The sequence below is a fragment of the Ptychodera flava genome, chromosome 5, assembly GCF_041260155.1.
Source record: "Ptychodera flava strain L36383 chromosome 5, AS_Pfla_20210202, whole genome shotgun sequence".
NCBI classification, from domain to species: domain Eukaryota; kingdom Metazoa; phylum Hemichordata; class Enteropneusta; family Ptychoderidae; genus Ptychodera; species Ptychodera flava.
Window position 1 is genome coordinate 17,683,621 of NC_091932.1, and position 72,089 is coordinate 17,755,709.

Consider the following 72,089-nt stretch of genomic DNA (forward strand, 5'->3'; position numbering starts at 1 on the left):
CTTTTACACTTATATGCTAGCTAAATTTGATTTCAAACATTGACCTATGGGTTAAACCTTGCAATGCAGTTTTTCTGGAAAATTTGTTACAACTTTAAAATCTACAAGATGCAAGACCTTTCCGAATAAAACTATTGTAAGTAATCGTTTTTGAAATTCATGACCTGTTAGACACCCTAAATCTCCATAGAAAAAACATGATTTCGGTTTGCGTGAAACGTTTACTTTCATTACATTTTTTCCAGAATGCGGATCCAATTTCACCTTTGTTTCTGTATCTGCATCTTGTTACCTAAACGGGATTTGAAAATTCAATAATTGGGGCTTATCTCGTGATGTGTCCGCATTTTATTCGTTGATACGCAACCCAACAAAATACGAACAAGTCACCGACCCGCTATCGGCCAAACTTCAGGGAATACTCCCTTTATCATACATTCGTATTTAAGTGGCGACTCTTTTAGTTTGGACATTCCGAAATTAGCAGTGGAATCGATAAAATCGACCATGCTTATTATACCTTTTGTAAAAGGGGTTATGACGACAGTTTCACTTATTGATACTATTCTGCAGAGGGGCTACACAACTTTAAGAGAACAGCCGTGGTAAACTTTCATTGCGAACACATTCATTATAAAGCTGTCAACTGGATGTTTACAAGTTACAGATATTTATAAAGAATTTTAAAAGAAATGTAAGAGTTAAACATAGGTTGCAGAGAGTAAACAACGCTTTTTGTTTTGAAAAGTTTCTCAATACTGCATGATGGTCATGTGATCCGCACAACAGCGGATAAAACTTGACCCGCTTCCTTTCCGAAAGTAGCTGTATTTAAGAGGTGATCGACTTATGGCTAATGCATCAACACATGTAATTGGAGTACTTCAGCCTGCTTAACGCCGAGAATAAGTGTTATTAGACACCCCGTGTATCAAATTTACTCTGATCTGTTTGGAAGATAATTTGTGAGTGGGTGAATGACATAGTTGCCGACATGTAATGTTAGTAAATTGTTGTAGTTACTGGAATTTGACAGATATTCGTGATGTGCATTTATGTGTATTACGAATAAAATATTCTAAAGGTATGTATACGGTCTAGTTACATATTCACGTTGGTTGCTTGCTTGCCCTCATGATCGATGAATTATCTAAACCATAGATTAATTTCTTGACGTCCGAACGTGTAATACGTTCTGATACATACCATTGGAACTTCAGTAAAACACTCCGGCCTATAACTACGAATCTGGAACGTGTATGAACTGTATGTACTCTGTAGTACGTTTCCTGTTGCGATAATGGTAAGATTTCTGTGGTCGATGCATGGACAGTCCCTCCAATAAAATGATGATTTGCTAAATGTAATTGGAAAATCGGTTATTAGACGTTCTGTCATTGTGCACTGTTCACCGTACTTTACAAACAGACGGCATCTAAAGCATTCTGTCCTGACTGGTATCGGTCGTAATAAGCGCAAATGTTTAAAAAGTATTGTAATTGTTAAAACTATGCTTTAATGTGAGTACAATCGCCGACAAATGAAATACAAACAACATTAGATGTTTTGGAGATTTACGAGCTATGTTCTCTCATCTGTGATCATTCATTTCAAAGATCAATCTCATCGGTGTGTTGTATTTAGTTCCCAGTCAAAGTTAAAATATGGCTAGTCTTTTAAAACTTTGAATTGCAAGTTTATATCAGTACTCTTCTAACAATAGTTGAAAGGGAATAGATGGCAAATCCACGTCAGGTCATATTTTCCTATGTTACAAGACACTGCTTGTCATGATCGCAAATGCTTTAGCAACATTGTAGAGGCAAAGCTGTAATTTTAATTTGCATTGTGTTACATTGCATGTTCTAGTCATGGTAATTTAACTTCAAAACTTCAGAGAGTTGACTGGCTCAAAAGGAGGAAGCTGTTTTGCTGAGTCATAGATTTATGCCTTAACATGCGTAAACGATATATAGTACTTAATTGAACTGGGACGGTAAAGTACTCCTCTAAAACAAAACCAAAGTGATTAAGTCAAGAAACATACTGCTTTGTTAATAGGTGAGCCCCTCTCTGACTAATGGCTTGATTAAAGTTCTTCTGGACACAGCACCAAAGTTCACATAACGAAAATTCACTGAAGTGTACAAAGCGAGATTTCCGTGAAGCTTCTGTAAACGTCTCATATTTATAAACCAACTTTCTAGAAAATTATGTCACTGCTTAATCACCCATATAATTACACAGCAATGTAGAAAACTTTCTATTGATATGAAAAGTACAGTGCTGAAAATAATCTACTACTGGTAAACATGACCTTGAACAGTTTTAAACTCATCCCGACCTTTTTATTGAACCCGGTCATCGAGGGATTATTATACGATGTTATCATCACATGCATGGTCTTGCTACAACGCTTGCATGTTCGACGGTACAGCAAATTTAATTGCCTTTAGTCAAGTCATAAGTATTATATGAATTGGGAAAGCTTGTTAAACCTCTGTGTGTATAACAGTGGTTTGGAAAACATTCATCAAGCGTATGGTTAGGGAGCTTTCAGTAATTATAGGGGTTCCCAGGGGAATTCCGCACGCATCTGTACTGTAAAATGTGACCCCCTATCCTTGTATCTAAAATGTGACCCTTCCCCTTGTCTTGCGCTCTAAAACTTGACCCTCCCCTAATCACTGCAGTATTCTCCCTAGGAATAAATAAAAACAGTATCAGTTAATTTACATAACAATTAGTTTAACTGTTATGTAAGTTACAAACAAAAATTACAGGGGGGAGGGCTGGCATTTTGGGTGGGAGGCTTGCAATTTGTGACGCAAGCAATATTGAAGGGTCATGCATTGTCGAGAGGGTCACCATATTTTGCGCAGCTATAAGGCGGAAAGATGTGGCTGATATGGTGCTTCACCCAAAAACATCAAATCATTATACGTGAAAGTATCAGAGAAACTATTAAGTTAAACAATTTTCCCCCACACAACAAGCTATATCTGTACATTTATATATGTTTGATAATATATGTTAATGTACTTTGCTTGAAGTTGGAAGTAAAACGTGCATGAGTGTACAAGAAATTGGATTTGGGGATTTCATTGAAAATGCTGATTTACTATACACATGGTAGTCTATGACAAAATAATGAATATTTTTTTCCAATACAAAAATAGTTAAATCTGTGTATTTATGTACGCATGATTATTCATATTAATGTACTTGATTAGACTAGGATGTTACAAATTGATATGTGTCCTAGAAATTGGATTTTAGAATTTCACCGACATGTTGATTCACTATACATGGTAGTCTATGATGAAACTATAAACAATTTTTTTCCAATACAAAAATAGGTAAATCTCTTTACTTTTGTACTCTAGATTATTCATGTTAATGTACTTAATTATACAAATGGATCTGTGTGCAAGAAATCGGATTTTGGAATGTCACCATAATACTCTTTCACTATACATTGTAGTCTATGATGAAACTATGAATAATTTTTTCCAATACAAAATAGGTAAATCTGTGTACTTATGAACTAATGATTATTCATATTAATGTACTTTATTATACAAGGATGGTTACAAATGTATGTGTGTGCAAGAAATTGGTTTTTGGAATGTCACCATAGTGTTGTTTCACTATACATTGTAGTCTATGCTGAAACTATTAATTTTTTTTTCCAATACAAAAATAGGTAAATCTGTGTACTTATGAACTCTTGATTATTCATTTTAATGTACTTGATTATACTAAGGCGATTACAAATGGGTGTATGTGCAAGTGACTGAAGTTTGGAATTTCACCGAAATGTTGATTCACTATATATAGGTAGGCTATGATGAAATTATGTTTCATTCTTTTCAAATACAAAAATAGGTAAACATGAGTATTTATGTACTCTTGATTATTCATATTAATGTACTTGCTTATGCTAGAGTGGTTACAAATGGGTGTGTGAAAGAAATTGGATTATGGAATTTCACCAAAATGTTAATTCACTGTACATGGTAGTCTATGAGAGAACTACAATGAATTTTTTGCCAAATGTAAAATATAAAACTAACAATATTTGTGCATTTACAAACATTCGATAATAGATATACACTTTGCCATCTGTCCCATATGTTTTTGGCTCTTGTCTTTCATCAGTTTTAACTGTTCAATGTTTTAATGTAGGATACCACTGCATCTTCTTTGCTTTTGAAGCTTGTCGATAATTTGTATGCATTTAAAAGAATTGATGAATTTTGTCGGCAATTTCCTATTCAGGAAATACCAAATGGACATTCAAAGGTTTTGCCATAAAATCTTCTTCTGCCAAAAATGACCCTCCATTTGAACAGTTTTCTGAAAATGACCCTCCCCAATGCCCCCGGCCAACCCCCTGTAATTACTGAAGGCTCCCTTAGCACAGGTAGGGCAAAGCTTTAAGCTGGCCTGTCGAGTCAATACACTGTTAACACGTGGGCACTCTTTCAGCTAGAGTAATGTCAGAGGCCAGCTTATTTATGGTATGTGTTTGCACTGTGACCAATGTGGAAATTTTTCAACAGTGTACACATAGTTCAAAACAAAATGTTTACAATTAATATTACTAGAGACAATCAATACATGAGTAGTCCCGGTGATATCATATTTCTCGCTCTGACTTCTGCCTTACCAGTCGTCCTTATTACCGTGTTGCAGCAAGAAATATCCTTTTATAGTATCCAACTATTCGAAATAGTGGCCCAGGCCAAGCATGAACTAGTATTTTATAAGGGGACAACCGCCCTCAGTACACAGGTATACTTAATGGTTAACTATAACGATGACGTTGCAATGTTGGAATGACGTGGTAATACTGCTTAATGTGAGTTCAATGAGAGCTACACTTACAGTTGTTGGCTCCCTTGATTTCGTACTCAATTGTATGTGAAATGTCGTCGATTGGTTGCTCCGTTTCGGACTGGTTCCGTCGACGCGGACGCTACCCCCTTCGTATGAATAGTCAAAGGTTGAAATTCCACCGACGCCAACGCTATACCCCTTTAGTGTCAATAGTTAAAGGTTGAGAAGTCATTAACTGTAAAGACTATAATATGCAAAATGATGAATATAAATGCAACGGAATTTCGCTTTCTTGAAAGCGTTCGCTCTCCCCACTTCCTTTCAAAGAAAATCTAATTTTTGAATATTTACATTCTTCATTACGCAAAGAGAGATATACTCTGGCTTTGTCACAATCTCTCAAATTTGGCTCAACATCTACCAGCTCACGCTACATGTAAAACAATTATCGTAGTCTAATTATCATTATCGCAACTTATCTGTTGCTTTGTTTCTGATGACGTTTTCTCATACCACAGTTATAAATTAACAGTTTGTTTTTAACTTGGTCAGCTCCAACCACAGCAGAGCCTTTTATCAACATCAGTAAGAATATTCAACTGAGTTCAAGGTTCAGTGCCTGTTTCAATGGATGCTCGTTTCATGTTTCCCTTAGCACGGAGGAACAGCTACTCCATTTATAGGACTCCGAGAAAACTATCATATACGAAAATCTGACGACCTTACAGAGCTTCGAATAAAATTTTGTCGTCTAATTCGCTTGTTTGAAGCGTGGAAAAAGGTTATTTATTCAGGACGTTGTAAATCACAATCAAGACACCTTGCTTCGCTCGGTGATCATTTCCCGCCAAATATGCTAATTTTCACCCAAGAAGTCTTGTATCCGCAACCAAATATCCTCGCTTGCCGTTTATAGACAATAAAAGCTCTATATAGGCCACACGATTTGTGGGGTGACCCGGACTCTATTGAATGGACGCCGGTACCCACCTGTATCGGAGCGATGCTGTGTCAATAGGTGTGTACACTCAATTGTCTGCACAAAGAGAGCAATGTTTTGCAATTCAGTTGCACTCTTAACCATGGATCAAAGTTTGATGGCATAAGTATCATTTACATCTCCCTTTTCTCGGCATTACTTTCTGTAATTTCTGACATTAAGTTACATTTTCTTTCTCTTATTCGCCGATAAATGGTATTCGTCATATGTGAATCTCCCTTATCATTGAAGTATACACTAGATCACATTAATTGTATATTGAGTTCTTTATTACCAGCGATACAATGAAAATGAGTACCTTAATTACACATTAATAAGACTGAGCAGCGGGAAAAAAAGGTCGCCAATAGTTACATGGCAAATAATTTTGTCCAACTTCGTAAAACCATTCCATATATCAATGAATAGATCAAGTGTATAAACTAAGCCTAGTACTGTTTCTCCGCATCTTAATATAGTTCCATATCCGGTTTGAAATTTGTAGATTCATTTCTGATGAGAACGTTTCCCGATTCATCCAGAGGGCCTCCGTCTACGCGTTGATTTCAAGGCGAATACCCTTATAATGAAATCAGACATGCACAAACAAGCTTTGGCGATTCACATTAAATTGAGCTGATCCCACTCCTAGGGTCCCCTTCAAAGGTTTACCATCTTATGTAACAGTTGTTAGAGTTGCTAAGGAGTTTGACAGCATCTTAAATATTATTGCCGTCTTTTTGTGAGTTAATCATTGCCACTAACAATACAGAAACAGGTAACGTGTATTCTTATGGTTTATGGTCAATCCCGAGGTCGATGACCTTCGGTGCAATATGGGAAAGGCAATAGCTGTATGTTTTCTGTTGAAGACCATTATTAAACAAGAAAAATACCACAGAAGAATACATCCAACCAATGTCTTAGGAAACTATAAACTTGAAGATTAAAAGTTAAAACAATCAATCATTGTTAAATGTGAATTTTACAATGAGCGAACATAAATCTGTTTTTAATCCGTCCTGGTAAATACATCGCTACGACTCGGCCGTACTGAAAAACGGCCTTAGTATCCAACAGAATTCGCTAAACTGAAATGATATTTGCTTCTATGGGAATACTTAACTCGACGCAATCCTGAATATATCAAGTGGTCGCTGACCACCTGTCTTTCGAGTATTTGTACTGTGACATACGCGTCCTCAACCATGCAATTTAGTAATGAGAAAATAAAACAAACTATACATCTCCGCTTGCAGAAGATTGCGTAAATGCAGGGTTTTGTATACGATGACTTGGTCATTACAGTCACGACTCAAGGAGTGACGTTTTTGTAACTCAATCACAGATTGTCCAAACTCACTTGACGAATAATATTTGAAAATTAATATCGATTTTCTTTAGGCAATAACATTTCTACTAAGTCCCAGTCGGCGAAAAATACTGTTGTTAGTGTACACAAAAGCTAATCCGATGCTCATCTGCGTCAATTTGGCTTTAACTTATCGTTATCGTCCGCATGCGTTCAGTATCGTGAGTGAGCTCCCAGTAATCATGATCCGATGCCTGATCTTCAACGCGAAGGCTTTTGTATAGCGAAACGGGAATATTTCTCAACTCTGTGTATGAGTCCTCTGGTGGGTGATTCCCATTGCCTCTTGGAGTGAGACTCTGGTACGCATGCTCAGGAAGGCGATTGCTTTGTAACAAATCTGTATACCCGGACTGGTCTGCAGAAATGGGTAGAGAAGAAACATTTCCATTCTCGGTTTGGTACGGCGGTGCAGGGGTGGCATATTCATGGTTAGCATCCTTTCCTTCCTTTAGATTTTTTCTGTAAATGAACACAATAAAGACAGTCAATAGTGACGGACTTTTTATTGAAATTATACTGAAGGTGGTGTTATTGACATTTGTAGTTTCCTAATGTGCGAAGCCTGACATCGAAGGATTGAGCTCACTCGTGCTGTTTTCTGACCATCATCATACATCCTTCTATACTCTAACAGTTAAAATTTACAAGTGCACATTATAAAAAACTGATGTCCTGCTTTTCAGAAAAAAACCCCGCAAGGCTTGTAGAATTCGTCAACAGTTTGCCCTTGGTTGCCATATTCAATAAAATTAAACATTCTTTAAGTTGTGATCTTTGTTCGATTTGAAAATCATGTTTTCTTATTTGAGACATTCGAATCAGTGAAGAATTGAAGTGTTTACTTTTTTCTTTCTGAAAGACAATCAGCAACATTGCGACATCGATACTCCAGAATGTCTCTGGTTGTATTTTTAATGAAAAAAGTAAATGTTTGTGATCTTTAAGCTCTTGTTGGATATTGAGGTTTGGTTCCTAATCTCTCAGAGACACTAGTAATTCATCAGCACAAGCGTCGACGTCGTTGCAAGTTTTACGAAAAAGGGTTGAAAGTTTGCACTTATATATTGCCCTTCATGAAGTCAATTATATATTATCGTTGAAGCCTCTATGATAAGAGAAATTTTAAATTTAACCGCCTCTCTAATTATAGCAGGACAGGAGTGTTTCTTAAACAATTAAGTGAGTTTGCTCGTCAAGTCAGTAAGGTTTAAGTATTTGAGCAAATGTCTATGCAACATCGTTAAAGAGGATTTCTGTAACCTGTATGTGCAGTAGCGAATCACTTTATTTGACTAAACAAGCAAAGGGGTGTGTCGCAGATAGCCGATACTGTAAAAAACAGAGTGAATTTCTTGCGCATTTGATGGTGATACATATACAAAATGCGATTGTATTACGAAATGTGATGTATAAATTTTGTGGCGAATCATTTGGCGGTAAATCGGAACCCGTATAACTCTCTATCGACGAAAATTCATAGCTTTGATTGATATTCAACCATTCTTACCTCCTACACCACAGAAGGACCGCTCCTATTACTAAGGCCACTGTCAATAAAGCCAGTGCACCAACTACAGAGATAATGACTGCGAAGATAAAAAATATAACGCGAAAGCCAAGGTCAAGTTTTACCACTATTAACGCTTTAACCTCCACTCTGAATATTTTCAGGTTTCTCTGCAGCGAAACACATTGTCTTCATTATCAAGACTCACAAACATGTACATTTTGAATAAAATCCCTCCGTGGCTGTAAGACCATGAAGACTCACTAATATGCAAACCCCCTTCCTTTCATCTAACATTTGGGAGTAATTACACATTCCCGAATCCCCATCGCGCCGATTAGAATAGTATTAAAAGTGACGAACAATAATGACGTAAAAAGAGGTGTATGCTTACTGATGCTATTCCCAGTCGAACTTTGTTCGGTCGTTGCTGGTGTTTCTAACTTCATTGAAGTCAGGCCGGAAGTCGTCGACCTCGACCACGTAAATGTAATAGCTTTATGTGTTGTCACGCCAGTCTTCAGTGTCCTGACATTTGTAGTTGTTGCTGTACTGACCTCCCCTGAGGAAGGGGTTGATATTGTCGTACTGGCGGGAGTTGAAAAGTACGAGCTGAAGGTGGAGGATTGGGATGCCTTAGCGGTTGTTGATGGATTGGGTCGTTGCGTTGTCGAGAGAGTCTCGTTTTTCACTGTAAAAAATCCAAAGGCAACAAAAAACATATTAAGTTTATGAAATATTATTTCTGGATTGACTAAGCTTTTACCTGTGCTTTATACACGACGTCTTGATTACAATAACTGACGAATAACCTTTATCGAAAAAGAGCGAACGGTTACCTACAAACCAGAGTGTTTGAAAGCGAAATACAACGACTCACAGAGGCTAATTCTTAAACAGCATGTTATCTTTCAAGCGCCATAGTTTTACAGGGTTGTGGTCGTAATTATGTTTAATTGTAACTGATATTAACAGATTTAGTAGGTATTATAGGTTTCCTTGAAGCGAACTTTATATAAATGCTTTGACCACAGGCAACAGAGTGTTCTCCTTTACCTAGGTACGTCTACAGCAAGTTAAGATGAATATCGTAATATGGGTACTAGTATTTTAAGAATACTGATTTTGCTTATAGTCGACGAAAGACGAAATCTGTCTGTATTTTCACATCGGATACTTCATTTCTTGTATAATAATTTCTCGTCAAATGAACGTTAGTCTGACAAATTTCGTCAGGACTGAAAGTACAGGGCAGATGGAACTAGTACAACGTTCATGTCAGTTGACATAAAAGTGTGAAGAAAATGAAGGCGAGTCCCGATCGTGCACCCATTTGTCTAGGCTTGTGATCAATTTAAAATTTTTAGACTTGGAATCCCTTTTGAAATGCCGATCAAAGTTCTTTGATATATGAAATAGAGTTGCATCTTAAATATGATAAAGATCGTTTTAAAAGTTGTTTGCCAAAGTATTTGGATTTGCCCTCACGGCTGGGTTCAACCATAATTTAGCGATTATTTCTACAATGGCACACGAGTAACTTTACATAATGATTTTCGTAGCCCGACGATTCATTTTCTTTCATATCCAGGACTGTCAAAGAACATTGATGTTAATTATTCGTTGCATGTTTCATTCTTTCTTTCTTCCGGCTTACAGATATACTCCCTCATTTCTATTCTTGCCTGTCATAACGTTTGAGTGGAGTTTGGCTTCGGAATAAATCTGCAAGGGAATGTATCATGATATTACCGCATAGTTTCCTAAAATTTAATTTGGATGTTCGTCCATGTATCCCAAACCCCAATCTAGTCCTTTTCGTCAAAGGACCTGGTACAGCAGGTGGCTTGCGAAGATTAATGGTGGCAAACGTGCACAATGTGTACAAATAAGGAACATTCTCGATGCCTCTGTTTATGTGTTGAAGACCATAGATCTGTCAATGTAACCTATAGGACGAAAGAGAAATATTTGGGTTTTATTTAATCTTTGATACAAAACTACACTTTAACCCTTCACTAGTAACTCATTGTCCTAGTTCTTGTATTGCTTCTTTGTACCTGCAGACAGTGTTCAAACACATTACTCATTTAAATTTATGATATTAAAATACTCCGAATTTCTTACACCATGCACCGTAAATTTGCATATGTGACAGTGTAGAATTATCTCAGGCCATGCAAACATAATTTAATACGACATTTAATATGAACATTGTCTAACACAGAATGTTATTAAATATGGCGCATGTTGACACGAAGCAAATACGATTTTGTAACACTGTGCGAGTATGAGCGCTTCATGAACTCTATTGCGTGTGGAGCGATCGCTGTTAGAAAATTTATAACAACTTAGCTCGGTTATTGAACCACTCTTTTTAGAGGTGGGGGAGGGTGGCCGAGCGGTTTTGACTGTGATTTATTCGCTAAGTGACTGGGTGCCGAACGTTGTGAGTTCGATTTCCTGCTTCCTGTTGGTTTTGAAAGGTGAGAACATAGAACGTATATCCAGCTGTCCTTTAATTGACCGCGAAGAGCAATAGCTATTTCGTTTCGTCGACAGTTGTTCGCTAAATTATCTTACTCTTAGAAATTATTCAAATACGTACTTACATGGTAGTATGACAGAACCGACGGAATGAAATGAACATTAAGTTCCCGTCTTTGTAATCAGGTTTGATGTAGGATAATGTTACTGTATTCTCATTCGCTAAAGGTTCTACTTCGGAATAAAAATGACGCGATGTGTTCAACAGACTCAAACGTCAAAAAGGTCACGTGATGGCAGTACAAACAAACGCATGTGTACAAGCGTGTACAGCAATATAGACTGTCGACAGTCCTTGTGACCTTTCTGTCTCTTATTGGTGTAGTCTTTAGCACGTAAGACGGTGGGGGGGGGGGGGGGGTCGCACGCGTGGCGCCGAAGGCGGGAGCCTGGCATTCCGAAAGCATACGTTGACACAAGGGACTGTTGTCTGCTCCAGGAATTAGGTTGCTATTAATTATTCATAAGGTATGACGTCGAGAAAAGGGCGGAGGCAAAGGACGAAATTTGCCGGCTGTCGCCATCATGGGTTGGTACTGTTTCAATTGGCCAACAGTCACCGGTGACCATAGGGGGTAGCATTTGTGTCCATAGGGGTGGGTAGGTGTTTTGTTGTATTGCCAATAAAGGTTTATTCTGCCAAACTTTGGTGTTCGGTCTTGCACTGCCCTTGATAATTTTGCGTAAACGTTTTATCAGCATGCTGCATCTATTATCTAACCAGCTTGATTGCCTAATTCGCCAAGCAAGTAAGGTAGTAATTTAGTCTATTATCTGATGATTTTGAGTGCCTAATTTGCCAAAGTAAGCAAGGGTAGATTACTTATCTGTGGACGCTGTCACCAAATTATCACCGGATTAACTTTGACAAAGTCAACAACGAGCGTACCAGCAAGTTTATACCTTGCTGGTACGTTCGTTGTTGACTTTGTCAAATTTAATCCGGTGATAATCTGGTGACAGCGTACACAGATTAGTAATTTACCCTTGCTTACTTTGGCAAACTCATCAGATAATAGACTAAATTACTACCTTGCTTGCTTTGGCGAATTAGGCAATCAAACTAGTCATATAATAGATGCACAGCATGCTAATAAAACGTTTACGCAAGACCAAAACAGCAAAGTTTGGTAGAATAAACCTTTATTAGCAATACAACAAAACACTACCCACCCCTGGGGACGGACACAAAGGCTACCCCCTATGCGGTGACCTGCGACCAGCTTCACCTGTCAATCATTTGCTCTGCGTTAGGTTACTGCTGATGTCGCTGAGGGCGCAGCGGAAGACAACAGCCCTCGTGCCTTACGGCACTCGCCGCTCGCTTGCGATTGCCCCCACCGTCCTATATGCGCGAGACTATAGCAATAATCGTGGACAGTCTAACAGAAATACTATGGCGTCAAATTGCCCCACGCCAGGAGGCCAAACCGTCTCCAATGCTGCAAGGGCACATAAACCCATGTATTCTGGCAATGATGTTTTTATTATACGCCTCTTCAAAGTTAAATGCAGGGCATTCTTAAACAATTTTACCGTTATCGACTAGCATGAAACAAGTTTTAACGAAAATCAAAATAGCAGTGTGCGCATTGATATTTTACACCTAGCGTTCAGCGTCTACTTTCATGTCGAAAACGTCGAAGGGCTACACCGTACCGGCTAACAATGGAAACCGGTAAGTACATAGATCACATGGAGGGTCTTACACTTGAGTAGGGTCTTATAATCGAACGAGTACGATTGTGTGTTTTTTACTTATATACGGGTCAAAGACTAGTGGTGTACATGCGAAACAGTTCTCGCGCTAGTCTTTCGCTGCAATCACAGTGGAAAAAGAACAATGCTTAATATCCTAATATGTTTTCTATCCTAATATTTTACATTAAAGTCTCATTCAATAGTAAGCTTCATCGTAACTAAAGTCTGTGAAATCTTCCGTACTGAAAGGTTATTTCTCGCGCATGCACTGGCAGACGATAGTTGGTAATTGCTCAGAAACGAAAGTATTACTGTTTACCCGTGCTCGTAAGGTTATGAAATTAAATTTTCGCGCAAATGCTGGCAGTATGAGTGCGCATCGGTGAAAGAAACTTTAGTACATAAGAATGATAGTCTTGTCGCACTGATGTCAACTGCATGTAACAGGTTGACCCACTTGATTTATCATGATGCGCACCAAAACTCAATATATGACCATTATATCCTGTGCAGGAGTAAACTTCCGCATACTAAGTTGATAATGCCAGCCTTACATGCGGGTCAGTGTCCTTCAAATATAATTGAATGCGACAACGATGCTTTGCTGACAATATATTCTGATTAATATTCTGCTGCAAAAATTGAGGAATAAACAATTTAGCTTGTATTCAGCAGGCCTGTATTCATGTAGACTCCTGTGAATTCATGTGTATTATTCTATCAATACAGGCAACACAGTTAGTGTAAATGTATCTGTATTATCGCCTTTTGATGTTGCATAAAAATACCATCAAAGTTGGACAAACAAATCAAAATGCTACTGTTCCTATTGGGAACGTAATCTTGGCTTTTGTTAAGCTAACAACGGAATCAAACCAGAGGTTAGTTTGCTTCATGGGTTTGCTGTTCAAGCCGGTTGCGTATACACGTATACCCGTATGGGGGCGATGTTGAAGTGGGGGCGGGCCGGGTTGGTTGCAGGCCGTGGTCTCTTGTGTTCATATCGAAGCCATTGTATTCACGTGGGTGCGCCGCTGCTCTAAATTATGACAGAAAAAAATGTCAAAATTTGAAAGCTATGGGATTTAATGCGACGGAAACAGAGAATCTCACAGCCTGAAAGTTCGATCATGTGTATAAACACAGTCCCTCTGACCTTGTCTGAGGTGAACGACCCGACATGACTTTGTAAAACATATTCGTGATTGGCTAACCCTAATGATATGCTCTTATGAATAATTAATTAACCCCCTTTCATAGTTTCGCGGTTTCCCAGCGTTATCTGCCAGAGTTTGATTCTTGCGTAGCAGAGCGAAAATTATGCTCTGGTTCGGGAGAATGCTGTCTGCTAAATGGCTTGACCCTTTGAACCCGGCTTGCAAAAAAATGTCCGTATGACGTCATAGGTCACCATGGGGTCAGGGTGCATTCTCGCGAGCCAGAGCATAATTTTCGCTCCGCGGACCTACGCAAAAATCAAGCTCAGGCAGCTTATATTACGCTTGGAAACCGCGGAAATTAATAGAAGCTCTTATGGACGCAGTACCTAGTTTATAGAACGAAAATGCACTGACAAAGCGAAATTCCGGGGTCTCACTATTAACCACGTGACATAATCGTCTAGTATTCAAAGGTAAAACTACCTTTCTAGGTTATTCTGCCATTGCTTAATCATTCAAATAAGTAAATAGCAATTGGAGAAAGCTTTTTATTGATAAGCAAATAAGGGTAATAAAGTGATCTCCTAAATGTAAACATGACCTTGAAAAATGTTCTAGACTTATCCAAACTACACTTATTCGAAAATAACAACGTTATCATCACATGCACACGTACGGTCTTGCGACATTCCATAGCCTATCGTGTTCGACACGAACTGTGTAGTTTACACATCATAAAAAGAAAAACCTAGATGTTATTCCCCTAACAACGTGTTCACTATGATTAAATCGGTCCCTTTTTTTTTGAATCGAACCCTGTTATTCGAAAAAAAAAGGATGGTTTACAAAACCCTTTCACAAGTATCCGTTTCGAATCGTTGTTACTTTTATCTTCTGTTACCAGATTAGGACGGCGTCATGACTGAGTCTAAACATCTTTGGAATTTGGCATTTGCGACTCATTTAATACAGCTAGTTTTAACTTCAAGTCTACTGATTGTCAACCTTCACTTTTCGGTTCCTCTTCAACTTTCGTACTACCGATAATATAATGTAATAATCCTTATAAGAGAAACTGCGTTGAGTATTTTGCGTGTTCATGACATTAGCAAACAAAGTGTGTACGCGTTACAAACATCAAACATTGCAGGCTGCCATGTTGCTCATATGTCTTTCTGATGTCCTCGCTAATGTGTACTTCATGCAAAGATTTCGTTTTTAAGTTACGTAACACTTCAAAAATATTAGGGTCGAGTAACCGAAACCGTATTAGATTTATTTCGCTTGTTGTCTGATAAGATGATGATGATGATGATTGTACTGTCTCTGCATATGACATGAAAAGTGGCCCAGGCGAAAATGCTGTTGTTAGTGTATGAACTGCACAAGTAAACTCTAAGAGACTGAAATTATAATTCGATGCTCATCTGCTTCAATTTCGCGTATGCTTAGCATAATCGTGCGCTCTGCGTTAAGTATCATGAGTCAGCTCCGTGTAACCATGATCAAATGCCTGTTCTGTAAAGCTTAAGCTTTGGTATGGTGTACTAGGAATATTTCTCAACTCTGTGTATGAGTCCTCTGGTGGGTGATTCCCCTTGCCTCTTGGAGTGAGACTCTGGTACGCATGCTCAGGAAGGCGGTTGCCTTGTAACAAATCTGTATACCCGGACTGGTCGGCTGAAATGGGTAGAGAAGAAACATTCGCCGTCTCAGTTTGGAACTCACGTACAGGAGTGGCATATTCATTGTTAGCATCCTGTCCTTCCCTTAACTTTTTCCTGTAAATTAACACAATAAAGATAGTCAATAATGACGAACTTTTTGTTGAAATTATTCTGAAGGTGGTGTTTCGTGACATCGACATTTGTCTTTTCGTAATGTGTCACGTCTCTGACATCGAGGGATTGAGGTCGCTCGTGCTGTTCTGACCATCATCGTACATCCTTCTATAATCTAACTGTTCAAATATACAGGTGTACATTATAAGAAACTGACATCCTGTTGTCGGAACAAAACGTACGGCATTTCAATTTTCAATAAAAGGAAACGTTTGTTTAAGTCGTGATCTGTGTTCGATGTGAAAATCATGTTTTCTAGTTCATTTAAAACATTTGTATTATCATTGAGGAATTGAAGTATTTACATTTTCATCTCTGAAAGACAATCAGTGACATTGCTACTTCAAATGTCACTGGTTGTATTTTAAAAGGAAAAAAGCACATGTTTTATAATCTTTGTTGAAGCTTTTGTTGGATTTCGATAATTGGTCCTAATCTCTTAAAGACACTAGTACTGCATCTAGACAAGAGTTGACGTATTGCATCACGACACATTTTAGGAAAAAAAGTTGAAATTTTGCAATCCTACATTGCCCTTCATAACGTCAATAAATCTGTGAACCCTCCGATAGGCTATGAAAAGAGATAGAGTCCTTTTTAAATTTAACCGTTTCTCGGATAATATCAGGACAGGGGTGTTTCTTAAACAATGAAGTGAGCTTACTCGTCAAATAAGTAAGGTTTAAGTATGTAGCAAATGTGAATGCAATATTGTTCAAGAGGATTTCTGTAACCTGTATTCATAGAAGCCAATCACGATGTTTGCTTGACTAGCCAAGCAAAGGGGTGTGTCGCAGATAGCCGATACTGTACAGAGCTGAGTGAACTCCTTGCGCATTTGATGCTGACACATATACAAACTGCGTTAAATCGAAATCGGTATAACTCTGTATCCACGAAGAATTCATAGCCTTGCCATTCTTACCTCCTACACCACAGAAGAATCACTCCTATTATTAAGGCCACCATCAATAAAGCCAGTGCACCAACGACAGAGAGAACGACTGAGAAGGTAAGAGAAAATAAATGAAAAAAGTAATAATGGTTATTCTCGAATATTGCGTCAAGGTCACGTTTTACCCTTATTAACGTTTTCATCTTTACTCTGAATAATGTAATGTATCTCTGCAGTGAAACACTTAAACCTGTGTTAATGCTACGCTGGCATGTCGTTCTCATTATAGAAACTCACAAAATGCACATTTTGAATTAAATCCCTTGGCTATGAAATCATGAAGACTCGCTCATATGTGAATCTGTTTGCTTTCACCTAACATTTAGAAATAATTTCAATTCTTGGAACTCCATTGCGCCGACTGGATAAGTACAAAGTGCAATACACTTTGACGAACAGTAATTACGTTAAGGTAGAATGCGCGTTGGAGACAGAAATTCAAGCTTTAAAATTTCAACAATTCTCCTCTGATCTCAACCACTTGTGGAGGTTCATTTTAAACCTCTTGATGAAAGAAAAGTTTTCATCGTCTTATTTTTCGAAAATCGAAAATTTATTTTTTGCTAATAGAGTTAACACAGGGATGGCGGCCATTTTAATTTCAATATCGGTAAATCTTCTGTACTTTTGTCTCTATAGTACCATAATTTGCACCATGACCCCCGATTTGCATTCTTGATTTTCAAAGAAACTGGTTGGAAGATTACTTGAGGAAAATTTGAGCAGAAGTTTAAGTCTCTCGCTTTCGAGGCGCATACTACCTTAAAGAGGTGCATGCTTACTGATAGTATTCCCAGGCGAACTCTGCTCGGTCGTTGCTGGTGTTTCTAATTTCATTGAAGTCAGGCTGGAAGTCGTCGACCTCGACCACGTTAATGTAATATAGTCCATGAGCCAGATAGGTTATTGGTACCATTTGGGTGGGCAAATTCCACCATACATTTTCTGAAAGCCCAAAATCTGAACTTTCTGAAAATCTTTGGTGGACAGGTCGCAGAAGTAGCTTTCTGTCTCAAAAGTTGTTGTCATGGCAACAATACTTACAATCTTAAAAGCTAAGAATTTTAGATAAAACTGATTTTCTAGGGAACGGTAAAAGATATTTACGTGATTTCAAGACAGACATTGGTACCTCACATCATGGCCTTTCAATTGACCCCATGACCTTGAACATTCTGGGTCAAGGTCAATAGGTCATGCCCATAACATCTCAGAATTTCGATAAAATAGAGCATTTTTCATAAATACTTTTCTGCTACATTAACATAAAATATGATAGAAACTCAAAAACTTGTTCAGACATAGCCACAGATATGTGCTCTTTGAAAATTAGTATGTTATGTATCTGGGATGTTGTTGGAAGTGAGTAATTACCAAGGCAACCATCAGTGTGTTTTCAGTTATACATGTACTCTATGAGCCAGGCCCCAATTATGGTCAATTGGTACTATTTGGGGCTAGCAGAGGGCAATCTCACACTTTATATATTTTTGAAAGTTGAAACTCTGAATTTTCTGAAAAGTTTTAGTAGCTTAGTAATGGGTGAAAACCGTTGCCATAGAAACAAACATCTGAATTATTTAGAAAGTACAATTGTATACAAAAGTTAATATCCTGCTTTATGAAAATGTTCATACCAAAATTGATAACATAAATAGGATATGTTACACATTCTAACTTTCACTCAAGATGTGACCTTAAAGTCAAGGTCAGGCGTACACGACCAAATGAGGTCAAAGTTCAAAACATGGAAAGTTTACATTTCAGGTGACTATGCACAGAAATAGTGTCTCTTTTGTTGTGTACTTTTTGACATTTTCAAGCAAGGTGCACTCTTGTCAGCAAAGATGCACTCTTGTCTTTGATAAACGGTACATGTGGCTTCTACCAGTATTAAATTTGACCATATTCTCTGATGCTCTTTTCAAACCAAGGTCAAGGTCAATGAAAGAACAAGGTTAAACATAGAATAAAATGGTGATTTCTATGGTGTTACGTATATGTTTTTACACGGAAAGAGTATTTTATGGTACCAGTTTGTATTAAACATAATTATCAATGATAAGCAATATCAACAAGCTTATATTTAGCTAACAGCCTACAGCTATCAGCTATAGCTATACGTATTGGCCAATAATGTATATCTTCAGAATTTTCATACTACTGTAACCAAACATGAGTCATTTTAATGTTTTTTCGAACATTTACGTAAATGCAAAATCATTAGTGACATGACATCTGAACTTTAACGTGACAGTTTGAACAACGTACTGACCCCCAGTACTTATACCTTTATATGCGTGGCCCGCACCTGATCTAACAAAGAAATAGACCAGTCAGAAATAAGTTTTTAATGCTGCTGGACATCAGCCGTAAACATATCAACGATAGATAACAAAATGAAATGTGTCTGATAGAGCTAATAATAAAACTAACTGTTTTGAACCGCTTGATCAAAAGTAAATAGCACTAAGTAAAACAAACATATTAACGTTCATCGTTAACTTACTAATTACAAATGACCAACGACCAATGTTATGTTGACTTTCTATGATCCTCTACGTTTTCCCTGGCATGGGTTTTATCAAAATACAGTACCAGTAATTCTTACGTATTTTAGTCAACCACCAGTAACACACTATAAAGCATTTCATAAGAAAGTAGTAATATCTAGGTAACAATCTTTACATTGATCCTCATTATTATTTTCTTCTCCATCATCATCATCATCATCATCATCATCATCATCATCATCATCATCAGTAACCTAGCTGTTCTTCAAACTCAACAATATTTCCATATGTCAGGAGATTATATATACCGGAGGTTACCTTATTCCGTTTTACCAGACATTGACATGGCGGAAATTTGCACTATTTTGAACATTTACATGCCTCAAACTCCAACAACCCTGGTATGCCCCTTATCGATTTGATTGACAAACAACGGTCTTCAATAACCCAACCATGCCCTTCATGAAAATTTAGTATATATGGATGACAAGCAAGGCTTCCTTTCCAGGCAGCAGTCTGATAGTTTGCACGCAAAGCATGCATGTAAAGGCAATCCTCACAAGGTGGTAGTATATGACGTACTGATTTATGTAAAAGGTGAAAATTGCCCAAAATCACATTTTTTCATGCCACACCACCTTAAAGAGGTCACCAGACGTCTAAACGGTATTCTGGTGCTGTGAGGTAACAGCAGCAGAATACCGTACAGGGCTCGAAATTAACTTTTTTCCCTGGTAGTCCACTTGGGCTACCATTTTCTGAAGTTGGTAGCCCGGTGACAATGGCTGGTAGCCCATGCATATTTTAGTTCAGGGGTATCTTTTTTCGTTAACCAGACAAGAAAAGGCTCTTTTCAAGATTCTGCCCATGAAGTGAATTTTCTAGTCATTTGATGTGAATACTTGCACACCTTTAATGCCAAAGGAAACAGGTATAATGGACGATAGTGATACTCAAAAGTTTTGGTGACCTATTGACAACCCGTTTCACTCTCAGAGGTGTATGCAAATTTTGATAGTCGTCATGACAACAACACGACCTTTTCAGCACTGAGACATACTATAGCAGGGCTAAACCATGGCCCTTTTGGATTCTGTGATTGATACATTATGATCAAAATGCAACGAAAATGCGTTTCCATTGGCCATCATTTTTTTGTGCCTGTCATTCAAGTACGTCAGTTCAGATATTTAATTTTTGCTGCAAAGTTCCATGGCAACGCCGATCGTCTTCATAATTTGCATACAAAGTCATAGCATGGCCTTTCTGTGTCAAGCTGGGTTTGACTGCATTTAGCTCATCCCAAAGTGGCGGACCAGACTTTGCATGCCAATTACTGACTGAATTTCATGTCCCAGGCTTTGGTAGTCCATGTGGGCTACCATTTCATGGATTTTGGTAGCCCCAGAGAAAAGTTGGTAGTCTGTGGACGCGGGACTACCGCTAATTTCGAGCCCTGCCGTATACCGGGCGTCGGCGTACCCTACATCTGATTTTAATCAGATTCATCAGACAACCCGTTGCTGCCCAGTTGCGCCAGTGGTTTTCGGATCGACGTATTTCCTATAATTCATGTATAGGGCTCCTCGGTACTTAACGCGGATTACTAAAAATGGACGCTCATCATAAAAATCGATGCCGAACAAGTAAGACAAGGGAATGCTTCTGAAAATGTATCAAGAGAAAATTATCAAATTTAAGCGATCTAGATCTGCGTGTGTATGCTACTCAGCTGTAGAAAGTCTTAATTATGAAATTGGCGAAGTTTTGGACATTTAATATCTAATTTTACGGAACCGGCGGACAATGTAACCAGGGCAGCCTGTTGCTGACTGCATATAAACGCATTATATCATCGATATCAAAACATAAACTGTCAACCAAACGCTTGAACAAACTAACTGCGCATCGACGTAATGTTTTTCAGATATTTATCAAATTTCCGGTAACGTTGTATTAGATTTGTCGCTTTGGGTCTATTTTGATGGGGGCAGCTAGCTGGCAGGGTACGCGTACCTATTCCGGACAAGTGGTACCAAAAGTATTTCGTGGTTCAAGGTATATACCCCATTACTTTTGTCATTTTTTGATATATCCCTTGGGCCTGGTAAATTTCTCAGTTACCTTGAATGATAATGATTATTGGACCTGTTTTGATGTCTGTTGTTTAGTAAATTAAAAATAAACTTTCAGAACCACTTGCATGGCTTCATCTCCTAACGGAAGCCTGAGTGGTAAATGGACAGGCTACACAATTTTTTCTGTTACCTAAAATGTGGCCAGATGTCACGCCCTGCTGTCAAAAGTCAGTGGAAAACTCTGAACAATAATAGTTCTGTTATTCAGATTCTGGAAAAAAATCATAGCGTTAGTAATGTGCCCAAAAATAAAGACAGCTAGGGTGTTTTTTTAACTATTGTCCTGGGACATATACTATTTTGAGATGAGAAATAATGCCTGTCCATACATTTTAAAGAACACAAAAAAAAAAGAAAACTTCGGCGTACGTTTTAAAAGAAAACTTGGCAGAAACGTAAAACGACATATATAGCGAAGGAAGGAAATATTTTCTTCTTGGGCAAATCTTCGTCTGAACATATTCGACGGGTTTGGAAATGACGTGAATGGCTCCAGCGGAATCAGATTCACTGACAGCTGAACGATAACGACCTAACGTCGTGTGGACGGCAATGAATGACTCTGGACATTTTCGACCATACAATCGAATTCCATTTTCCAAATATTTTGTTGCACGGTATCGGCTCTTTCCTTGACCAATTTTCTTTCCTTGAAAAATCTTCATTTTATGTGGGAAAAATTACTGAACTCTACAAGTATCTCCATCACAGCGCTGTATCTGAACTGAACTCCATCTTGTCACTTGTTTACGCCCTGGCTGTCCTTCAGTCTTACAAGATGTGTTCATATTAGCCATTATATCGAATATTTGTCGAATATTATACAACGAAGCATAAGCTACGACAAATTTTCCAGCTGCTGTCGCCAATCACAACAAGGTAATGTTGGTAAAGGTATGCCAGCTATCAAACACAAGCTCAGACTGTGCATTCTGTAAAATCAAGGGTTTTTGTAGCAGACCCAGGCAAGCCTATGTGAGCCTGAACTGGCCTGGGGCAAGCCTGTGGCCTGCCCGAGGCTTGTCTTTTGTTGCGTTAGTTCTGTCGGGTACTGTATAGCAACTGCGGTGGCAGTGTGCTTCTGCTGCTACAATACCCCTAGACGTTATAGCCACCATCCTACAGCATCTACAGCATTTTCCCAAAGACTTATGTCTACTGCTTGATGTAGGGGTTCTCGTGTTTAGCCCCTTTATTACATATTTTGTTCTTTCACAAATTATTCATCTTTTTCTGATAGACTCCAGTATTTACATTTGTAGCATCCCTTTGTGACACCCTAGACTCAGATTGCAGTTAATAGTAGATTGAACTGAATTTTCACATTCAAGTCTACTAAGTGTTTTCTTGTGGGAACACTTTTTCTCTGCGGTCTAGATTATACAATATGTAATACAGTTTCAAATTTGCGAATTTTGGTTGCTTTGAACAAACCTTTCCAAAAATTGAGTTCCCCGAGCTTATTAAGATGTGAGCCATAGCACCTTAAATGATACGTGGACATAATATTTGCACATTTTTCGCCCGCTTGTTTTGATTAACATCCTCTGAAACATCCATTACGTTAGATTTAACAAAATTTTTCACAAACTCAATCGAGACAATGATATTGCGTGAAAAAAGAAATGCCACTTAATTTTTTTTACTTTATTGAAATATATATTAAATTAAATATTATTTAGGAGGTGACTAATTGTATTTTAATCACCAAAGGTTAAGTGAATTTCCATGTCTGAAAAATAAGTGAGTATATGACCACAAAACCAATAGGATGTACAACAAATGAATCACTCCCTTGGAGTACTAGTGAAGTTTAATTTCAAGATGTTTGATTTTATTACTTACACAACTCACTTTTCCAGTTTTATAAGAAATATCGCATGAAGCTGAATTTTTTTATATGTTGATGATTTCTTTGTTACTTAATTACTCGGATATTATATGCGCATGATATGTGTATTGTACATGCCTAGACAAAATTCAAAACTTTCAACAAAAGGCGAATAGATAGATTCAAAAAAGGCGAACTGAAGTTGCAATTCTACTTGCTGTAGCAACATGTGTAACATTGAAACCGACAGTCATTAAATCAGCGCAACTAACTGGACCAAGATATTCACGACACAGCGATCATTTTTCAGGAATTAAGGTGGTTACGCAGTTTTTACCTCCGCTGTCAGTGACGTGGAGCATATCAGATAGGTGGATTGTCCGTCGTCATCCGTCATCTATCAACAATTGTTTTATTCTCTGAAACTGCTGGTCTAATTGCTTTCAATACTGGTATGCAACTCATTTGGCTGAGTTCAGGTGCATTTGTTCAAGTCATGGTGAAATTTACTTATTTGTATTTTGGGGCATTTCTTCCTTTTTATCAACTTTGAAATGTGTTATGTTGGTTCCTAGGGACAACCTGAGTGTGGTTTATTCAAGTTGAGAAGAAAAGTTTTGTACTTGAAATTTTTGGGCCTTTTTTTCGTTTTTGTTTGAAAAACACAATTTTCTCACAATTATCTTTAAAGTTTCCTAGGTATTACTTCAGTTTCTTCAAATTTTGCTAATACTTGCATATTTATGGTAGAGATGAAAAACAAGAGCCCATTATTATATAATAGTAATACATGCATTTGCAAGGATGTCCTTGTTCAGTGTTCCTAAAATCAACATAAGCAGATGTATCAGTATTACAAAGTTTATTTACAAACAAAACCTGACCTTTTTTATTTTTAAGCAATACATAACAGCAGAAGTCTATCGGCTGCTAGGCCTCTTGTTAAAGCTTTTCCCATGTGACCTAAGCTCTGCCCCAATGGAAAATAACAACCAAAAGCATTTATCTGGAGATACAGGGTAGCTCAACATGAAATCCGGAAAAAAGTTATAGTATGTATATCGGTATCTCTTGAGATCAGACTACTTGTCTACTCGTTGACAAGCTTATAATCATCTCCCACTAACTACGTTGGTCCGACACAGATACTCATTTTTGATAAGTGAACATGTTACTTCAATCATGAAAACAAAAACATAAAACTTTGCCAAATTTTGTTTTTAAACAATCAAACTCACTTACGTATATTTGCCTTTTGACCTCTTTTACTGTCGATATGACTTTAGTTGACATTGCTGTGTACTTAGCACACAAAAGTTATGATTTTATAACCATTAATATACATGCAAAGGTATGTCCAATGTCGCTCTATTACTGTATCTGAAAATGCATTGATGGTTGCTATGATGATTGCCGCCCAGTCAACAAGGTATGCGATAAAAAACACTAGTATTTTAAAGAGATTGCATTAGCTCTTATAGCTGACTAGGTTTTCATGTTTGTACTTTTTGGTTTGGTAAAAATGTTGCAAAGCTATTTGCAAAAAAATCCCATAAACAATTTCTAAGTTGCTGAAGGCAATGCCTATTGACCTTGACCTAGGAATCTAAAGGTCATGGGGTCAATTAAGAAGCAATGCGAACTATTGATATGCATCCTTAAATCAATCAAATATCTTTGTCGTGTATTTGATAATCTATTTTATATAGTATGCTTAATTTAATGCTTTGAATGCTGATTCCATGACAACAATATTTACACTGAAAGTGTATTCAGCAAACTGTCCAATGAAGATTTTCTAAAAATCAGATTTTCAGGTTTAAAAGGCGACTTTGTTCCCCACTCGAGTCAAATGGAAGCAAATTGACAAAATTTGGGGTCTGGCTCATAGGCTACATGCATAACTGAAAACACACATATGGTTGCCTTGGTAATTATTCACTAACGACATCATCCCTGATACAAAACATACTAACTTCAAAGAGCACACATCTGTGGCTATTGTTGAGCAAGTTTTTGAGTTTCTATTATATGTTATGTAAACGTAGCAGAAAAGTATTTGTGAAAAATACTTGATTTTACAGAAATTCTTAGATGTTATGGGCATGACCTATTGACCTTGACCCAGAATGTTCAAGGTCATGGGGTCAACTGAAAGGCCATAATGTGAGGTACCAGTATGTGTCATGAAATCATGTAAATATCTTTTGCTGTTCACTAAATAGTCAGTTTTGTATAGTATTCTTAACTTTTAAGACTTTTAGTATGGTTGCCATGACAACACCTTTTGAGACAGAAAGCTACTTCTGAGACATGTCCACCAAAGATTTTCAGAAAGTTCAGATTTCGGGCTTTCAGAAAATGTATGGGGGAATTTGCCCACCCAAATGGTACCAATCGACCAATTTGGGGGTCTGGCTCATGGACTAATAGCTTCGTGTGTTGATACGCCCGTCTTCAGTGTACTGACATTTGTAGTAGTTGCTGTACTGACCTTCCCTGGGGAGGGGGTTGATGTTGTCGTACTGGCGGGAGTTGAAAAGTGCGAACTAAAGGTGGAGGACTGAGATATCGTATCCGTTGTTGATGGATGTGGTCGGTGCGTTGTCGAGGAAGTCGAAGGAACTGGTACCAGTGGTACGACAGGTGGTAGTGGCACGGGAGGTGGCAAACGTGCACAATGTATACAAGTGAGGGTCATTCTCGATGCCCCTGTTTTAGTGTTGAAACAAATGTTCATTGTATCGCTTAATCCTGTGTTCAAAGTTAACGTGTCTCCGGGAGTCAAAGATCTGTTAATGTGACCTATAAGCTTAGAAGGAAAGAAAAAACAATATTTTGGTTTTATTGAATTTTCGACACCAAACTACACTTTAAATCTTCAATCGTAACTCATTTTTCTATATCTCACATTGCTTCTTTGTATAAGTGGACTTCGACACCATTATTTATGAAATTCAAATACTCCAACATTCTGACACCATGCACGATACATTCACATATGTTACAGTGTAGAATTATCTCAGGCCGTGAAAACGTAATTGAACAGTGTTCAACTCAGAATGTTGTTTTAAATATTTAGCTTTGAAAGTAATCCCTTCGAATTCCTAATCTCTTTAAAGTTTGTGTGCGATGTGTGATAGCGAGTATGTGAGTGTGAGTGCTTCATGAACTCTATAGCCTGTGGAGGGGTTGCGATAAGAAAAATTGCAACAACTTAGCTCGGTTATTGAACCACTCCTTTCAAGGGTGGGGTTTTGGCCGAGCGCTTTTGACTGTGATGTCTTCGCTATAGGTGACTTGGTGCCGTACGCTGTGAGCTCGAATCCGATCGTAACTCTATGAATTTCCTGCTTCCTGTTGGTTTCAAAGATTAGGAACATGGTACCTATACCTAGTTGTCCTTAGATCGACCGTGAATAACAATACCTTTTTATTTCGTCGACAGTTGTTAGTCATGTTGCCTTACTCTTACAGATAATTAAAAAACGTACTTACGCGGCAGAATATATGTAATATATATATTAAGGTCCCGTCTTTGTACTCTAGTTTGATGAGCGATAATGTTATTGTATTCTTATTTGCTTGAGGTTTCCTCAGGAATAAAAATGACGCGACAGGTTCATCAGACTCGGCACGCCCAAAAGATCACATGATGGCGGTATAAGTAAAGCCATGTGGACAAGCGCGTACAGAAATATATTTCTATGCGCAGACGTGAGTTTGTTTGTACTGTGGGTCCATTCGTTTTCCGGGTTTGACCTATTGCGCCACAGCCCCGGTTCTGATTGGGTAGTGTGTTGTTTCTTTGTCTACCTGTCAAAGACTGGTGCACACGAGAAACAGTTCTCGCGCTGGTCTCCGCTGCGATCGTGATGGAAAAAGAACAATGTTTAATAGCCTAATATGTTTTTCTTAAAGTCTCATTCAATAGTAAGCTACATCGTCACTATCACCTGTGATATCTTCTGCTCATAAGTTTGACATTATATTTTCGTGCAAATAATGATAATGTGCGTGCGCTCCTGTACAAGAAACTGTAGTACACGTAATAATGATTGCCTTGTCGCACTGATGTCAAATAATAAGTTTACCCAATTGATTGATGCGTACCAAAACTCAGTATATGACCGTTATTTTCTGTGGAGGGAGTAAACTTCCGCATAAGTTGATAATGCCAGCTTTACATCCGGGTCAATGTCCTTCTAACTTAATTGAACACGACAGCGATGCTCTGCTGACAATATGTTCTGATCAATATTCTGCTTCACCCAAAATAAGAAAAATAATTCAGCTTGTATTCTGCAGGCCTGTATTCATGTGGACTCCTGTGAATTCACGTGTATTATTCTATCAATACAGGCAACACAGTTAGTTTAAATTTATCTGTATCATCGCCTTTTGATGCTGCATAAAAATACCATCAAACAAATACAAACAAATCAACATGCTTCTGTTCCTATTGAGAACGTAATCTTGGCTTTAGTAGTTAAAGGCATGATTTACTCATGTTAGTCTAGAGAACTTTTCATGTAAAAAGGGAAGAGAACGTTACAATTTCTCATATGAACGATTTACCCTTTCCAAACATTTTACAAACAGGTACTGTGTGTCCCTATAAAGTATGTATACTCTACTTAAACTGTAATATTAAAATTTCATCATGTGTACCGATTGGCGTGATCTCTTTCATAACAAATTCTATAACATAGAAACCAAGAAATGTTCATAGAATGGACAATTTACGACAACCGATACTTAATCTAGGGGATACAATTCTAAATTATCAAGAAGTAGTCGCTATTTATGTATTTAACTATGATAGGACGGTACAGGACTCTTCTCAAGTAATTTACAAGCGATTAAGTTTACTGTTGTGTAAATATATGCGTCTCTGTCTGGCATCGTCGTAAACTACTAGTACGAGGCGCCAAATGTAAAAAAAATTATTTACACAGTCACGCTTATTTCAGAGATAGAAGAGATTGAAAATTTGACATCGTCAGGTCCAACTGATGAGCAGAATCCATGGGAAATGTACAACCAACGGGAAAGTACAGGTGTGTAAGGACAATAGCATGTTGACGGAGTTCATGACAGGAACGATAGTAAAATGAGATTGAACTGGGATTGCCGGAACTTGATCGTGTCAATTACACGGCTAGAGGTGTTTCCGTGTTTAGTCCATCGGGGAAGGAAGTGCGTAGTTTCTTGATCCAAAACGTTTCTCTGGCATCTAAGTTGACCGGGTCTTTGTTGGTTATTTGTTCGGTCGCAACAACTGTGAAGTTATCTTCAGTAAAACAATCTTGATGGTACATTCACATGGAGTTTTTTCAGGAAGGTATTTTAAATTGTTCATATCTGTTAATTTTCAAAGATAATTTTTAGTAAAACTGCGCAAACTGTCGCATGCCAAAATGACTTTTACTCAGTAACTCATTGCAAAGGAGATATCTTTGTATCTATGTATAAATCACGCTTGCTCACCCACCCCTTTAGCAAGGAAATAAGAACAAAATCATGTTTCTAGGGGTTTGCTATTAAATAATGATCCTGAAAGTAGTTCCGGCAGTGCTAATATTGTGTTTACACTACAAGATAATATGTTTGCAAATCTTGACATAGAGATTAATCCTCTGAAGACCAAGTAGGGAAGTGGAGTATTCCTAAGTTAATGGAGCTTTCCCGCAATGAAATTCAATTGTTCAATGTGAAGTGCAAAGTTATTTGAGTGGTAAAATAGCTGATACTATTCATGTATTTATAATCCTTGGCTTGTGTGTAAGCTGACTTTAATGAACCTGTTGTACGTGTTTTCGAAGAGGGACAGGCACCAATAATGCCATTGCATTTAAGGGATAAGAGTGTTGCTGCAATAATTTCCCTACTTCGCTCGAAGTGTTCTTGCGGATGTGTCAAGTGTATCGTATCCTGGCTGTGTTCCATGTCACAAAGCATGATCCGCCGCCTGAGATTCCGAACTGAGATCTTGGCATGGCGCCATACCAGTATTGCACAATGCTGTATTTAGACCACAGGGAGATTATTGTATGAGCTGGACTCTATTGAATGGTGACCGGTACATATCCGCACTAGAGCGATGCTCTGTCACCTGGTGTGAATACCTCCATGGTCTGTATGTAGAGCAATGTCGTGCAACGCTGAATCAAGGTTTGATGGCACAACTATATTTACATCTCCTTTTACTCGGTGTTACCTTCTTTTCTTTCTCTTGTTCGCCGTATTCGTCATAGCGAATCTTTTCTTATTATTGCCGTATACTACGGCGCTCCAAATGTTTCAAAAGTATTAATCGTTATACAGTCATGGTACAAAAATAAACTCAATTTTCTTTCTAAAATAAAATAATGCAGAAAAATCCATTTTGTCCATATGATTGCATTTTATTAATTTAACTTTTCATAAAAATAGCATTTCTCTTAAAATATATGGGAAATGTCATCAAAAGATGGTATGCAACTTTACCTCGATTGAAATAAAAATTCTGTGAAATTTCAAACAGACGACTAAGAACAACAGAGAAAAACACAACCTTATAACAGAAACGTACGATACGAAATATGTTGACGAGAACATATATATATAGATTTATTACATTAAAGATTATAAGTATTACATTTATTGGTGTTTTTATTACATTTATGGGCAATATAACATTTATGGGTGCATTTTATCACACTTATAGTTGATGTTACATTTCAGGAGATTACTACATTTATTGAGGTTACAAGAGTGATTTTTCTGCCGGACGCCTACGAGTCTTAACCTTTCGAGTGCTGCAATCTTTCCCACCAAAATGTTAGTGCAACATTTTACCAATTTTTATGAAATTTTCTGTAATATTTTTGAAACTTTTGGACAAAACGGATATCACATTTCATTGGCTACAGTTTTTCATCAAAATTTTGGCCAAAATCTGAAAAAAATGACTGGGGTACATTTTATAAAGGTGACAAAAATTGACTTTGGCGCTCAAAGGGTTAACGATGAAAATCCTCTATACCAAACAGTGACATCTTCAAAACTGTATAGAATTGTCCCTTATACCTGGATGTTCAAAACTTAATACTGGTATTTATTTTATCATGATATAGTGAGTTATAGGATATCTGAGGAAATTCCCCATGCAATTGAGGGATGTGTGTTTCCGTTGCAGCAGAAATCATGTGCCCCAGTAAACGGCGATTGCACGGCGGTTCATGGGAATGCCTGACTCGGGCCTCCGCCGGACTATGCCCGAGCTGCGCCAGGTAGGCAACGCTTTGTTCGGGAGAGCCTATGCTTTAGGCATCGTTGTGTTTGGGAGAGGCTGCCTTATATAGTCAGGGGACCGTCGGCTGCCGGCACACCACAACGAGACTGAGCTTGTCTACTTGTCAGCTGTCACGTACTGTAAATAATACCATTCAAGTATTATTAGGACAATGGGATAACTTGTTAACCAAGACGTCTATGAGATGATCTTGAAGATTACAGGTGAAAGTTGTTGCTGAAATACTCCAATTATCTTGTCTAACATCGGAGTAGCATGATGATCTAATTCCCTGGCATGAAGCTGTAAGGTATCATCAATTTAAGAAACACCACGTACTTAAACCATAGCGATTGTAATAATTAATTTTGCATGTTGGCTTTTTCTCTGTGACTCTGAGGTGTCTCTTTTTTATCTCACGGTGCTGGCCTGTTCTGTTTTCCTGTGTTTTTTTTCGTTTTTGTGAGTACATGATACCTACTTGTGTCTAGCGCCATCACAATCGATTGTTCAATTCTGATTATCTATCTTTTTAACAGTCAAACCGGATGTGGTTTTACATTTTAACGTTTTTTGGTCATAGTTTTTTTCTGAATTGCAGTAGTGTTTTTTCTGTTTTTTATGATGTGTTATTGTGTCTTTGTGTATGTTGTGTTTTTTTTGCTCAAGACAATTTACTTTTTTTATAAAATCATATTGCACTTTTGAATCATTGTGCATGCATATGAAATAAGTATGTGTGTATGTTTTTTAAAGTCGTTGCAAACTTAATTTTGTTATATCTTTCTATTTATTTCGAGTCCATATACGCTTATAAGAATGACTTACAAAATACAATTTTATACCATTTCCTGTAATTGTTAATGAGACATTTATTTATTTTTAAATTCTGCTTTCTTTAATTCCGCTAAGCTTTATTGCAACAGAGAAAAACCGGAAGTTTTATTTCACAAATTCTTTATCTGTACCTATATTTCATAATACTTCCCATATATTTTTAAGATAAGTGCTATTTTTATGAAAGTTACACAAATAAAATGCGACTTTATGTCTTAAAATGTTTTTCTCTGTATTATTTATAGTTATTTCGTAAGAAAAATTGACAGTTCATATTAACTAACGATTAATACTTTGAGACATTTGGCGCGGCCTACGTATACACTAGACCACATTTTATTCCTAGCAATACAGCGAAATGAGTATATTTACACAATAGTAAGACTACACAATAGAAAAGGGGTCGAAAATACTTGTATGACAACTAACGTTACCCCGCACCCACGTGCATCCATTCGACATATTAATAATGACATAAATTACATAAACTTGGAATAATACTTTTTCTCCCTATCTTAATATAGTTTTATTTTCCGATGTGAAGTTAAGAGTGAATTTTTCCCCGATTCATCCAGATAGCCTCTGTCTAGATGCAAATTTAAAGGACCACAATGCAAATATAATGAAACTAAGACATGCAAAACAAGCTGTGGCGATTCAAATAAAAGTGAACTAATCCCACTCCTAGGGTCTCCTTCGAAGGTTCACCATTTTGTGTAACGTACGTTAGGGTCGCTTAGGAATTTTATTGCATATGAATATTATTTCCGTCTTTATGTTAAGTATGTCATATCCAGGTCGTTGCTATACAAATCACAGCTAATGTGTATTCTTACGGTACTTGGTCAAGCCCGAGGTCGATGACCTTTGGTGCACTATTGGAAAGGCAATTTGCTGTACATATGTTATATTTCAAAGTCAATTTGTTTAAGAAGAAAAGTTAACTGCAGGGGTACACATCAAACCAATGTCTTAAGTAAATATCAAGACTAAAACTTAAACAACAGTATAAATTATTGTGATTAAAGTGTAAAAAAATTACAATGAACGATCAGTATAAATGTATCGCTTTCATTCGATTGCACAGTTTCATTCAAAATAACAAAAGACAGAATTTACTGTACTGAAAATAGTAATTTGCTTCCATCGGAAGACCTAATTAGGTGCAACCTGAATACAGTTAGTGGGTCTTCGTATTGTTATGTACAAGTCCTCAGCTGTGTAATTAGGTGTGAGAAGATAAAACCAACTAATTTTCCGCTTAGAGAACACTGCATAAATGCAGGGTTTACATCAAATTCCTTAAACATTATACTAACGCCACGAGGAGTGACGTTTTTATAACCTAATCACAGATGTCCAAAGTCGCTCGATAAATAAGTTTTGAAGTCAGTTTCATTTTTATAAAACAATATCTGAATCGAAGTCGGCGACAATGCAGTTTTAGTTGACATTAACTGAACAACTAGACCTTAAATGTGGAAGACTTAATAAGCGGACGGAAAATGATTCGATGCTTATCTGGTTCAATCTATCTTTAGCTCTTCATATTCGTGTGTTGTTAGTTCATTATCGTAAGTAAGCTCCGTGTAAACATGATCAAATGCCTGTTCCGTAAAGTCAAGGCTTTGGTATGGAGAAACAGGAATAGCTCTTAATTCTGTGTATGAGTCGTCTAATTGGTGATTGTTGCCATGAGGCCTATGGCTTCTTGGAGTGAGACTCTGGTAGGCATGCTCAAGAAGGCGATTGCCTTGTAACAGATCTGTGTAGCCGGAATGGTCTGCGGAAATGGGTAGAGAAGAAACATTTACCGTCTCAGTTTGGTACGCCGGTGCAGGGATGACGTAATCACTGTTGGCATCCTGTCCTTCCTTTCTCTTTTGTCTACAAATGAACACAATAAGACAGTCAAAAGTGACGGATATTTCATTGAAGGTATTCTGATGACGGCGTAAAGTGACGGTGCGTTGCATTTATACACATTTTTGCTACATTTATGAGTCACGTCTCTGACATCGAGGGGTTGCGGTCATTACTTCTGTTCTAATGATCATCGTTTACTTTCTGAACTCCAACTAACACGATTGGAACTAATTTGGGATAATTGGATCTTCATATTTTTCAAATTTCTCAGTGTTAGGTGCCGTATAGCTGAATGTTGCAAAATTACAAATTAGTCATAAAAAGAAATGTACAACGTAAAAAGAAAAGCAGGTTAGCTTATATTTGCAGATTTAACAGACATAATAATTAATTCACCATCCAATTATCCCAAATTAGTTCCAATAATGTTAACTGTTAAAATGACGAGGTGTACATTATAAGAATCTGTCAGTGATATGTTGCTTGTCTGAACAAAACGCAAGGCTTGAAGATACGAAGTCAATAGTTTGCTCTTGGTCGCCATTCAAGTAAAAGGAAACATTTCTCTTGTGATCTATTTTCGATGTGAAAATCATGTTTTTATTATTTACTTTAGACATTCATTTATCAGTGAAGAATGGTAATATTTACTTCTTTTCCATTCTAAAAGAAAACCAATGAAAATGTGATATCCCTACTTCAGAATATCCTTGGTTGTTTGTTGAAAGGAAAAAGTGAAATATGTTTAAGCTTTTGTTCGATTTTGATGATAGGCCCTTTATCTCTTACAGACACGACTACTACAGCAGCACAAGAGTTGCCTCTCACGCCATCAATTATAAATTATGGTTGAAGCCTTTGCGACAAGAGATGGAGTCCTTTTTAAATTTAATTTCTGCTCGGATTATGTCAGGACAGGGGCATTTCTTCAACAATGAAGTGAGCTTGCTCTTCATATTATGTTAGCGAATGCGAATGCAACATTGTTCAAGGGGATTTCTGTATCCTGCATCTGTAGTAGCCAAACACTATGTTTGCTTAAGTATAGCCAAGCAAAGGGTTGTGCGGCAGATAGCCGACACTGAGCAGCGCAAATTTTAGTCCTTGCGCGCATGTTGTTGACACATTGGCGAATTGCGTATGTTTCACGAATTCTCATATTTATTTCTGTGTCGTATCATTTGGCGGTAGGTCAGGATTGGCACTATATCTCTATCGGCAAGAATTCACAGCCTTGATAAATATTCAATTATTCTTACCTCCTACACCACAGAAGAACAGCTCCTAATATTAAGGCCACTATTAATAAAGGCAGCACACCAACTACAGAGAAGACGACTGCGAAGGTAAAATAGATATAATGTGAAAACTATTATTGCTTCAAGGTCATGTTTTACCACTATTAACATTTTCACCTTCACTCAGAATATTTTCACGACTCTCTGTAGCCAAACACCTGAACCCCTGTTTTCACGCATTAACATTGTCTGCATTATTGGAACTCACAAAAGTATATTTTGAATTAAATCCCTCGGCTGTAAAACCATTTAGACTCACTTATGTCAATCGGTTTCCTCAGATCTAACGTTTAGAAATAATCACCCATTCCAGAAACTCCAATGATTGGAACATTATAAGAAAAATTAACAAACTGAGCAATGACGTAGAAAGAGGTGTATGCTCACTGATGCTATTCGCAGCTGAACTTTGCTCGGTCGTTGCTGGTGTTTCTAACTTCATTGAAGTCAGGCTGGAAGTCGTCGACCTCGACCACGTAAATGTTATAGCTTTGTGTGTTGACACATCAGTCTGCAGTGTACTGACATTTGCAGTTGTTGCTGTACCGACCTCCCATGAGGAAGGGCTTGATATTGTCGTACTGGCATGAGTTGAAAGGTACGAACTAAAAGTGGAGGATTTGGATATCTCATCATTTGTTGATGGATGGGATTGTTGCGTTGTCGTTGGTGTAAAATCTTTGTGTGTCGACACAACAGTCTGCAGTGTGCTGATACCTGTAGGTGTTGCTCTACTGACTTCCCCTGAGGAAGGGGTTGATGTCGTACTGATGGGAGTTGAAAAATACGAACTTACGCTGGAGGATTGGGATATCTTATCGGTTGTTGATGGATGAGGTTGTTGCGTTGACGTCGACCTCGACCTCGTTAATGTACTAGATTTGTGTGTTGAAAAATCAGTCTGCTGTGTGGTGACATTTGTAGTTGTTGCTGTACTGACCTCCCCAGAGGAAAGACTTGATATTGTCGTACTGGCGGGACTTGAAAAGTACGAGCTGAAGGTGGAGGATTTGGATATTGTGTCCGTTGTTAATGGTTGAGGTTGTTGCGTTGTCGTGGACCTCGTTGATGTAAAAGTTTCGGTGTGTCGACTCATCAGTCTGCAGAGTGCTTACATTTGTAGTTGTTGCTGTGCTGACCTTCCCTGAGGAAGGGGTTGATGTCGTACTGGTGGGAGTTGAAAAATACGAACTTACGCTGGAGGATTGGGATATCTCATCAGTTGTTGATGGATGAGGTTGTTGCGTTGACGTCGACCTCGACCTCGTTAATGTACTAGATTTGTGTGTTGAAATATTAGTCTTCAGTGTCCTGACATTTGTAGTTGTTGCTGTACTGACCTCCCCAGAGGAAGGAGTTGATATTGTCGTACTGGCGGGAGTTGAAAAGTACGAGCTGAAGGTGGGGGATTTGGATATCGTATCCATTGTTGATGGTTGAGGTTGTTGCGTTGTCGTGGACCTCGTTGATGTAAAGGCTTCGTGTGTCGACTCATCAGTCTGCAGAGTGCTTACATTTGTAGTTGTAGCTGTACTGATCTCCCCTGGGGAAGGGGTTGATGTCGTACTTACTGGAGTTGAAAAGTACGAATTAAAGGTGGAGGGTTGAGATATCTTACCCGTTGTTGATGGTTGTGGTTGTTGCGTTGTCGTGGACCTCGTTGATGTAAAGGCGTCGTGTGTCGACACATCACTCTGTAGTGTGCTGATATCTGTAGCTGTTGCTGTACTGACCTCCCCTGAGGAAGTGGTTGATGTTGTCGTACTGGTGGGAGTTGAAAAGTACGAACTAAAGGTAGGGGATGGGGATATCGTACCCGGTGTTGATGGTTGAGGTTGTTGCGTCGTCGTAGGCCTCGTTGATATAAAGTCTTCGTGTGTCGACACATCACTCTGCTGTGTGCTTATGTCTGTAGTTGTTGCTGCACTGACCTCCCCTGGGGAAGGGCTTGATGTCGTACTTGCTGGAGTTGAAAAGAACGAACTAAAGGTGGGGGACTGAGATATTGTGTCCGTTGTTGATGGATGAGGTTGTTGCGTTGGAGAGGGAGTTTGCTCTTTTTTCACTGTAGAAAATCAAGCAAAGGCAACAGTAAGCATTATTCTATGAAATAATAGACTCTCGTTTGAAAAGCTTCGACATGTGCCTTGGCGTCTAGATTATAATCAAAGAAGATTATTTCTATTGTAGTATACTTTACCTTCAAATCAATGTTAGTCTTTCAAATTTGGTTGGGGCCAAACGTATCGAGGATTTGGAACTGGATCAACGTTTATTTCGGTTGACTAGGGTGTGAAGAAGATGAAGGCGTGTCCTAATCTTGCGCTTATTCTCCTAGGCGTTGATCAATTTGTAATTTAGACTTGAAATCCCCCGATGAATTGCTTATAAAAGTTCTTTGATATATGGATATAGAGATGTCCTCTATTTATAATAAAGACCGTTGTAAAAGTTGTTGGCAAAATATTATTATGTTCATCCATCAGTTCGAGATTACTTCTTCAATGACAAACGATTAACCTAAGGCTTACATAATACTTTTTGCAGCCTCTGGTTCGTTTTCTTTCGTATCAACATGTAGGATTATGGCAGAACATTGATTTCAATTATTCCTTGCATGTTTTATTCACTCTTTCGGCTTACATATACTCTTTTCATTTATATTCCTGCCTGTACTAACGTGTCAGTGGAGTTTGCTTTGACATAAATCTTTAAAGGAATATATTATGACATTACCGCATAATTTCCTGAATTTTAATGTGGATGTTCGTCCATGGATGCCAAAACCCAAGCTAGTCCTTTTCGTCAAATGACCTGGTACAGCAGATGGCGGGCGAAGGTTGAATGGTGGCAAACGTGTGCAATGTGTACAAACGAGGATCATTCTTAATTCCTCACTTTATGCGTTGAACGGCATAGGTCTGTTAATGTAACCTATAAGAGGAAAAATATTGGGTTTTATTTGATCTTTGACATCAAACTACACTTAAACCCTTCGGTCCCATTTCTTACATTACTTCTTTGTACCTGCAGACTTAATTATGTTCAAACAAATTGCACGAACTTCTATAAAATTCAAATACTCGGAGATTCTGGCATCATGCGCCGTGTAGAATTATTTCACGTCATACAAACATAGTTTAATAAGTCATTTATGGTGACGTTATCAAACTCAGAATGCAGTTTGTATATGGCGCCTGGTGACATAAAACATACAATTGTCTCACAAACGTAGTAGTACAGAACTAATGTTCTCTCATAGATGTAAATTTTATCTCAGAATTCCTGATCCTTTTCCTCCTTCCCGTTGATTTAAAAGAGTAGAAAACCTTAGTACCTACACGGTGCATCTCGCTGTCCTTAAATTGACCTTGCACGAAAATACCTTTTTTTTGGAGACAGCTCAGCATATAATCTTTGCAGTTACGTTTAAAAATACGCTCCAGCTAGGTCTTATTGCCTGTGACTTTGAACTTACTTCTATCATACGCAAGATGTGTCTTGCTTTTCAAATTAGCTTTTTAATTGTTTGATCCGTATATCTTTAACAGATATGAGAGAAATATGCCTAATTGTAAGTAGCCACATTTTCCAATAGTAGAGTCGTCAAGGAACAGCTCCACCGAACATTCCAATATTCAGTTCGGGGACTTAGCACAACAAATAATTAACCGTCAATTGATAGACTACTTTCATGCCGAACGAACAGATTTTTCAGACCGTCTAAAAAACTGACAAACAGTAGAAACGCTTGGTTTTGCCACCAGTAATGAAGTCGGAAAATTATCTTACTTTTAAAGATACAGGTATAATTACTATTTTTAATGCAGTATTACGAGGCCCGAAGACCTTGGTTGTGAATATACACCCACATCGGTGCAGTAATAAAATCAAACACATGCAAGCTCAGCACATAATATTTGAAACAAGTGACTATCAATCTTTGTCACAGTTGTCAATGCTTAGTATTAGTTCCCATTGTAATATGAGTACATAAAGTGGCACCTTTTTAGGATTTATTATGTCTTGATGTTTGCTGTTCTCACACAAAAAGTTACATAGTACACGGGGAATTTCCGAGTAAATATTATAAATATATAAATGGTTGCCTACTTATCGTCAAAAACTATCCCTAAACAGACATACTCAAAAAATAAGGCCAATATATCCACGATTCATTTATATATATTAAACTTGAGATCACATTTATTACTGTAGCCCTTCTCGTTCGTACCTTACCCGTTAGAGTTCCTCAGAAGGAGTTGGGCATATCGAGTTTACTGATCCTACCTTAAGTACATTACTCCATTTTGCTGAGCCACATACCTTGCCGAGTACAGCCAACATCAGCTATCCTTTTCAATAAGACGACCATACGTTTGACCTTTTAACCTTTTATCGAGTCACTTAGTACATACTTCGATGCATTTTAAAGACTATCAGCATCATTTAATCCGCTCAAAACACTTATAGTAACAACTCACTGCCGTAAACTGATCATTCTCGCAGGTGAGGCAAAACAGTCTAACGCTGGCAAAACTGAAGCAAACAAGTACTGTGTATAAAAGCCAAGACGAAACTGTAAAACTTACGTTTTTGGGTCGCCGCCCCTCTGGCCCGGTTCTAGTCCCCGATGTAGAATAATCTGAAGGACGATCGCAGGTCTGTGAATTGCGCCCTCTACGGTAAGAAGTGACAGAAGTTGTGCTACTTGGAAACCACCAGAGGGAGGCAAAAGCGATAAACACACGAATAATTTGTCGTCTGCAACAAATATTTCAAGCAGGCCAAACAGTCGAACTGTTATGCTTGCACTTCTTTGCATACGTTTACAAATTGACGACACAGCATGGGAACAGCAAAGTATTTTTTAAACTGTGCGCTATTCATTCACATCAGAATGCGGGAAGAGTAACCTTTACATAAAAGTTTTGGTTAATTTGACATTAATTTTACAAAGAGTTGACCAACATCAGTAGAAATGAGAAACTGGTCAAGACAGCGCACAGATATTTGATATCGTATAATAATATGTCACTTCTGTATTAAACTGTATTCTTTACATTGCTAATAGGAAGACCAGTGTTCATAATATTTTTGGAGAAAACGAAGCTCGAGATATGTGTCTGAAATATGAGTTGTTTATATTACTGATACAAAATAGCACTCATTGTCATTTCACTTCGAAAGGAGTGAAGTGACATGAAGTGAATTGAAATGAAGTTAAGTGAAGTGCAGTGAAGTGAAGAGAATAAAGTGCAGTGAAGTGCAGAGAAGTGATGTGAATTTTATTTTAACAGAAATATGTAGACAAGATATGGTTTATGAAATGGAAATTTCAAAACTAGGTCAAGATGATGAGCAGATTGCAACTGAATAAGCGACAGTGAGAAAAAGATGTGATGATTATTCGCCTTGAATTATATGCCATACTCAAAGTACCTTTAATTTAAAATCACCCTTTCATAATAACATTTTGGAAAAAAAGAATAATGAATGAATAAATGAATGATGAATGAAAAGAGAAATGAATGAATGAATGAATGAATGAATGAATGAATGAATGAATGAATAACTGAATGAATAGATGCATGAATGGATTGGCATTATGGATATATAAATGATGAGTAAGTGAAATCATTTAGGATATGGATGAATGGCAGAGATAGACAACACTGACGCTACCTGCCGTACCTACATGAATCAGAATGTGACGTATGACATGACTATATGATATAGCGCCCTCTACTATGCACTGGTGATGCTAACAAAATTGAGTTTGAAAGCAATGACACTTCATTTAGGCTACGTTTGCAAACAATCTGAATGAGGAGAATCTAGTATACTTTCTCCGTTTCATTTCAAGCAGTCACTTAGCAGCGCAAGTATTTAAAGTACTACTTTCGTGTTCCCCGCCAAAAATATAAAGTTTGTCTTCAGTTCGCATAGGCTGCTTATTTCATTTTCTTGCTTATGGTAGAACACGCGACCCTTTCTTGTAAAGTAACAATTACACACGGGGTGACTTCCTTTCATCTGCCCAAAAATTGTACACGATGAACATATACAAAAACTTATCTGGCATTGTATTTGAGTGTAGGGTTCTCTAAAATATCAGTATAGGCGACAGAAAAGAAATAATATTGGAAAGGTGGCCCTCACTGTGTGAAAAAATATTCAAAATCTAAATATTTTGGAGCAGGTTCAGGCATTATTCTGCCTTGAAATCTGGGGAAGGCAGCTTACTTCGCACGTAATGGTAACTATTGTTATAAAAGACAAACTTCGGAATACCAGACTTTCGAAATCACATACAGACAGATAAAAAGTAGAGAGATACTGACACAGACATAGGGCAGACAGACAGACAGATAGACACTAGACAGCCATGCCATACTGAGTGAAACGGGCTGATGGACAGAGACACTGACAGACAGACGGACAGATAGATAGATAGATTGATAGATAGATAGATAGATAGATAGATAGATAGATAGATAGATAGATAGATAGATAGATAGATAGATAGATAGATAGACAGACAGATAGATAGATAGATAGATAGATAGATAGATAGATAGATAGATAGATAGATAGATAGATAGATAGATAGATAGATAGATAGATAGATAGATAGATAGACGTCTGTATGTTACAACATAAATATCTCTGCATTTATTAAGAACAAAATTGAGAACCGTGAAGGTTCATCGTTCTGAACAACTGTCCGTGCTTTTCAGTTTCCTGAAAGTCTTGGGGCAACAGGAACAAAATGAAAAACACCGAGAATAATGATTATGAGAATGAGAAACATTGTGAAGAAAATTCCATACCAAGCGCAAACCACTGAGGTTGCCGAGCAACAACCGCAGCACCCACAAGTTCGACTTATGCAAAACTGTGTTGGTACCCGTCATATGGGTGTTTGACCACGACGAGCCGATATGACGCCGGTCAAGATGTATGCCTGTACTCACCAATAACGATCAGATCGGCGCTGGCTTCAACAGCCGCATTACCGAAATCTCGGCACGTGTAGGTACCGGACACATCCTCTGTAGCCCTGCTGACCCTGAGATGAAACTCGTTCTTGGAAACGTCGCCTGTTATTTCGTAGATGTTGTCTAGGCCGTTGCTTACATCGCGATTCACAGAGATTCCCAACGATCCTTTCTCCCACAATACTAGAGATGGCAAGTTCACGAAAGAGCAGTTGAGCTGGGCTGTATCGTTCACAAATACCCGTGTCTCGACGGGACGTTCCGTAAATGGATCTTGAGCATCTGTACGGTAATAAAATGAAGATACCAATATCACTGTAGACAAATTATATTAGAATCGAGAGTGTTGTTTTGCAGGAATAAATTAATTGCGAAGCATGACAATAATGAACAAATGGCCAAATGCACGATTCAAAATAAATGCAATACAAAATGTGCATTAATAAATAAATAACAGTCAAATAAACACAAAATTCTGTCTTTTAATGGTCTTGGGATTAGAAAATTTAATTAGATATCTTTAATAAATTAATAATTAATCACCTAATTATCATATGTCCAGTATTACAAAAGACACTACTGTAAGTATAAAAAATAATTAATTAATTAATAATGAATGAATGAATGAATATATGAATGAATTCACAGATTCATTGATTCATTTGTTCATTTGTTTATTTATTTATTTATTCATTCGTTCATTGATTCATTAGTTCAATTATTTATTCATTTATCCATTCATTAATTTCAAGTTCAGATCTTGCAGTAAAATCTTTTGAATCTAAGCATAACTAGACGCATGCTATATCCTAGCAGAAAAGTAGACAATATTAACATTTTTCCGTTATATTAAAGTTGGAAAAAGAGCTTTATCTTTGATAATCGATAGAAGACCATTATTTCAATACAAAGCGGAACAAGAAGTCCGTGAGTTGATTATCAAAGTTGTGAGCCAACTTAGCTTGGCAGGTCAGAGGTGAAGTGACGTCATCATGAATGCAAGGAAACGCTTTGCTCCACCAATCAGTTGCTCTGGCATCACTGTTCAGCAAATTGAAACACATTGTCATCCAAAGCAATGACGCAACATGGTACTTTTTTCAGTTGTCACTCCTTTGAGTAGAAACAATATTTAATGACATTGTATTTTGTGATTAATCTTTCTTATATTACAGAAAATTATTTGCTCCAAACTTGAACAGACATGGCATAAGACTCACAACTACATTTAAAACACACAGTTCGATGGTCTTGAAAAAACGATGACTTCAATGGATCTTTAGCCACGGAAACGTCGACATTTCAGAAATTGTGCACACCAGGAGCAAAAAAAAAAACTATGACGAAGCGAAAACCTTTAAATTTCATCTTCGTTCGTAGCTTGTGATGTGCAAATACTATCGCCGTCAAAGTTACAAGGCTTAACTGGATCAGTCGACGATTTCGTTTTGTAAATTGCAGTTCTTCTTCATCTTGCTGGCTAAAATCGAACGCATTTCGCGAGAGTTGGATTGAAGTTGTCTCAAAGCGAATGCATTTCACTCAGAATGTGAGGTGCTAATTTTGGCCCTGATTATGCGCCATATGACTAAGTTAATCTCATATCGAGATAGCTTATCATATTGACATCGTTACGGTCAGTTGACAAACATGAACGACTATGGAGAATCGATAAGAATTTGAGCACTTCACATCGGATCGATGGTAGGCAGAAGTGGTAGTCAGTCAAGCAGGAGTATGTCGATTCATGCTAAAAGTGAAGCGCACGTTCAGAAACGGGAAAACTGTGCTTGTCGACCATCGTTAAACTGAATGCACGGTTTAGTAGTACTTTATAATATAAAGGGTCTATCTTTTCAATATTGATTCGGTAGTATATCATAACCACTATCATTTGTTCGCGTCGAGACATCGCTGATGGACGTTACGTGCAGCATCATCGGGAGGAAATAAACCCGGGCTCGGGTACGATATTAAACTTACGTAACCGTAACCCTAAAGTGTATGACGTCATTTGATTTATGCATGGACTTTGGATCGGAAAACCACAGGGAATTTTGACTGAATAACAGTAAAGTAAATTTACTTGTTTACTGTTATTCAGTCACAGTTCATGGCAAGTGAGGTGAATCTATAGTCCCGGCCGTTTCATGGACATCTCACAATTGATCCGTTATTCGTTTGTTTGTTGCTTATTTATTTAACCGATTTTGCTTACTCTTTGGTTTGTTTATTTACTTGTTTGCTTTTGTTTATTCTGGACATTTTTGACTTTTTTCTGTTTTTGTATTTTCCAATTTTTTTTACTTGTTTACTGTAAGTCAGAGCTCATAGCAAGGTAAATCTAGTCTGTTTCATAGACGCCTCACATTGATCCGTCAGTTATTTGTTTGTTTGCTTGTTTATTAGTTTGTTTTATTTACTTGTTTGTTTTTTGTTTTTTTATCTATTGTTTTGCTCTTTTTCTATTTTTAAAATTTCCTATCTTTCATTTACTTGTTTACTATTATTCTGTCATAGTTCCCCGGGAAAAACGTGCTTGCATAGTTTTCTTCTCAACTAAGGCAGCAATAGAATTAGTTGCGGGTGTCCATGCCGAAATGGTGGTTTCCAACAGTGACAGCGCTGCGACACAAAATGCTATACGATACGTCTAGTTTCTCATTATTCGGATAGTGAAGGGAGTATAGAAGATATATGAACCACATCGACTTTGAGCATTATAGTCTTATAGCTGAAGTTCCATGCAATGTCGTGCTATGCAACGCCAAAAATTCCGAGTCGACAACATTTTACTGCAAAGCAAACTTTTGAATTTACAGAGTCAAGAAGCGAGTTCGATTGTAATTATCATAATTTTGTTGGAGACGTAATTGCTTCAATCCACGCGGAGAACTATTATTTTGTATATTCAATGTGGCATGAACAACTGCTCTACCAATCGAGATTGGCGGGGACCGTGCCTCCCGACCTTGTTAAATTTATAGTGAAGTAATTCTTTCTTTTAGACGAAAAATAAATCCATATGGCTGCTATCGAATCATAAAACATTCAACCTGCCGGTGTTTAACACAGCAATCTACAGTTATTCCACATCGTTAATAAACGATTGAAATTGATTAAACCCTCAACTGCAGGGCGTAGCCAACTTACGTCCAGGCCGTACTATGAAGGCGACGCTCAGAAGTAGCAAACATAGAATACGGTTCTCCATCTTTAGCCGTTCAGATATGTTCTTCCACGGTAGTAAATGTTGCCTTGTGCCACTGTTGTCGGGGCTGTTGACCAATGCGTTTCGTCTCGCCGCACTGACACTCTTTAAGGCTGGCGCGGGATCAAATAAAGGGGTTTGCCGAATTCACGTGACAACCCCTGCTGTACGTGCAAGAAAACGTGACATGCCACTCACTTGTTGACTGTTCAACGACCATCTCGTCTTTGGCCAGTTTATTAATCAAATATTAGCTTTAATCTTCTTGAGATACTCCCAGGTAAGTTGAATAGAGCCATCGACGTTATTTTGTCAGTAAGGACGCCGTGATTGTTAGACAAATTCTTCAGTTGTATGCGTGTTTATATTTACAGCATGTTTTGCTCTTTGTCACACAGAATGTTTAGCGTAAGGGAGCGTTCAGTTATTATGGCCGGGGGTGGGCCGGCAAAATCCAGGGGGGGGGTCTCCTCAAATTTGAAAACTGCAAAGGGGGGGGGGGTCATGTATTTTTCAAACAGCTCAGAGGGGGGGGGGGGGTCACTTAATTTTCATAAGTATCCATCCCGTCAAAAAGCAGCTTCAGTGTTCAGAATATTCTTGGAGATAAAAATGATTCGTTGCATGATTTCATTCTCTGAAGTTATTCACCTGTAAATCTGAACAAAAGTATAATTATCTGTCACATGAACATCTTGACTTGACAACTCTGAGGCTTGTCTTATTGTAAATTAATCAAGCTCACTGCACTGAGGGCAATGAACAATTCCTATTACTTATATATTAGAGATATAGCAAGTTTTGTCAGGGAAATTATTTAACAGTCACCTATACACCTAAATAATACTTTTAGGTGAAATTCCAATATCATAATTGTTGTCCTCATCCATTGAACTTTCAAATACCCTATTTGAATCAAGTACATTTGTATCAATTATCAAACACCTATAAAAGCACAAATTAATTTAGTTTAGCATTGTAAAAAAATTATTCTTAGTTTTCTCATAGACTCCAGTGTATAGTGAATCAACATTTCGGTGAAATTCCAAAATCTAATTTCTTGCACACATATCAACCTTTAACCATCCTAGGCTAACTAAGTACTTTAAAACGAATTATCAAATGTGTATGAATACACAGATTTTGATAGTTTTGTATTGGAAAAAAAATTATTCATATTTTCCTCATAGACTCCCATGTACAGTGAATCTACATTTTGGTATAATTCCAAAATCCAATTTCTGGCGAACACATCCATTTGTTACCACCTTAATCTAATCAAGTACATTGATATCAATAATCGAGAGTACATAAATACATGGGTTTACCTATTTTTGTATTGGAAAAAAATTATTCATACTTTCCTCATAGACTCCCATGTATAGCACTGTGGATGTACATTTTCAGTGAAATTCCATAATCAGATTTCTTGTACACATAATATGCACCTTTAACCATCATATTCTAATCAAGTACAATAATGTTAATTATTGAACGTCTGTATATGCACAAGTATATCAAGTTTTTCATTGGGAAAAAAATTATTCACAATTTTATCATTGACTCCCTTGTATAGTGGATGAATATTTTTGGTAGAATTCTAAGGTCAAACTTTTTGTCCACATGCCAGTTGTAACAACCCTATTTCATTTAAGTACATTTATATAAATTATCAAATATCTATAAATGCATAGATATAGTTTTGCATTGAGAAAGTATTACATAGATTCCTCATGCATGTATGAGAAAATATATGTATAGTGAATCAACATTATCAACAGCTGATTTTTAATTAAATCCAAATATCAAAATATGTACACACACGCTTGCGCAAAATATTGCGATCCACCAGTAATTTCTGTCCAACCCCTTTGAGGGGTAATTTCAAAATTATAGCAAGTCAGAATGGGAAATCTGAGCATTAACACCTTTTGAGTTTGTAAGGAAGGTCATTTGAAAAAATCTAAGCTCTTTTTTGGCGGGATTTTATCGCTCCATACCCCTGAGGTTTTTGTGTGTGCAGCTAATTTACTCAAGCGATGGGGGGGGGGGGGGGTCATGAAATTTTTGTCATCTTGGAAGGGGGGGGTTCATCAATTTTTTGGTACAATGGGTAGGGGGGTTTCACTTATTTGACTAATGCGCAGGAAGAATTTGCCGGCCCACCCCCGGCCATAATAACTGAACGCTCCCTAATATTTATCGACAGTATTCTCTCACATCTACCCGATCGGTACGTCCATAGTCGCCTGTGGATATTAGGTAACCGGCAAAGGCCTTGTAAGAACACAGAAAAGGAGGTTTGCTATAGCTGTTACTAAAGCCTTCGCCAATGTATCTATGCACATTAGCGACTGTGTGGGTTCGATATGACCTCACTGCTGTAACAAGATGCTCGTATACGGCAGGAGATTGATTGGTCCATCACCTTTGTATCTTTTGCAATTTCCACACGACCGTTTTCGACCTAGTTACCCCTCTCATAATAGAAATATCTATTCCAAAGCGATTTCCGTGAAACTGACTGGAAATTGAACCCTTATGGTTTGGTTTATTCCAAAATGCATAGGCCTCAGCCCATCGCATATTAAGGCTACAGAACACAAATCAGGAGAAAGACAAAACATGTTAACGCTATTACAAAAGACAGCTACGAAAAACTACACAGAGAAGTATTAAATCGTTTCTCGTTGGTTAATAAAGCCATCTCTAATCTTATACGCTTTGTGAATAAATATTGACAATTTGTAAAGAACCCGATTGTTGTTACTTGCTAAGAGATTAAAAAACTTTTCTTGTGTTGGATGTATTCTGTAACCTAAAGGTATCAAATCAACTCTCAGTTCTGCGTATAATGGACAAAGTAAAACAAAGTGAAATTCGTCCTCTACCAGCGAATTTCCTATACTACTACAATATGGACAAAATCTCTGATTCGCAGGTATGGGAGGATTGCAGTGTCGTCCGGTTTCAATTTGTAACATATGGCTTGAACATCGGAGTTTGGCAAGATCAACCTTGAATTTTGGAACGTTAATACACGAAAGATAAAGTTCGGGATTGAGCATGGATTTAAAATGGACATAGCTGCGAAGACGTGGCGAATCATTGATTGACGCCGACCACTCTTGCCTATAACAATCCCGTAAACGGTCTTGAAATAGATTGAGAAATAACTTTGGATCTCCTACTCCTTGTTCAAGCCAAACGATACCAAAACCATATCGAAATAATATCTCACGCACTTTAGTTACCCAATTCACTCTGCCTGCCAGGTCTAAATCTTTCAACATTTCGTAGCAAGCTTTTGGGTAACGGTTGTTATTCATAGCTACAAGTTTTAGCCAATAGGCGATACATCGTTTCATGTAAATACACGACAGTGGATATCTACCACATTCCCCAAGCAGTACTTCATGGTTTACACTAGAATTTACACCAAGTAGAAATCTACAAAACTTAAAATGTACATTCTCAATAACAGGTGAGTATTCAAAGCCCCATATTTCAGCTCCGTAACAAATTACCGGAGCAACACATGTGTCAAAGAGTTTAAATGCTTGTGAGAGGGGGAGCCCTCCTAATTTCTTGAAAACAATTTCTATCTGATAAAGAGCTTTGTTTCCTTTCATGCACAGATTACTTTTAGCTGGTGACCATGAAAGTCGTGATGACATTAGCATACCCAAGTAGTTGTAATGTTTGACAACATTTACTGGAGAACCCATGTAGAACCATTTTTCATATCCCCTCAATATCCCACCGTTTCTAAATACCATGATTTTGGACTTGTCTAAATTGACCGACATGCCCCACTGATTACAAAATATCTCAAGTTTGTTCAGCTTTCTCTGTAATTTAATAGGCAGATCGGCAACATCCGTTACATCATCCGCGTACATGAGAATCCCAACGTTGTCAAAGTTCGAATTAATTGAAATCCCCCCATTGAACCCTTATTAAATGTAAGTGAAAGCATGTAGTCGTGTTAAAAAACATCGTTTACTTAGGGGCCGTCGATAATAAAGCTGACGCACACTGACGTTTTACTTGAAACCCCCTCCCTCCCCCCTCAAAACGAAAGTTCTTATGCGAAATCAATTTTGTATTATGATGCCGTTTCTGACAAACCCACACGCACCTCTCCGATCCGCACGCCCATGAAAAAATACCGGAAGGGCACATTAATTGATAAACCTCCACTTTACGCGTTTTACTTTTTAAGACAGAACATTTTAATGTATTTTGCACGTAGGAAAATGTTTCACATACATGTTTCAAGTTGAAAAAGCATACAGGTTTTTATTTCACATTCATGTCTTTTCGTTGTCTTTTCTGTCTCCGTATTTTGTGGTCATTCTGTTCTCGATGAACGCGAAGGTAGTTTTGCGTTCTCGCTGCAAAGTAGCACTTCGAAAACAATAGAAAATCCTTATGCGATTTTGACGCACACAAAACGAAATGAGCTTTTACCCCCTCCCCCCTAAACGAAAGAATTACGTTTGTCGTGCGTCAGCTTTTATTATCGACGGCCCCTTATTTACATGAAACGAATATGATTTGAAGAATATGCTGGACGAAATGGCACTCATTGACTGGAAACAGTATGAGAAAGGAACTCAAAGATGTGGGCGCATGTTTGTGATTATTTCAGGGGAGATAGCGATCCGTGTTGATAGTGAAATAAAATTTACTTTGTAAAAATATAAGACACCAATCAAGTAGAATTACATTGAAGCAATATCGCAAGAAACACCAACAGAGTAACAATAAAATTGACACGCAAAGTCGACTGTGCAGTCCGAAAAAGCAAAATTTAATCAAGTTCACGAGCAAAAACCGTGCACATGTAACGAGTGGGGTGCGGGATTGCTGGATAGCTGAATAGCCCCCTAAATAGCTAGGTAGCTAATAGCTACGTTAGACATAAGAGTAGCTTACATTTAGCTGTTTGTGGCTATTTAAGCTATTATTAATTTCCACAGGACACTTTTAGCTGCTAATAAACGTAGTAGGTAGCTATTCAGCTAATTAAAATGGTTACAGTAGGGCTGGCTATTGAGCTATTCAAGCTATTAGCCGCTAATAGCCACTCTTAGCTAGCTATTAGCTGGCTACCAGCTAAAAACTCCCGCGGTCAGAATGGGCCGGCTATTGAGCTATTCAAGCTATTAGCCGTTTTTAGCCGCTAATAGCCACTCTTAGCTAGCTATTGGCTGGCTACCAGATAACAACTCCCGCGGTCAGAAAGGGCCGGCTATTGAGCTATTCAAGCTATTAGCCGTTTTTAGCCGCTAATAGCCACTCTTAGCTAGCTATTAGCTGGCTACCAGCTAAAAACTCCCGCGGTCAGAAAGGGCCGGCTATTGAGCTATTCAAGCTATTTGCCGTTTTAGCCGCTATTAGCTGTCATTAGCCAGCTATTGGCTGGCTACCAGCTAAGCAGTGGACACGTCTGAAAAGGCCTGACAACAACTTACAAAGGAAGTTACGAGCAAAACGAAATGATCAGGAGAATCTTGCGATTTGTAGAACCAAGAAAATATATCAAGTCACATGGCTGGTTGAGCGGTGGAGTAGTTATGGTCAGTTAGTCTCTGTTTGAAAATGTTTCAGGTGATTGCTTGTGTCAGTCTGAAAAAGTATCATGTGATTACATGTATCGACATTCACGCCGAGGCTTTATTATATACCTGTGACGGGTTTTGCATTATCTTTTGCTCAAAGACTTATTAAATATGCATGTCAGTTTGAAGCTGAACAAAAAATTGTTTGTAGGATACTTGCCACAACTGACAAGTACTTACATAGGAAGTTGCACAAGCGTTTGGACGATAAGCTGTTGTTTTGGCTTGGCCTCTGTATTAATTAAATAAAAGATGCTCTCTACTACCTCCATGGTAGAACCAAGAAAGTAATATCAAATGTCACTTTAGAAATATCTAATTGCATTGTGCATTTCTTGTCGAGCGGGGCTCTACGGAGGAAATGGTGAACGTGGTAATTATTTTGTTTATTGTCTTTAAGTTATGAGCGAAGGGTAGAATCACGCCAAAAGATCACGCTGTACATGAGAATTGGTAATGTTTATGCCCACTTTACAGGTTTTAACAGATACTAATCCCGCGACAAACATGAATGACTGATTACACAGGTTCTAAATCTGACAAAGAACTGCGACCAGGAAGTTCATGTGGAAAAGCGGAAGCGCAGTTGCGAGGTCACTCAGATAGGCAGTGGGAATAATTGGTGTAAATAAGAAAGACATCGACAAACAGATGCTGCATTGCAACAGTTATCGCACTGTAAGACATTGCAAGACTTCTCGAGTTCGTAAGCAAATGTTGGAAATGTAATAAAAAAGTCAGAAAATACACGTACGAATTGTATGTCACCTCATTCGGCCGGTAAAGGAAGAGAGTATAGTTTCCAAGCAGGACAACAATGAATACGGGAAAACATGACAGTGTTTTTGCATGAATAAGATTGATAAGAAAATAGCTGATAGCCAGCTAACATTGGCTAATAGCGGCTAAAAACACCTATTAGCTTGAATAGCTGAACAGCCAAGGATTTTGGTATCACAGCAGAATAACTGAATAGCTGCTAGCCAAGGATTTTGGTATCACAGCAGAATAACTGAATAGCTGCTCAACAACCCCGAAGCAGCTGAATAGCCGCTAATTATCCCTTGAGTCATTGCTGTAAACCCTCTTAGCTGAATAGCTGCTAAATATGTCAAAGTTGGCTATTTTGGCTATCCAGCAATCCCGCACCTTTATGCATTTAACGGTTGACGAAATTGCGGGTCAACTGTTATGTAATATGCCAGTCGTGGCCAGATAGGCGACCAGTTTTGCGTTTATTCAATGTTTATAGTTCCTTTGTGATTAAATTTCCATAACACAATCATGTTTGAATAGATCGAAGACAGTTTTTACACATCGTGGACTTTGAACTCAGCTCGTCATCATCATACCGGTAAGTTGACATCGTCATGGTGGTCACCACGGAACGGTTGTAGAATTAGTTGCTAAACATAGAATATGTGTACATTTGCCAAGTTTAGAGGTATATTAGTCCAGTCAATCTACGCCAAAAAAGGGGTCAACCTAGGACTAATTGCAACAGAAATTATTTCTTCACCATGCATTTTGGAAAGGTCCTAGAAATAACATACTAAAAGTATAATAAAATCTAAGGGGTGCAACAGTGCCTAATTTGCATAAATGTAAAGGGGGCTCATGGGTATAAAATTGTCGCTGATAGATGGTTTCTACTTAAAATATGTGGCTAAACATGCTTTTAATACAAGTTTTTTGGCTTATTTGCCTCGTTTTTGGTCTAGGCAATGTTGTTGAAAATATTTTGTCGTCATAGAAATATTTCTCATTTGCATAAATCCAATATGGCCGCCACAACAGTTCACTTTTCTTAGTTTTTCTCGAATTAATAACTATTTTTAAGCTACTACTGACAGCAATAGAATAATTTTTTCACATTGTATTTTAGACAAGTCCTATAATAACATACTAAAAGCCGAGTACAATCTAGAATTGTAAACAGTGCCTAATTTGCATAGATGTAAAAAGATTATGGGTACAAACTTAGTGCTGATAGAATGTTTCTGTTAAAAATAATTGGCTAAACATGATATGTTATGCAGGTTTTTGGCTTATTTGCCTTGTTTTTGGTTTAGGTAATGTTGATGGAAATATCTAGTCGTCATAGAAATATTCCTAATTTGCATAAATCCAATATGGCCGCCACAACCTTCACTTTTCTTTGTATTTTTCCCAATTAATAACTATTTTTAAGCTACGTCTGACAGCAATAGAATTATTTATCCACTGTGTATTTCAGAGAAGTCCTACAATGACATTCTAAAAGCCTCGTACAATCTAGAAATGTAAACAATGTCTAATTTGCATATATGTAAAAAGATTATGGTTATTAACTAGGTGCTGATAGAATGTTGCTAATAAAAATATTCGACTAAACATGATATATGCGGATTTTGGGCTTATTTGCCTTGTGTTTGATTCAGGCAAGGTTGATTAAAATATTTTGTCGTCATAGAAATATTCTTCATTTGCATAAATCCAATATGGCCGCCACAACACTTGACTTTTATTTGTATGTCCCTAATTAGTAACTATATAAGCTACTTCTGACAGCAATAGAATTTAATATTTCTTTGTGTATTTAAGAGAGGTCCTAGAATGACATACTAAAAGTCCAATACAATCTAAGAGGTATAACATTACCTAATATGTATAGATATAAATGGATAATGGGAGCAATACATTCACTGATAAAAGAAATATGCATATTGAATTGAGAAAAATGCGACATCATGTTCAAGTAATGTATGCATTTATCTTAATTTTTGTCCAGGCAATATTTTTGAATACATTTTATCGCCCGAGAAATATTCCTAATTTGCCTAAATCAAGTATAGCTGCCACTGCATTTCACTTAAAAATAATATTTAATCTACACAACAAGTAGTTTTTGTTTCCACTCTGTATTGAATGTAGAGAATGACAAACAAAATGACTATTAAGAGGGGAGACAGTGCATAATTTGAATAAATATAAAACTTAGAAAAGGGAACAAAATCGTTGCTGTTAATATATTTCTTAAAAATATATTCAGCAAATTTATATTTAATTCAAGAAATTTGATTATTTAATGTACTTTTGTTTGTAGGCAATGCATAAAATTATTTAAGACTCCTCATTTTTACATAACTGCAATGTGCCCCTCCTACCACTTTACTTTTCCCTGTTTTGACCTATAGTATAAATGACTATATATAAAGTTAAAAAACAACGGAGATCATTAGAACTAAATTTTAGTAGGGTCATGGAAGTTACATATCGCAAGTTTAAAGGTCTGTGTTGGCATCAGATTTTCCCATCAGAAAATTTACCCACCAGATTACAATTTCAATGGAAAACAAAAGGCTATTACACCTCAATCATTCTCTTACAGACTAGAACAAAGGCGATCCCGGGGATCGCGAAAAGTGCATTTAATGAAGTTGTGCATAAGACAGCTAATTTACCCAAATGCTAAATGGGTCATAGATGCTATACAAACCTGGTGCTGATAATCTATTTACGAAAGTGATTTAAGAGATAAGCTGACATTGTAATGACTATGTAACATCATTTTTTGTTTTTAGTTCAGGGAATGTTTTCAAATATATCTTACAGCGATAAAAAAATTATTATTTGCATTTGTCCAATAAGTAAACCATGTCACTTCCTTTTTCTAATTGGAATATGAATTATTTCTTCACCTTAAATACTTAAAAGGTCCAAGAAAGGTATATTCAAAGTCTAATACAATCTACATTGTACAAAGGGCTAATTTTAAAAGATTTTATAGGAAATGCCTACACTGTATTAAATGTAATAATTGAAACTTGAAATGTTTTACAATATCGTAAAGAGAGATTGGAAGTTTTTACTAACATTGCCAAATATATTTTACCTAATTTTGAGCGATTCCTCATGTGCATAAATCCTATATGATGACCATAAAAATAATTTTCTTTAATTTTTCAAATTGACGTCAACTTATTTTAATTAATTATGTTATCAGTAAAATGAGAAATTACATTAAGAGACACTACTTGTTTAAGTTATGTAATACTTTAAATTCTTCCTATCGAAAGATGTCCATTTTATAACTTGAATGAACATTTTGCTCAGTACAAGGAAATTGACGTGGTTATTTATTTTCTGTGTATTTTAACTCATTGTAATGATTATATACAAATAGGGCCTACAGAATGAAAAGCCCTGTAAAAATAAACAATGATTTATTCGTATAGTTCATTTCAATTATCTAGAGAATTTGCATAATGTCAATAACATTGGCAACTTACAGGAAGATTTGGATTTTCTTAATGCATACCAAAATGCTTGGCCAAATAACCAACACTTTGTACTAAGCGAGGCTGAAGAAATTTGTGTTTCAGCTCTATTTTCTTTTATTTTCACCCTTACCCCGTATTACTAATATAGATTAAGTGTTGGTAAAATATAATTAAAGACCAGGTTGTGTGGTAACTGGTAAATCAGATATACTTTTGACTGTGTGCAACTTGCCTGTTCATGCCACATACAGAAATTTATGATAATAATGATAAATAAATTATAATGATCATGATGATGTAGAGGTACAATTGTTATACTATATCGCCAATTATCATGAAATATGGATAAGGAAACTGCTCCTTTATCAGCTGAAAGACATTACAATAATCAAAGGACACTGCATTTCTAAAAATTTTGAAATTTCTTTAAGACAACAATTGATAAATTAATATAAAGTCATATAATGGACTGGAAAGAGAGATTTCCTGTTTAATCTTACCGTACACAGCCATAGCATTTAAGGAAAAACTGAAAAAAATCTGTTGACTGAATCATGAGAATCTAAATCACTGGTAAATGCAAATCTAGATGCTTTTCATAATGTTACATTTTCTAGCTGCTCTTTCAAATTTTCATGACCGTGAAACAAGAAAACCAAAATGTGAAGGGATTTGCATCACAGAAGCTACCGCTAACGAGTTTATCAATTACGATATCAAATTATCATAAAATTGGTTATCCTGTATTTTGAACCTTATGGAAGTCTCACCTCAGATTGGCCAGACTCTCAATTCCTTGAGTGATCGATCTTGTTGGTGATAATACAAAAGTCTAATAATCTGCAAATGGAAAGTCCATTACATAACAGCCCCATGAGTGATAATTGCACATCTAAGATCTGATATGATACGCAGTAGAATTATATCATCCTATGCTTCACATCTTTACATTGAGTTGCCCTTCCCCATACTTATGGGTTCTACCATGAACTGCAGCAGCATGAATAACCCCGACAGAAAGCAAAATCTAGACTTTCTGTTGTCAACGAAAGGATTCTGGCTGTAAACAAATGAACCACCTAGAGGAAGATGTAAACAGAGACGAAGAGGAAGAAATTTTGATATGATAATGACCATCATAATAATTGTCATCACCACTACAATCATGGTGATTCAAATGATGTTCGTATTTATACTAATGATAGTTTAATAATGAGAAAGATGATTCACAGGCACAATTGTTAAGTGTGGGGAACCTTTTATTAGTAACTGAATATTTCCATCGTCATTGAAGATAGTGACAAAAAGCATAAAATATTCCTTCAAAAATTTTACTGCAATCGAACATGTTGTAGGATAAAATGACTGAAAATGACAATTGATGTCAAATTATTGACCACGTCCAACGATTTTTTATGAATAACCTTATCGTCGTAAAATGAAGAAGAATATCCAAAGAAAGAATTCTGATTCCCTTTATTTAAATAGTAATGCTCTGAAACTCTTCTCTTTATTCATTGCATTTCTGAATAACCAGAAAATGTCAATGGAGCTATTGTAGTCTTATTGTATTCAGAAGACCGTTTGTGTCAATTATGCAAATTAGGCCTTTTGTATTAAAATAATTAGCATACAAATTAGGTCAACCTCATTTGTTTTTTTGGTAATTCTTGCAAAACCTTAACAATTTCATTGAGAAAAAAAAATTGTTTAAATATGAGCTTAAACATTCATTTTGTCTGAAAAAGTGGAAAAAACTGCGATTATATGCAAATTAATTAATTTGCATAATCTTTTTTGTTCAAGACATTTAGAAAATAACTTGTTGAACCTTACTTAATTGTGTTGCAATGAAAAAAGTCACTTGAATTCGGTTTACATGTCCAAAATGTGAGTATAGCAGTCATTTTAAAGGTGATATATAGCTAATTTGAATATATGCAAATTTAACCAATTTGCACCCCTTATATTTTCCTATACTTTTAATATGTCATTAGTGAGACCTTTCCAAAGGTCATGGTGAAGAAATAATTTCTGTTGCAATTAGTCCTAGGTTAAACCCTAAATTGACTGGACTATATAAGGCGTGAGTAATATCGCATATATTCTTATGTAACCTATGTGGTTCCTATTTCACTTTTTGCAACCTAACGATACAGCTTGATTAATTGACAATGTGTACAAAGTGTACGATGTAAAACAACGTTTCGTGACGGTCAGTCGTACATCTAAATAATTGACAATGATCTGGTTACACCCAACTTGTCTACTTGCATAATTCCGAAAATATAAGATGCTTACATTCTGGTGGAACTTGATTTCTTTGAATTGCCGATAGTTAACTTTTGCCTTAAGAGATGATTTGTGCAGTGTATCTAGTGAACTTTTGTTTGCAGTGGAACACGTGCTTACTGTGGCCACGCTCCTATCGACATTTTGCTCGTAAAAGTACAGCTGCACGATCAACACGCCACCGGCTGAAAGCCAAATTTGCCATTCATTTTGAAATATTAATAAGTATTTACATATTTAAAGATCTAGCAATCTTCGGAATGGTTGCGAAGCCTCTCGACAAACCTTCCAAAAGTGCCAAGCTCACATGCTTACCTATTTAATGATCTAAATATCTTGCAAACGTAGTGTAGAAAAGGTAACAGCTGAATTTGCCACTGCGAGTCCAGGAGCCACCATAGGTGATCCTGACGTTTGGCTATGAGTGTTTTGCATGGGCTGTCATTACATAAATGCCGATGATCTACTGAGTGATGTTCTATCGCAGGAAAATAATTTCAGACTTGCCATCTCTCTTCAGCAATACCAATCAAATGCACACCGAGAATAAGTTTCCGAGATGTTTGTAGGGCGAAGAAAGAAGTAGCAACTAAATACGGACTTACAGAAAACGACGATATTGCCACTCTAAATCTCTGTAACACCTACATTGAACACAAGCCAGCGGACGTACGTATCTACTTTCAAGTTAAATTTCTGAAAGGAAATTATACTGAAAATGAAGCTTTGGTCATTGAGTATGTTTTATTGCAACATTTTTCTGCATACCACTGGTGCGTTACCAAATGATAACCGTTGCACACGTCTCCGGAACTATCAACGTCTTTTATATACGTTCGTGCTCTCATGTTGACGCTGTGGACTAACTGGAGCTCTATGCCTATTTTCGAGCAAATCGAAAATTTTATTCCACCAATTAATTTATACAAGACAATTAATTTATACATCTAGGGCATTCTGAAATTTGAGTGTTGGTACATTTCATGTAATTTGTTTCTCTACCGACATTTTAACGATGACCATGATATTTATTTTTTTTTATTTAGAAAACGAAAAGTTTACGTTTTGTTAAGTTTCAAGGCATTTACTGCATACCAAAGTATTGCCAAACGCCTGTTGTGGAAGACGATATATCGCATGAAGACAACTATATCATAAGCAAAAACGAATCGATATCATACGTACATCTTGTGCAGTTCCTTGCTTTGCCTCTCTCTCGATGTCTTCCTAATACGCTTTGATTTTCTTAACCAAAACTGAATCGATGAACAAATTTAACTGCTCAAAAATTGCATGGCTGTACAGAATATAATTTTAGGGTGCTCATGTCAACAGTAACACATCGTTGGATAATTAATGGGATAGCATAGAATAAGTGGTCGTGTATGTGTGTGGACGTGTGATTTAATATGTGCGACTTTCTAAAATAGCCTGTCTTACAATTTATAGATTCTTGAAAATGCAACATTCATCATTTCTTGCGGCAATGAAGTAACCGTCGTTTTGACTGCCGGAAAAGGCAAACATGTCGTTGAGTTCGCAACGAATGAAAAGGGGAAACCAATCGTAAAGGAGATTAACGATATCACCGATGGATCTTTTATACCTGGTGCTTGTGGAGGTACATGTATTGCTCTGTGTACTTGTTCTCGATGACCAAAATTCATGACGTACGCTGGTAAATGCCTGCGTGTGTGTACGTATGTACGTATGTATGTATGTATGTATGTATGTATGTATGTATGTATGTATGTATGTATGTATGTATGTGTGTATGTAATGCAAATGTACGTCGTGGTCGATCGTATGTATGTATGTATGTATGTCATTTTTTGTGTAACCATTAAATACACTTATACAATTCATATGTAAATCACACAAACAACTACGTTTACGTTATATATTCCAACTCAAGGAGCGCTGTTCGGCATGGTGTATATTTATCAGCGACATTTTCAAAACAATAGTACATTACGTATGTTGTATTTACTGTTACTTGAACACAACATAATATTAACTTTGACATTTGAGAAACAGTATGATCAGGTATCTTACTTAATGTTTATTGTTTTGTAACAGCGCCCCACGTGAGCAACAGAAAGGAATATGGTTATACGGCCTTATCTGAAGCAGTCGTTGACACTTTGGTGGCTGACTTCCAGAAGTGGAACTTGATTAGCCAAACAGATAGAAGACTATTACTATTTGTCAAGAAAATATTCAGAGATAGGGAAGGGGATAATCCTAAGGTAGGCTACATGTTTAACTCTGATCATATTTAAGATGACGTAAATAAATTAAAAATGTTTAATATCCCGTCTACATTTTAATATTACACTGAGAAAAGCTATTAAAAACTGTCACTGATTGCATAAACAAGTAAATCTGAAACCTTTGAGCTGCTAAATATTTTTTGCAAATGTGTAATTAAAAAAAAAACAAATAAACAAAACTCTGTAGAAAGCAACAAGAGAAAACAACTGAAAACTTTGAAACATAAAAAGAAAGTATGACACAACTCTGTCAAATCAATATAAGCATTTGGGTCTCCTTAGCACTATAAAAGTAAAATGTTGTCAATGCTTACTTTTAGAGTATAAATCTTGATTATAGTCTCGCGTCACTATATCGGAACCTGGGTAGAACTTAAATGCTACATGGCAGGTCAAATTCATTATGCCTCCACGTTTTGATGTTGCCTTCACCTGATAACGCTGTATAGAAAGGACAATAAACGCTGTACAGAAAGGACAATACATGGTAGTTGTCTGATATATATGTAAGAGCCAACGCGGAAGAATACTCGACTGTTACTCGAGTACTTTGCAAAAGGTAAAGGGATCAAATTTTATTCACTGTTGGAGACTCCCCATCGGATAGAATATTGCTTTTTCAGCAGTATTCTTGTAGTTAACTAAATGAGATCATAACTTACTAAGTACAAAACTGTTAACAGCCAAGCTCAGTGGTCTAAATTTGTTAAGTGGCAATGACTTGTTTTACTTGCAGCAAGCCTGTCCTGATATCAAGACGAACGCACACATAACAATCAAATGTGAAAAGTTCGACGTGGTGATGAAAGCTGGAAAATGCTTCAATATGTGCAAAGTTTACATGGATCGGTCGACGCCTACTTACAAGTGCATAAGTATGAACCCATTTAGACGATTTTTAGAGTATCTTTCTATGATCAAAGCCGGAGACATCTTGAAGGAAGTAAAAGCCGGTCCATTTACGTTACGTTTCGATGATAAAGAGACAAGCGGTAAGGGTGAAAAAACATCTGTTGATGATGATGATGATGATAAGTCTTAATGACGGGTGGTCCCATATTACTTTCACATCTACATCATATAATCGACTTTGTATGTTTGACAGCTAACGTTGTTATATGAGAAAGCAGACCTCTTCGAAGAAATTAGAAAGCCTCAAAGATGAATTGACTTAATCATTTTCTCAAGTTTTATTTAGCTTCCTTTGCGAAATGACTTTAACATGTATAACGAATATAGGTGTCACTGACCAACACCGTTTTTGAAAAGGTTGGATAAAATTCAAAAACTTGCTATCAGAGTGATGTGTGATGCAAGGTATGATGCCCTTACTGAGACTTTATTTAAAACAATGTATATAATGTCGCTAGCGGCTGGAATATTTTATAAGAATACTTGTATGGTTTTTCAAATAATCTCAAGCCACACTATATGAAAGTCTTCTGGCTACTGTGACAAATGAGGATTAGTGCATAGGATTTACTGTAAATAGTGCCAAACAATGGAATAATGTTGATCAAAATATAACATCTAGTAATTTTTTGAGTAGTTTTAAAAATTCTTACCTTAAAGCGTATTGAAAATGATCTGTATGTTTTGAATTTTAGTTCTCTTGTCGATTTGTATTTGTCGTTTAGTGTAATGTGTGCGTTCATTTGTCTCTTGTGCTCTGGTTCACTCCACCTTTTATTTCTCTGTATGGTATTGTGCTAGCTTTGATTGTCATATTTCATGTACTTATGCTTTGTATCAGTTTGTATCTTCAATTGAGGGCCTGTAGGAATATAAGCATCTTTATTGAAGCTTACCAGGTTTCCCTTTCCCTCGTTGAATAAGGTTTGATAAATAAGATAACAAATGAAGATCCCCAAATATATATATCGATAAACAGCATTATAAAAAACAGCCGTGTCAGCCTTTTACCCTGTTTTTCGTTGCAACCATTGGCTGAACAAAAGTTATAAATTTGTCGTGTAGATGACAATTCATGAAGAGCTGTTGTTAAAATGTATTGTCAACGAAAAATACAATTATCATACAATACACCAGTAGTTTTTTTGTCAGAAAAGTAAGTCTTCGACCGATTGCTCGACAACTTTTATAAAAATCATCTAACATTTTTAGGATATGTACCCACATGTAGATTTATATTTTCTGAAAGGTAGCTATAAATAGTCCGTTTTTATGGAAACCACACACAATGTTTTCTAAAATTTGAAACTAAGGGTCTTTCTTTTTATATCGAGTGTGAATAAAGCTTTCAAAGCTAATAGCAAAAAAATAGGGCGCTTTGACGTTGATCTGTTACTAACAAATCTCTAGAGCGGTCGTGGTCCTATAATAGTGGATGATTTCTTTGAGTGTGGTAAAATATCATTCCTCGAAACTAATATTAGCAACTTAAGATATGTTTATTGAATTTAAAAAGAATGAACTTTCTCTAGAGTCAATTTAGATTGTGTATAAGTAGAGTTGTTTTGGCTCCACATTGGTCCACGATGATACGTCACGTTGGAATTATAAAACACTGAAGTCATTTACAGCAACGTGTGATTTTTTTCTGGATTTTTAATCAATTTGATGTAAAAAAAGTCTCTGATGACGCCGAGAGTAATTTCGCATTTCCAATTGTCTGTTGATATGGGAATTGATGTGTAAAGAATAAGAACAGAATTGGAGCGATAGGAAACATATACAGAAATATTATCGGAAAACGACAAGTGGGTTCGTCAAACTTCTACGACAATCACGTTTTATGCAAAGGAAATACTATCTTGCGTTCTATGTTTTAGCATCCATTACATCATAACTTTTACTCGTTTCCATCTGGTCGTCGTTTAGAGTACCGATTTCTTAAATCAACGGAGCTAAATGCTTTTTTATCAACAGTACTATCGGACAATTGAACAGATTACACGATGTCTGTATTTTCGCCATTTCATCCCGTATGCTTTTGCATTGATTTTAACTGTGTGCTGCCCGGATTTTTAATACATATATTTTAAGTCGTCATACTAGTAATTGATGCATGACTATCTTTGTTACTGCTGCTATGCTAGTTACCTAAATTCGGATAATAAACATTGATTGATATTGATATGTTTTTTCTTTTTTTTCACATAAAGTAGAAGCAAATGGGGATTTAAAAAGAATAACCATATTCTGTCTATGATTCGTCGAAGGAATACCACTTGTCGATATTAGTAGTTTTCGTGACAGGTTTGTAAAATGTGACGGGAAAAAAATCGTTGCTTTACACCGAATAAAATTTGTGAGCAAGTGAGGAAAAATATTTTTTTCTTTCCTACATTTTAATTCGACATAGGTGATACCGCACCATTAAATATACAATGTGGAGTCTTATGATTAACATTGTCGCTTCCAACCGAGAAGTGTTCCACCTTTATCAAATTATAGAGATACAACCTTATCGACTTTGTCTTTACCCCCACCACGTGTTACCCGTCCTCTTTCAAACCCGGCTTCGCTTTACACACAAAAAAACTGACTAAAAGAATTTAAAGTAACAAACTTATAGATCTAATAAAGAAGAATGCATTCCAAGTATATGTGAGCTTGTTCAATATCCAATACACCATCAACAAACACTTCATGGTATCCAAAACCGAGATTTTGTTTCTGACTTCGGGAGGGCGCAATACACTCGGAAAACTAAAACCTCATCCACGGATGAAATCTCAATAGACATGTAAACGCATCCTGATCATAATTTCCAACCATGTTCAAAATCACAAACGCTAGAACATGACTTCAAACAATCATCAGTTTCCCCTTGGTACTTATAATATACGGTATACATATTGATTACGACACAAGGTGTGAGAACCCAAAGTCAATAATATTTTCAACATTATTCGATAAGCAATCGATCAGCACTGTATGTTCCATTTAACAAAGCAATAAGTTCTAAACTTCACAGAGATTCTCTACAGTCTTAGAAAACTTGATCAATCGTTGTTTATTCCCGGCAAATCTCCTTCGACGTCACACTTCTTGAATCAGGATCCCTCCCTTAACTCAACAAACATTGATCCGTTTTTCGGTTTTCTCCAGAAAACCACCATTCAACAAGAAAAGGTCTGTTTCACAGATCACCTCTAATCAATGGGTTTCATAATTCTGTATGGCAGTTAGGTTTTAACCTCTAAATGAATTGAGTAATGACAATGGCTCAATCGATCAATAATCGAACAATTGGTCGGTCAGAAAGGAGCTTGCCTTGAAAGACGTTCATTTAACTTTCAATTTCTAAGAGCTCGTTTGCAAAGTCTGTGATTTTGAAAGTTATTGAAGGGAGTAAAATGTTCTTTAGTAGTTAATAACACACAACCAATCGAATTCCGTCGTGAGTGAGCTTCGGTATCTTTGGACACGGAGTCTAACAAACTGATGGAGAGTGACGTGTTGACCAGTAAACCTTAATATTAATGATGAAAATCGACCTTTTACACCACCATTGATTTTTCATCAATATGGAGCCAATGGCGCCAATTTGTCTTCAATGTTATTTACGATAAAGAGAAAGACTTCGTGGAATGAGTTACCTCATTTCAATTCTTTGTTCTTACTAGGCGACTACAAGTGCTAGTAGCGGCGCTTTGTCGGTTCGTTAACATTAAAGTGCCAGTGAAATCGTCTTTGAAATGCATCAAATAAACTCAAATTCTTCAGGGCAGGTTAAATGATATACGTCGCCCTCTTAATGGCTTCTATGGCATCCAGTTCATCATAAAGTTGTTTGCGCAAATCTAGTGTAGTGGTGCTCATGTTAAATTTTAGGACCCATATTTCTATGACATCTCCATTTCGCCAAGAAAGTTATAATCGTCACTTGCAGTACGCATCTTTATCATTTAGCTGTATATGTGACACTTAGCTGTATCTGATAACACTTGATCTGCTTCCTCATCTGCACATGAAATTACCCTGGAATACAATAGCTAGCCATCACAGTGAAAAAAATAGACAATTGTGCCAAATACCTTACTATTAAGTCTCTGTTCAAACTTTTCAAAGAAAAGGTGAACTGAGACCTCATCGTAATTGGGACATTGAATATTGTACATGTAGACTACGTTTTCCTAAAGTAAAACTATCTTATTTCACCTTTGATACAGGACTTGTTCTTTCCTGATTATGCTGATGTTCCTCCTGGCAATCTTGGATATTCAGGGAAAGTTGACCTCCTGTGTTCCCAGATACCTAATATAAACATATCTACTCTTGCGCCCTGTCACGATCGAGAATACAATTAACGTTTCACGAGACACTATGGCAATAAAAAAACACACCTTTAAAGCAAAGCCTTCTAAGCGGACGTTTTAAAATCCTTCAGTTAATGCTTGGTTTAAAAAGAACTGCTGGCGGCGCCAGTACAGTACTTATGGTTTTGAGGGAGGGAGGGAGACTGAAGCGAATAGTTGAGAGACGGCAAATAGACAGAGGCGCAAGGATAAAATTTAAACTGAAGAGAACGCAAGATCATCGTAGGTGGCGTCCTTTTGTGTTCACAGCACCGACACTGAAGAACACACTGTGACAGATTCAGGCTATGATCGGTAGGTACATCAGGGACGTCGAATGCTTTATCATCATACAATTATCAAAATATCTAAACTTGTAACAACAACAAGAACAATAACAATAATAATATCATCATCCTCAACAACAAATATTAGTAATAATAATGTTGTACTCAAGTTGATGATGTTGTTGTTGTCGTCGTAAGTATTTTTTCTGCTTTAAGAGTCAAAGTTACTATTCGTACGTTGACTTCTTTAGATTTGAATGTTACCATAGAAATATACATTTTGAACATGAATTGGCATAATAGCTCACAAGGGGCGCACTGGTACGCATAGAGCACTACAGTACGATAGGAATTTCTTCCAACGCCACATTAATCGCTGCCTATGCAATCCCACAATGCTCATGGGTGCATCATCATGTCACGGCCAAAGCTTCAATATGATTTTTGATCGAGATTTGCGAGCAATAAACAAGTAAAGTTACCGATAAATCTTCAAAATTTCAAAGTAAATAAAAAGGCATCAATGTTTACCTTATGGGTGAAAAATAGAAATAGTTCGATAGCAGACGTCATGATTTGAGTTCATCTTACCAGCACAACGAATGCTGAGTATCTAGCCTGACACGGCGAACGCGAGAGCTACCCAAGGCATATTGTGCATTGTGCGTATTGTTAAGTCACAATTCAAAATTTATCGACAAGAAAATGCCCGGCTTGAAGGTAAGTCATAGAAGTGGTTCATCCCTGAATCAACTGATATGGTTTAAACATATGTAGGGCGTTCTGACAGGCTTGTATAACATCACGAATATCGACACTGGCATAAAAGATTATGTTTAGGACGTTAGGATGAGAAAGCCAAGAATGAAAAAAGGATAAAATTGTTGGAAAAAACAAACTGCCAGCTGTTTGTTTGGCGGTATGATCGAAACGAGGCAGGGCAATGTTGTGACCCCCTCTAAGGCACTAATGAAAGAACTCTTATTTGCCGTAGAGGGCAGTCTACCCTTGAAAATATGAAAACTACAACTGCATGTACATAAATCCGATTATCTTTCTATAATCGTGGTTTTGCGCCAAGTATTGTTTCTCACTAGCTAAGATTGTCATAAAACACTGTATGATCGATAATTTACACTTTCTCTGCTTATTCACTTAATGTACAAGAAGGACAATGGTATAAACTGCAATAATGAACTGCATGCAGTACTTGAACGTTCATGGAACTTAAAATGATGATGTGCTTATAAAACCGAAGATCGACCTCTTACAACGCAAAAAGTATAAACCTTAGTTAAGTGGAGACTGTAATTCAGATTTCACTGATTTATCTCGGCCGCTATAACTATGAAATGCAGACACCTAAAGGATGTTTTCCTTGTAAGGATTACATATCTGAAAAATCGGATGACAAAAACATTTCATTTGAAATTTAATTTCTGACTAATGTTAATTTCACGCGGTAGCTTTGTGAGCAATAAGTAAAAAATATGTTTGTTTTTTTTCAATATATCTTAAATGATTCAAAGTAATAAACTCCGTGTAAACTTTATCTACAGCGCCCTCTATAGTTTAGTGGTGATTTCAGCGAATCGAGTTTGAAGATGCATAAAGTTTTCATTAATTATGCATGCTTGCCTATGACATTTTTAGACATTGCTTGCCTACAGCATTTTTAGAGATCGCAGAGATTGGCATTTGCAAAATCTGATAATACTCCTGTTTGTATGGAAGGTTCAACAGTAATTATTCAGAAAATATTTCATTTGTTCGTATCACATATCAGTAAAGCTTCCTTTGATCAGGTTAATTAAATATTTATTTACTGTACGTAGCATTTTTTCGTTTAGTTCCCCTTTTCACCTAGCAACAAGACTTGTTGAAATGTTTCGACCTATATTATTACACAATCGAGTACCTTGGACAGCATTGTAAAATATATCAACTGTGAACGGGCGAGATTAGTCCAACACGAGTACACTTTAAGATTAAAAAGTAGTCAAGTGAGATTTTGTCCCAAAGAGAAGATATTATATTTGATGGTGCTTTATGAAATTTGTGGCTTCGATAAAACGTTTGTGTGAAAATGGATATCTGATGTCAACTTTCAAGTTGAAACTTGGATTTTCTCATCCTGGTTGTTATCGAATCATCACCGTTGTCAAGCAATGTCTAAAAATGCTATAGACAAGGTTAAGGTTTTTAGCATTTCCTCCCATTTTACCATGTTTATAACGATTCAATCTATGTTCATAATTCCATGCCCAGACACAGTACCATTGTGATTCCATTGCATGTCATAAGGGCCTATGCATGCATGAAGGACCTTGTTATCGTCAATGAGTCGATAAGTTTTTAATTACCATTTCAGTAAAACCAATTACACTGCCCTTTGCACGTACATTACGTTGACAAACTGAATGGCGAGTGTTTCAACATGCTGCGGAGAACAACTTCCTTTTTAATGTCAAAGTGGATGTTTCAAATTGTTCTTCGGACACGACCCATAAAAATGGATAACACTTGGCTTGCTATTCTGTGTAGAGCAGAGACAATACCTCGGAAGGCAAAGAGCAAATAAATCAAGATATAACAGTTTATCAGCGAATCGCTTAAGATTCATCTATGTACACTGTATTGTTATCTGTATCCAACTTATACATTTAGATATGCTGAGGATGTAGTTAGAGTTTTTGAAGACATTTAATGTCGGCCTTTTGTCAATGTATGATGCTCAAATTGTCGTTCATGCAGCATTCGACTAAATGTCCAATCATGACAGATTTGAGCATATTTTGATGATTTTTTGTAAAGTTGCTTCCTCCTTCGGCCCTTAAGATGTATGGTAAATGAAAAAATCAATAGCGGGATCGTGTTGTAAACAATGGCGAATCCTATCTAGATCTCTTATCATATTAAACAAATCATGAGGGGAACGCTCCATTAACTTGGACGTACCCGAGTAACCCGAGTTGGTTATCAGAGGATTAATCTCTATGTCAACATATGCGAACAGATTATCTTTTAGTGTAAACAAAACATTAGCACTACCGGAACTACTTTTAGCATGGCCCATGCCGTGACGGCTCTTGTCCGGCACTCATGATTTCCGACCAGCGTTAAAAGTGCCGTCCAGCACTTGCTGTTACTTTGAGGTCATCATTTAGTTCATAAAATTGCATGAAGAGTTTACAAAAACGATGGTACTATAGAATCCCTTTCAAATAAAATGCTGTTTAAACAATACTAGCAGTTAATTAACGTACGCTGATTTTGCATACGAAAAGCTATTTTTGTATGAGAAAGTACGGTAGCGAAAATCAGCACAACAAAACAGGACTTCAGCACAACAAAACAGGACTTTTACTAAAACGTACTCTTTCAATTTCAGTTCAGACTCACATTGCGGAAAGGTGCATGCAATGCAATGAAAGTCACGAGCAAACTTTGGTGTCAACGGATCCAGTCTTTGAATTATCAATGAACACTCACTTATTTTTCTGGTCAAAAGCCAAAGGCTACTTGTCCATCGCAACAAGCCTCTTTGTTTGAATCCGCGTGTTCAGTTTTAGCCGGACGCCGGCCAAATTGACCGGCTACTTCCGTATTTTGGCCGGCTACTTTTCAGCAATGTTTCGCTCTCTAGCCCCGAAATTCTGGTTTTGATAATAATATTTTGATATTTGTTGTCTTGCAAGCCGGAGATAACATTTCAGAAGTGCCTATGTGGCTATATGTAATCTAGCAATTTACGCGGTGAACTTGTTGCTATCTAGTATCAGCCTGTAGTACCGCGATCTGCGAACGTGTACTGTACTGGGAATCGCTCTCGAGGTCATCCTTGCTTTCCCGACTACAGCCCGAATTATTCCGACGTTCACATCGGGTGCAGCTTACCATTGGACTGACGTTACGCCCACCAATAGCCGGCCATTTCCGAATAAAGCCGACGTTTGTTTCTCTCAAACGCGAAAGAGAAGAAAGTCTCAAACGCGGAAGAGAAAGTCGACGCTTCAGAGCTTTTGTTTTCTGCGTAAGAGTAGGGCCTTGTCTGATGGGTAGGTTTTTGATCAAATGTAAAGCGACCAAAAGTTACTGAGTCTCATTTGTCATACTTTTGAAACGCCACGTCAATCCATCCATAGTCGATCATAGATCTACATCGCGTTTTGTGGAGGGGCCGTGGAAGGGAAAGTCTACGCGGGAGTCTACGCTTGAAAACTTTGATTTTCTGCGTAAGAGTAGGACTTTGTCTGTTGGTTGCCGGAGGTTTTAGATCAGCTCTAAATAAACAAACAATTACTTGGTCTCATTTTTCGTACTTTTGAAACGCTACGTCGATCACAGTGTCAACTTTCAGGTCGACCACAGTCCCTCTATCCACCGGTCTGGAAACGCCTATTGTAAAAGGTGTCAATCACCTGGACCGCAACAGCCAAACCGCGATACGAGGGGCAGTCACGTGATAATGCGTAGCTTGGGTTTGTCCTGCATGCCACAGTCCCCGATTGTGTGTACGCTTTTCTCGAATTTTCGCTGTTTTTTGCTCTATTAAGTGTTCTCTGCGTCTATCTACGACACGAAGACAGAAATTATCATATCCTGAAACCGGTGTTTGTTTTTCGTGATCCTTCTCCCATCGTAAATGATGATAGTGTGCGATAATTTCTGGGGTTGATAGCTGCGAGTGTGTTGACGCATGGATGTAAAAAATAGACGCATGGTTGACGTAGCACAAGCAACGGCTGGAATCACACCGGAAAATTTGTCGTCGCTTTCTCTTGCAATGCTAATATTCAGTGCCTCCAAATATGATCTAATTATGTTTTCTGTGTAATATTCTGTGAAATCATGTCTGTTAACTGAGCAGAATAGGAAAGACAACTGCAGAAATGCATGGATAGAGGGACTGTGGGTCAACCGATATTGCATTATGTGTAAGCTTACTGTGTCACAATCGACTAGTCGACCGCAGGTTGTGTTGTACACATACGGTGTCGTACCGTTGACGTTGGGTGTCGTCAATTTGGAATTTTATCAAACATGAACACTGGAATTTAGCTCTCTTTTTCAATTATTTTAATTGTCCAAATCAATACCGTGAATTAAATTACTGAAAATTAGTGCCGTCCGCCGACCGACCTCGTTAACTGCCTCTACTATTTCTCCTTTCTTATAATATGTACGAGTGGCCATACTGTTTACAGACGGATCCGGCTAGCAATTCATTGACTTAAATTCGCTCTATAGGAGATGTAACGTCACAGGATACGCGCAGCTCCTGGAGTCCTTACTCACTCATTACGTTGTTTGCATGTGCAAGAAAAGTTTCGTGGAAAGAACGTTCCATGCTGTTCTGATCACATTTGCATATATGATCAATGCGCGTTACTGAAGTGAAGCGTCCGAAAATAGGAAACTTGAATGAAAATGAACGAAGAACGATATTTTGTTTCACCATATATATAAAACTTAGTTTAGAGCCTGAATTAAAGAATAAACTAGATTACTTGCATTGAAAAAAGGGCAGTTCACTTTTTCCTGTCAACATAGTTCCATGTGCAAGCATATGTGTGTGCCCGTGGTATTGAGTGAGTCGTTACAGCCCTGACGTTCCTATCATAGCACCAGCTCGATAAGATAATCGCAACAATGGAAAATTAACACCTTGGGGATTAAAAGTCTTCTGTTTGTCACCCGAGTTGGCAGGCAGCAACTCGGGTTTCAGGTACCATCAAAGTTAATGGAGCCTTCCCCTAATGTGAAGCGACCACCACCTATTTTTGGTATAAAAGCGTAACCATGCTGTTAGCATTCCGAAATCCCCCAAATTAAGGGAGGTTTGTTTATAGTTTTAACGATGTCCCAGTTTCTTTGTCATAGAAACAGAATACACACACAAGCAAACAACGACAATATGTTTTGACCAAGGTTCCAACCTGCCTTCCTTATTTCTTTTGAGATAAAGGAAGAATGCAATTGTGTTTCAAAGCACACGTGCTTTCATAACATGGCATGCAAGTCATTTCTATCGTATTGACGATTGTATGTTTCCGTTCTTGCGCCCTCTATAGTACAGTAGTGATTTTAGCGAATCGAGTTTGAAGGCGCAGAACCATTTTATGTATTAATTATACTTACCTACAGCATTTTCAGATATTGTAGAAATTGGCATTTACAATGGCAGTATACTCTCTTCGTCTACTTTAAGAAAGGTTCTGTATAGTTCAGAATGAGGTACTGTCGCAGTCTAAAAATCTTAACACTCAAGCTGTGTTATCGATTAAAAGAAGCTCTTCGTGTAATTGTGGTTACCGATGGAATTGCAGTGAATCTGTACAGATTGAATGTACCTTTTACGTGACGTTATTTAACCCCTGTGCTGCACTCGCTACAATTATTATTGGCACCTATTACGTCAGGGACAAAGCGTAGCTGGCAAGTAATGACAATTTTTCATACTTAAAAAACAACATTTTTGAACAATTAAAATTGAATTACATCAATGCAGCGGATGACAGTTGTAGGGTTCATTTTGGTCTAAGAATGACATCATCTCATTTAAGTGCATACAAAATTATCGATGTTCAAAATGATATCGAACAAACGTACGGGTGAAACACGTCCACACTTCCCATGACGATGCAGCTCATTTGTGTGGCACAGCTGTCGGATTACATGGGATTTCCTTCATTTCTGACTCCCAAAATGTAAATAATGCTTATGTTTGTACGGAAGGTGGATCAGCTGTATCTCCCAGTATTTAGAAAATACTTCATTTTGATCGTATCACATATGCAATAGCTTGCTTTCAAAAGTTTCATTAAATTTTTTAAATATTTGGTCGTTTAGTTCCCCTTGTTACCTAGCAACAACATTGTTGAAATGAATGTTATTTTTTAAACTTTCTCCTATTTTATGCGTTTTTCGATCAGTGTCTACAATTTAATGCCCAACAAGGAGAGAGAGAGAGAGAGAGAGAGAGAGAGAGAGAGAGAGAGAGAGAGAGAGAGAGAGATTCCTAACAAATATGACGTCTTGTACCGGCTATTTGCGTATAGCGTATTGTGGCCCACAAAGTAATCGGCAAATAGTCACAATTTCCTCTTGAAGGCCACAGGGGATGTTTGAAAATGTTCTTCGGAAACTATCCATGAAAAATAGATAACACGTGCCTTGCCTTTCTGTGTAGAACAAAGAAAATAC

The 72,089-nt window shown here is 37.2% G+C and overlaps 2 protein-coding genes across 3 annotated transcripts; both read right to left on the reverse strand.

Annotated features, from left to right (window-relative positions):
* Positions 1 to 6,089: 6,089 nt before the first annotated feature.
* Positions 6,090 to 10,621, reverse strand: LOC139133165 (uncharacterized). The gene is made up of 4 exons (XM_070699594.1): positions 10,456 to 10,621; positions 9,098 to 9,394; positions 8,704 to 8,782; positions 6,090 to 7,655 (listed from the first exon to the last, which is right to left on the reverse strand). Exons 2-4 carry the CDS (start codon positions 9,150 to 9,152, stop codon positions 7,319 to 7,321), a joined length of 471 nt encoding a protein of 156 aa, XP_070555695.1. The 5' UTR covers positions 9,153 to 9,394; positions 10,456 to 10,621; the 3' UTR covers positions 6,090 to 7,318.
* Positions 10,622 to 31,436: 20,815 nt separating this feature from the next.
* LOC139133166 (mucin-21-like) lies at positions 31,437 to 39,303 on the reverse strand. Of its 2 annotated transcripts, XM_070699597.1 has the most exons (5): positions 39,259 to 39,303; positions 37,403 to 37,600; positions 35,054 to 36,731; positions 34,628 to 34,706; positions 31,437 to 33,389 (listed from the first exon to the last, which is right to left on the reverse strand). In XM_070699597.1, exons 3-5 carry the CDS (start codon positions 35,760 to 35,762, stop codon positions 33,029 to 33,031), a joined length of 1,149 nt encoding a protein of 382 aa, XP_070555698.1. In that variant the 5' UTR covers positions 35,763 to 36,731; positions 37,403 to 37,600; positions 39,259 to 39,303; the 3' UTR covers positions 31,437 to 33,028. The 2 variants fall into 2 exon arrangements, with proteins under 2 accessions (XP_070555698.1, XP_070555697.1); XM_070699596.1 differs by lacking the exons at positions 31,437 to 33,389; positions 34,628 to 34,706.
* Positions 39,304 to 72,089: the final 32,786 nt, after the last annotated feature.

Coding starts and splice junctions, on each gene's coding strand:
- LOC139133166 (XM_070699596.1), bottom strand. CDS start 37,550: ATGATCCTCGTTTGTACACATTGCACACGTTTGCCACCATTCAACCTT. Junction 36,732..37,402: donor AAAATTCAGGAAATTATGCG/GTAATGTCATAA, acceptor GATTTTCTACAG/TGAAAAAAGAGCAAACTCCC.
- LOC139133165 (XM_070699594.1), bottom strand. CDS start 9,152: ATGAAGTTAGAAACACCAGCAACGACCGAACAAAGTTCGACTGGGAAT. Junction 8,783..9,097: donor TTCGACTGGGAATAGCATCA/GTAAGCATACAC, acceptor TTATCTTCGCAG/TCATTATCTCTGTAGTTGGT. Junction 7,656..8,703: donor GTCCTTCTGTGGTGTAGGAG/GTAAGAATGGTT, acceptor GTTCATTTACAG/AAAAAATCTAAAGGAAGGAA.